Source organism: Lissotriton helveticus, chromosome 1_1 (genome assembly GCF_964261635.1).
Source record: "Lissotriton helveticus chromosome 1_1, aLisHel1.1, whole genome shotgun sequence".
In the NCBI taxonomy this organism is placed as follows: domain Eukaryota; kingdom Metazoa; phylum Chordata; class Amphibia; order Caudata; family Salamandridae; genus Lissotriton; species Lissotriton helveticus.
Window position 1 is genome coordinate 1,166,659,123 of NC_136057.1, and position 72,089 is coordinate 1,166,731,211.

Genomic DNA, 72,089 nt, shown 5'->3' on the forward strand with positions numbered 1-72,089 from the left:
AACTATCGGGCTGGGATAAGAGCTCCCAAATCCAATGAGCCCATCAACTTCCACTACACCAGGACTGCTCAAAAAGTAGCAAAGCTTTACCTTGGCCTATCTTGATATTCATTGGCCATTGTTTACTGAGACAAGCAATTTATTTGAAAACTGATCCATCGTCCTGATTTCAGTAGACTCTCTATCCTTTTTTGTGAGGTTGGATCTATGTAAACAAACATTGGATTGTGGGTGGATATTAAGACAATTGGTTGACACCCTAAGAGCAGTGGGGGCTCAGGCTTTTCTCCAGGAGCCAGCTAGGCTGAAGGTTATGAGGGACGGTCAAATACTTTTTTGTCACTCTGAAATTGAGATCTCAAGGATTCATAGAAACTGGCAGGGATAGTAGATAATTTATTTTTGGATTATGGAGTCTACTTATGGAACTGCTCTCTAAGTCTGCTGTATTGGTTTTATTTAAATGAGATGGTTTGTCTTTCAATCATACAATCATTAGCACTTTGGGGTTGCAGAGTACATTATCGGCTGTCATGGTTATCTGGCAGGCCCCAAGGGTGGGATGTTTTGGGGAGAAGGGTGTTGTGGGTGCTGTTGTTGGGATTTGTGACTTGCATCAGGGTGGGTTGTTCAGGGGGGAGTTTGAAAAAATAAGCCTGCAGTACCTCCTGTTCTTCTATTGATATGAATGTCATTTTTGAAAATTACTTGAATTTAGCAGAAATCATGGCTGTTGCTGATAATCATGTCTCATTACACAATTTAGGGTAATGTGTTGGAATGTAGCTGGGTTTAGTCGAACATTGGGGTGCCCATAGGCTTTGGAGGAAATTGCCGCCTATAAACCCCAAATATTATGTTTAACTGAGACTCACCTCACTTATAAAGATCATTCTCTCCTGAGGCAGTTGGGGTATAATATTGTCACTTGCACTAGGCAAACGGCATCTATTCATGGGGTTACTATAATACGTACTAGTCATCTGGATTGCACTGCTCTAAAAGTTTCCTCTGTTTTTAGAGGTTTGTGGGCGATAGCCCAACTGCTTGTCTTTATGTAAAAGATATCTATGTGTACATTATATGGCCCTAATTTTGATGACCTTGGGCTGTTTGATCAGCTGAGGCTGGGATTACTGGATTGGTCCCGAGATATTGTGCTGCTGTGTGATTTTAACTGTACAATTAACTATTCCATTGACACTACTAACTATAAGGCCCACCACCGTATGGTTAAAACTTGGGCCTCAATTCTCAAAATACTCCAGGTTAATGGTCTGGTGGATTTATGGAGAACTCTCTACCTGGGGAAACCTGGCTTTACATACTTTTCTCCCCTTCATACCATTATTCCATAATACACCTGGTCTTTACAGCCCCACAGCTGACTCAATATCCTAAAATAGAGATGTGTCCCAAAATTATATCAGATCATAACCTAGTGTTGGTAACAATGGTGCTATCAGCTATAAGAAAAGAGGGACAATGTTTTACCTTCCCACATGCGCTTTTATCCAATTTCACTTACATAACTTGTATGATTGACCAGTTGAAGGAGGTTGTGTCAGTGAATCAGGACTCTGCTTTGCATCATGTTGTATGGAATGTCATGAAAGCTTTCATCCCGGAGGGTTATTAGTCAGTTTAATTTGGAATTAAGTAAGCAGGGCAAGAAGCTGGCCTCTAATCTCTGTACATAATTATTGGTGATAGAATTTCTGCATGCCCAAGCTGTTAGGGAGAAGAACACAGGTAAGAACTCAATTTACCTCCTACAGGTCTATTTATGCTCACTACTTGAACAGAATCTTCGGGAAAAGGTGGCTTCCGAGTACCATAGTAATCAGGCTCTCCAAAATGAATATGAGGAATGTATTGGATAGGTCCTAGCTTACTGGATTGATGAAATTGTGATGTGTTCCTATAGATTCTGTATCGATCCCCCTATTCCTGAACCTATTCTGGTTAACAAGTTAACTAGCAGCCATCCCATGATGCAGAAACCGTTATCTGATTACGCCAGACCACGGCACAGGAGCGCGTTATCTGATTAGGTCATAACGCTTGCCATCTAATTAGGCAAAGCAATATTCCTCCAGCCCCTGATAAGGCATACGGAGTTCTCAAAACAAATCAAACCTATGACAACCTGGGAAAAACCCTGCGGCCATTGTTTTGATTTCCCCGAGAACTTCAGTAAAAGAATGTGCTAACGACCAGCTCGTATGACATCCTTATTGACGTATCTATGTCCATCCTTACGTCAATCTCGGCACCTTACAGGTATAAATATTACCGATATTGCCTTAAGCAAACACACGCGGTGGTGACGAGATCGGAGCAGCGAGACTTGCCGAAGCCCAGCAGAGAGCGAAGCCCACTGGCGCTGCCCCGCCTTCCTGACGCGCTGAGAACGAGACGCTGCTTTCTCCTGCCGAGAAATCCAGCTCCGGCGCTTCCGAGCAGCCCTCGCAGGCAGCTTGGAATATCGAGACCTCAGACGAGAGATACTATCCCTCAACCATCCTAGATCTCAGGTACGGAGCTGAATAAACCCCTTGCAGAGAATTCTTGAGTCAGTCACTTGGCAAAACAAACTTAACTTAAACTGCTACTTTCTATCCCCGCCCACGTATTAGGCTTAGGTCAGGTACTGTTGTATAGCTCCTATATATCCTTATATCGTGTTAAGTTAGCATAGGTACATTTGAGATTTAAACGCCATTTTTCCTTTTTTGCAACTTCTGCACACGACCCTTAATTGTTGACTTAGCTTTCAACCTAGTGGTTTGCCGTGGTGTATGTGAGAATAATATGTTATTGCTCTGATATCAGTTTTGTTTAATAAACCATGTCTGCACGGAGAGTGCTGAAGTTTCAGGAGCAACACGATATGGTATTGTTATGAGGTCTGATCTCCACGCCTTCATAGTCATAACACAAGTGCAGCCTTTGCCAACTTGGGCTTGAGGCGGGATTGATATTGCTTTGCACGAGAATTGTTAACACACTTGATGCGGTGCACATGCAGAGAGAGCTGGTGTATGCTGATGTGATTCCTTCATGCTAGGACACTAAGGTATGGGCCCGCCCTAAAACAACCCAAAGAGACCTTCTTAGCTAATAATATAATATATGTGTTAGGGAGGGTGAGATATAAGTGTTGTTAACTCTTATTCATTACAGCATGTTAACATGCTGTCACCATTCGCTTTTTATGTCTTAGTAACTATGCTGGTAATTTTGATACTGATAATAAGTATACTTGTATTATCTAAGATACTGCGCCTGAGAAGACGGCATTAGTAAATAAACATTTCAAATGCACATGTGTCTTCTTTACTCCATGTTCTGGTTTGTAATGATAATATAACGAAAGAGTGTTCATGAGTCCCACGTACCCTGAGGTACTGTAAGTTCATGTTCTGGTTTGTCTAATTATTGGGAGTTTGATATGTCCAATGAGACACTGTAGCTAGCTCGGTAAGGGGTGAGTTGGTTGCTAAGGTAAGTTTTGGGACACCCTAATTTGCCGAGGTTCCACTCCTCTGTGCACAGTTCTGTGTGAGTACAGAAACCCTGCAACAGTACACTGGGGTAGGCGTAGTTAGAAGCGCCAGTTGAGTACTATTAGTCAAATGTTTACATGTATGTATCTATTCTATCCATTTTAAATAACGTATGGCTTAGAAACCATATCAATGTTTTTACAGTATTATTTTATAATTCTGCTTTTATTGTATGCACTTTACTTAACCATAAGTATTGCGATAATATCGATTCATTTCTCTTGTACGAGAAAAGAGACTGATCAATAAATAACATCTTTTATTGAACACGCCCGCCTCTTCCTTTTCTCTACAATCTGGTGAAACTAAGAATGCACGTACTGACTGAGTAAAATAAGTTGTCTTTTGTTTTCACACGACTCTAGAGATATACTCTTGATTAGGGGAGAGCAAAGTTGTCATGTTCTATGGTTGTCAGAAAGTTAATCCCTTCTTGTCTATCCAGGGAGGTTCAACTCCTACTTGCCTATTCGAGAAAGTTTCTAGTGAACTCTGAGCTAGCTGGCAAACCCAAAACTTTAAGTCTAATATCGACAGTAGAAGACCTAGTTAACGTCTGGTCTAGGTCTATACTATTGGAGGTATTATTCCAATGCGCAGAGCCTATTGGGATAATAGGAACTACACTACAAAATAACAGGTACTTTAGTAGAGCATTCAAAGAAATCCTGGTCAGACAGTGACGCAAGAGTTTTAGTAGCTGAGGCAAACCTGAATCCTTGGGGCCTTATTTATGAGGCCTTGCGAAAGTTTTGCGCTTCCGTTGCGTCACTTTTTGTGACGCATCAGCAGCGTAAAACATGCCTCCTGTTGGGCCCTATTTACAAAGTGGCACATCTGAGCAGATGCGTCACTTTGTAAAACCCTGCGCTACATTATACCTGCATCAGGTATAATGTATGCAGGGTGGACGTTCCCACATAAGTAAGCCTTATAGAAGCCTCATAGAAGTGACGCAGTGAAATCTACCAGATTTCACTGCGCCACTTCTAGGGTGCAAATGCGTCAATATTTGACGCCTCACAGCAGGCGTAAGACTGATGCAAGGTGACACACTCCAGCAATGCGTCACTTTTGCGCCATACAGATATGTCCGAAATAATGACGTATCTGTAACTCCTTGTGACATGATGCGTCATACAGTAAATATGATGCATGAATCATGTTGCAAGGAGGGCGCACTGAGAAGTGACGCATCGCTGCTTTCACGCAGTGATGCGTCACTTCTCATAAATAAGGCCCTAAGTATTTTTGTGTAAACGTAGGCAAGGACTAGACAGATGACAGAAGTATGTAAAATTTTCTACTTACCCATGAATATTACCTTAATATTCATCTTAAGGTGTAATGCGAGTTTGAGCGCGAATATGAACATGAATATATTTCATGTAAGGACCTGTAAATAATGAATATGCATAAGGAACTACATCAAGTAACTAATCAACTTCTTTATTCATGATATGAAATGGGGAATACAGCTGTTTGAAATGTGTCATTTCAATCTTGCCTCCCCTAACTAACTTACTTGGCCTATTCCTAACTAACTGGTGTGCCCTTTTGTAATAATGCTTTATGAAGCATATTGCAGGCTGGATTATTTTAGCTGCTAAATTGCTGCATTTTGCATTTCTGAGCTGTAGGTGCGTGACATTCTAATGGAAAGTGTCATGTATTTGTCCGACAACAGTATATTGGACAGAGATAGACAAACCACTTGTGTTGTAAATGTTCTCTGTTAACAGAGGAGCCACCGAAAGAGAGAGAACCACTCGACTTTTGATAACGTGTGATGTGCATAATGTATATGCCGCTTTAAATTTATGAGCAAGCGAATTTTGTAGTGCACCAGGTAATTTGCAGACAATCAAGAATATGGTGAGGCAGCGGAAACAAACTGTAAGACAGGGATCCGATCCCAAAATGTATGGTTACATTTAACACTGAACTGAGTGTTGCTGCAGGAAGAAAGTAGCAGTGTGTTCCATCTTAAATGCTTCCTTTATAAATGAGGACTCTGCAGAGAGCCAAAGTAGAGTGATTCCAATCTTTATCTTATTGGATTTGGATTTGCACTTTAATGAATCATCTTAAGACGCACTCTATTTATTGAACATGTGATGACAGACAGACCTCCCCCAGGTTATTCGCAGCAGCTTAACGTGAATGGGCTTGAAATGGAGTGATGCTGCCATGGACTGAGATAACAGGGGCCTGATCCAGTGATATGGGGCTCTCTTCATCAAGGGATCAATGATACTGATAAACACCTTTAGGGATTATCTAATTGAACTCAAATACCTGACCCCTCAAGTATACTTCAATTTTGGATTCACCTACATGCGTGCTATTTGCAAATCCTCATACAAATATATTTATATTCAGTGGAAGAAGCCTGCACATGGTATTAAAAGACATGCTTGGGAAACCCGGGTCTATTAAGAGCCTCACAAGATGCATTATGCCCTTGTCAGAGCACTTTGCATAGAAGGCTGCATCACAGTAATATTATTCTTATCTCTTAAAGATCAGTTATGTAGAGTGTGTAAAATGTAAGTGCTAATGCATGTGAGCAGCTAATAGCAGTGGATAGAGGCACTGTTATTTTGCAGTAAGGATCCTTTCAAAGCAAATCAGCTAAATGCTCTTTACCATTGGCAGTAGCTTTTTATGAAATTAACACAATCCAATATGAGTAAGACTTTTATCTGCCATTAATTTTGCATAATTGATTATGAATGAAATGTTTTCTACGGAGCTGCCGCTGACAGTATTAATGCGCACATTAGTTAATTACTGCTGGAATAGTTACTTGTATCTGAGGGGAGGAAGAGGTTTTGCTGAACAAACCTCTGGAGTCCCAGTGCATTGCCGACACATATTATTTGTATTCTACATTTACAAATGTATACAGTACTTTAAATAAAATGTTAACAAAAGCCTATGTTTAAAATTGCATACTGTACATGACATGCAATATTAATTATGTTTCACATAAAATTGTATGCAGAACACGAAATACACGTCCCAGATATTATGCATTTAAAACTGAGTGTAGTTGGTTCAAGGGCAAGACTGAAAGCCCGATGGCGACTGGTATGTGGACCGGAGGATACTGTCTGGCAGCAACGGTCAGTGCAGGTAAGTGCGGTGGGGCGGAGCCGGAAAGGGAGAGAGGGAAGTCAGCAGACTACAGAATAGGGAAAATTAAATAGATAAATACTTTCTATCCTGTCGTCTGTTGACATCCCCCACCTCGCCCACCGGCCCACCACACTTACCTGCACAGACCGCTGCTGCTGTCTGGTTGCATTAGTGGGGCAGTTTGTCAATGAAGAATAAATAGGTATTGACTGCAAACTTAAAAGCTTGAAGAGGGCATCTTCAGTGGACAACGAACAGAGACTCTGTTCAGTTCTCTACTCACACTAATTAAATTACATTAAATTAAATTAGAAGGAAACATGACAGTGTCTGACTTAAATTACTTCATTTACTGACTGCTAACGTGAATCTTCTTATAATGTTATTCATTTTTACTAGATCATCTCCAAACATTTCATCCAACATTTACATGGTTACTATTTTTTGTTTTTGTAACCTTCAATCATCAAGAATTTGAGCTTAAACCCATTAACATGATTATTCTATGATCTTTTAAAGGGTTTACCAGTTCTAGTCGTAGTTTGGATATCGAAGTGTATACTGAAAAAATACTTGCATTACTTTTAAATGTTCAACACATCACACCAAGGTATACTCACCTGAATTCCCAGGACTTCTGTGGAAGTGCAGATCTTCCACCACTTCCCCTTGAGGTGAATCATTATTATCAGAAGACACAGCTGACACCTTGGGAGGGCGTGGGTTGAGAGAGAGGGATAGAGTGATAGAGAGAAAGAGTTGATTTTGGTGTATCTGGCACACCCATAGAAAGAAAGACAGGAGTGTGTTTATCCTTTTGAGCAGGACCATTCATGTTTTAGTGGCAAGGTGCACTCAATTTTCCAGGAGAGAAGCTGTGTGACAAAAGAACACAATCAGTTTAGGCAACCATACCTGAATGTTTTACAATCAGCTTGAGCATGCTTTTCTTTCCCCCACCCCCCCTCAGCTATTTGTGGCTAACCTCAAAAATTCTTAAATCCACTTGTGGAGACCACCTTCAAGTTTACCCTTCTACTCTCCATAAGATAATATTAGACTTGGGTGAATAATTGCTATTTTTAAAAAAAAGGTAATGTAGAGAATTTTTTGGACATGAGTCCTTGGGAAAATAAACAAGAATTACAGAAAGAAATTCAGGTCTACTTGGGGTCCTTTTTTCTTTTTCTTCTGCTAAAAAATACTCATTCAAATTCAAACTCTAAGGGTGTTCCTGAAGAAGAAGATACCAAAGACGAGAGGCAGCCGGCTAGTGCACTGACCTGAGGTCTGTGTAATAAACCAAAGTAGCTGTAACACTGAGAAGCAGTGAGAGAATGACGGTCACAATGAATGCGAGAGAGGCATAGAGTCATCATCAGCAGGTTCCATGGTTCAAGCTGGTAGAAACTCTTCTTGAAGGGACCAGATTCCAAGATAAATTGCAATCCCCGAGCTGACAGGTCAGAGTTCCTGGTTGTATCAGGCAGTGGGGGTGAAACCAATGGGTGGTGCTGGCAGCAGACGCATTTCTCTCTTCAGACGGATTGACGAATTTAAGCAGTCAGCCAATTTTTGAATATGGTGTCTGTAGGCGGTCATGCATGTGGAGAGTGCTGCCTGCTAATCAGAAGACAGTCTCTAGCCGTAAACTGGGACAGGTAACAGAGGGCTCTAATTAGTCAGCAGTCGTTGCACAAAGAATTACAAAATAGCCGACACTCTGGCAGTAAACAAGAAGAGCAGGAAACTGCTCACCAATGTATAATTGCTCATCATTCAGTGTACAAATAAAAATATCAGGTATTCTGGCAGTAAAACAGGGACAGCAGGAAATGGATGCCTTTAATTAATTGCCCTGCTGTGCCTGTTGTTTTGAAAAAAATACCAGGCACTTGTCCTTCCTTAAACAGACTTGTTTACAGTGCACACCAACTTAATTTAAACACTCAGTAGTGCATATAGAATAAAGTACAGACCGAAGTACATGGCACCTGCCTAATTAAAATAGTGATGACAATGAGAAACTCACATCTCAGGCAGATCAGGGTATTACACGAATAGTGAACACTTTCTCACATTGTGATTCATTAGAGAATGCCCTTTGTAACATATTTTATCCTCACCCGCACTATCTACTCTGTCCTAGCCCCTCACCCCCACTTCACCCATAGGCAGTTGGATAAAAGATCTCCGATAAAGAGCCCCTCTTTGAGGTGAGCCCGTTGGTCATTGCACCGCCTGCCCGACGAGGAGCATTGCCTATGATGAAGCATGACACTCGCAAGGGTGTGTGAGGCCATTATATCCAACAAATTGGATACCCAGGGGTGGTCCTCCATTGAGCACTAGCCCTTATACCTTAGTGACCTTCTCCTTCTTTCTTTCTCCCCCTAGGAACAGCCCAGTCATCTCTCTTGTTGTCTTGATGTTTCTTAGCAGACACTCAGGAAGGCATAGTCATTTCCACTGTTAATTATTTGTAATTACCTTTATTGATTTTAAATAAGCTCCCCTCTACTACAGAAATGAAAGCCAGCAACCGAAAATGGAGGAGAGGTCCATGATCCTGATTCCACTGTGATGCTCACATTTTCAAATACTGATGTTTGACACAGAAGCATGAATTGAAAAGAGTAAGAAATGAAACTGTGTGGCCTCTCAAGATTCAGAAAAGAAACAAAAAAGCATGTTTGTCCTTCTTGAACCTCTTCAATATGGTGAGTTTAAATTCATTTGCAGAGCAAGCACAGGGCTGAACTCTGTACCTGACCTTGGCACTTGGAATGTCTCCACTAAAAGATATATGACGTGTGAAATTCTTGAACTAATCTAGGTCATTTCTGAATTATTTTGGGTGAATTGTACTCACCATTCGGCCCAAAAAGGTGGGCCTGTGCTTGTTCATATTTTTCTTAACAGGTGATTTGCCAATCCCCGATATAAAGAATCACTACATAATATTTCTAGAATGCTATGGATTTCGTGCTTATCATTTTTGGTGCCATAGTTATCTGTCTGTTTTCATTCATAAGGACAATCCCGTTTACTCCTTTGTTTTAGCTTCAAGGCTAACAGTTTTCTGGCATTTCATATTGATCATTGTTATTTTGATTTAGTGTGATTTTTGTCACACATCTCAAGTCGGATTAATCAATCGAATCTTTAGTAATCTTTATAAGTGCTTCCACTCTGGCCCTTAGATTTCCTCAGTGAGGTTTTTTTTTTAATCATAAGATTGGGTTCTTCATCCATGCTCATGTATGGTGTCCTGTCTGAACTTAGCATAAAGTATACTCCTTTAGCAAGATGGCCACTCTCTCTCTTAGATCACATCGACCACATGTGCCCTTTATTGTCTAGATTAATTATGTCTCAAGATATTTCTTGAGTTATTGGTGATGTTAGACATTGTGGCAACGTTTATTCACTTTAAACTGCTCTTCAAAGGACACATGGTGGCACTTGTAAATTGACAGAATAGATACCGGTCACACTTATGATGGAGTAACCTGTCCCCGAACTCTATATCAAGCCCTTTGTTTTTGCTATATGTGGCATGACATAGCTCATCCAAAATGTAAAGTTACAGTTAAATATCACTGTTTCCCATAACAGAAAATGTGGGTGCTTCACCTGAATATTTGAGTACCATCTAATTGGGCCATATTAACACCTGTTATTGACAGAGCTAAAAAAAATGGCAGAGTTGTGGCATCGCATGCTGTCTACTATAAACAAGCTATTGTACTTAAGCGAGAAGTTCAAATACTTTTAGAAGTTATTTGATGAGGGTGAATCTCAAAGAATTTCCAAACAACTTTCTAGTTATACACAGTAGCACCATACTAATATATTACCATTTCAATCATCACTAAAGCAGATTAGTTACCATGTTGTGCATCCATTTGAAAGTTTGTGTTTCGTTTTTTTAAATGCCTTTTATTAGGCCAGTATGCAAATTCCTACAAATGTATGCTACAAAAATGATATAAAGTGTCAAATATTACACGTGCATTAAATTACAAACAACATTTGGTGCAAAAGACTGGTTTGAGCAGAACATTTCTGGAAGGAAACAGGGTTGAGCAGGAAATATGTTGCTAGAGACGTTTTCACTGCAAACCAGTCTTCTTGTTTGGGTGGATTTTAAATGCAAGATAGGCCCTCGTCTCCAATTTTCACACGAGATACCCAAAGTGTATTTTTATCCTCCAGGCAGAGAATGAGACAACATGGCAGCTCCAGCATCTCGTGCCAACTACTTTTCAAGCTCGGTTGGCTGTCTCCTCATTAATAAATAGGGCAGGCTGGCTTCCACAAACATAAATAAATGTTGCAGCGTGAGAACAAAGGCTTGAAGAAGTGTGAGCCCTGAAGAATAACGCCTCCTCAGCACAGCTTTCTGATGGCCCTGCACATAATCAATTTTGTGACTGCAATCTGTGCTTGAAAGTAGAAATTACATACTTTTCTGCATAGGTTGAAAAATAACATCCTGATAAATGAGAGCCGAATGTGTACATCTATTCAAAAGTCAGAAATCAGCGCTCAGAACCATAACATATGGCACAAGCAGCCAAATACTTTTGTACAGTCCCTATCCCTCCGACTCAGAGAGCACCCACTTATTCATAACAGGGTGTAGTACTTGAATACCATACAATAGTGGGTGAATTTCAAGTTATTATCTAAAGCAGCTACTTTGACGGATAGTTTCCAATTTTAATCCTCTCACTAGGTTCTGTAAATCTTCAAAGCAAATTGTGCATTTACTAAGTACAATAGCTTGGTAAGATTGTAAGCTGTAAATAGTGAGCCGCAACAATGAAACCCACTTTTTCTACATGCTCCTTTAGGCCAGTGACAGTTTTGCCAATTGTCACAAGCCTGCCCACTTCTCCATCGCGAAGATGCCACTATTGTTTTAGGAAATTGTGAACCAATTGTAATTAAAACCGAGTTTATTAGAACATCCCTCTAGTTGCCTAGCCTGGCGCTCCTGAGCCCTCAGTGACAACATTCCAAGGTGCACTCCTGTCACCGTGACTGGGCAGTACCAACTCGCGAAGGGGTTTAGGAACATACCAAGAGGAAGGTGGAATGTGGGGAAAGGGAGAGGTTATAACAGAAGTGAAACTGACCAAAGCCATCATCCTGCCCCTATCATCCCTACAAACTTGTTTTACTGCATGGCAGTCCCGAATTTCCGATAAAGTATTGTCCTCAACGGTCCTTGCATTACAGTTCGACCACAGAAAAGATTCCGAATTAATGGAGAGGTTATAATACAATGGTAGTTGAGGCAGGGAGGATCCTCAGGTTCATTTTTGTTCTATTCTCCCGCGCCTTTCATCTTAAAGGCAGCATTAAGGAGAATTTAGATTTCACCCCAGACATCCCTTATGAAATAACAACAATATTTGAGGCTGTCTACTTTAGCTATTCACGGAGGTAAGAATAAGTCAAATCGAGCAACTTTTCTTGATTGTTGAGAAAACCTCCATGAACATTTACTTTTTTTTTTTTTAAGACTTTTATTTGCCAAGGTAAAAAAAAATACATAAAGCATTTCTTTGGAGCGACCACCCCCCACCCCCCACCCCTCAATGAAAAAAAAAAACTACGTATAATTTAGAGAAAAATGAAGGTACAGCGAACCAAAATGCACAAACAACACATAAACTTAAGAGGAAATAAGAAACCATGAGGCCCAGGAGTCATCTGAAGGGAAAAAAGCCAAGATTGAACGGCTCTTGGGAGGAGAAACAGGGCAAAGTGGTGGTTATCCTGACTGTGCCAACCAAGAAGTCAGTTTTCCCCACATCTCCAGTCCCTTTTTCCGACCTTTCCGACCCTTCCTAGCATACACAGCGATTTCTAGGTGATAGGTAGCGATAAATCTGGCTAGCCATTGTGAGAAAGACGGGGGCTCTGGGTCGAGCCAGGCAGAGGCCACACATATCCTCTAGACTGTCATCGCAATGAAAATTAAGCCATCTTTTTTCAGCTGAGAGGTCTCGGTCTGTGTTCCTAGCATAATGACAGATGGATTTAATGTTATAGGCTGAGTTGTAACTTCCTTTAACCCCTTCGATGCTAGTGACGGAACCGTTCCGTCATCAGTCACGGCTGAGCTGTGCTGATGACGGAACGGTTCCGTCACGACCACACCCTGTTCTGGAATGTCCAGCACAGGGGCGGAATCGGCGCCGCACGGAAGCGGTTAAGAATTCCTGTATGCAATTTAGTGTAATAGAGAGCTTTAAGCATGTATAAAAAATGTGGCTGGAGTTGGCCCCATATTCCGAGCAGCTAGGGCATAGGGTGCCTTGGCCGGTCCCCCACTTTGCAATCTTGCTAGTAGTGAAATACAAAAAGAAAATAGTTTTGAAATGTTGTGCCTGTAATTTGGCTGAGATTAAAATGTTCTGTGAAAGAGCGAGTGAATTAAAAAATGTGCTGCTGGGAGTAGCGAGTTTGTTGTGCCATTTGTCAGCTATGTTCTGTAAGTCGTCAGGGGTCTGTCTATTTATAATGTTGTAGAACAGGCCAATTCGAGGGGTTAATGGTTTACGTAAAGTGTTAAGTAGGTCAGTTTCTCTGAATCCTGAAGCCCCCCTGCCTGATGTATAAGGGAGTGGGGCCTCTTAACAGTTCAGAGCTATATTGTAGTACCGGAGCCAGGAGTAAAGAGTGATGTTAGGGAAAGACCAACCCCCTCGCTCTTTTGGTAAACATAATTGCCTTAATGCCCTCCTGGGTTGGGAATATGACCAGATAAACTGTGTTAATATTTGTTGAAATTTTTGCAGGTTTGATTTACTAAATTCCCGAGGTATTGTTCGAAAGAAATATAGTAGTTTAGGAAAATATGTCATCTTTATGACATTACATCCACCAACAAGGGTTAAATGTGGGTTATTGATTTGTTTTAGTGCCTTCCTAGTATGTGTGGCCAGAGGAGCTAAATTGTCTGTAACAATCTTATCTAGGTTTGAAGAGGTGGAGACTCCTAAATATTTGGCTTTGGAGACCACTCTGTAATCGGTCCAGGGTATTTGGCTGTTTGTTATTATTTGGGTTTTGTTTTGGTTCAGGGCACAGCCAGAAAGCCTCCCAAATTTTAGCGCCTCATTTTCAAGAGCCACTATGGCGTTTGAGGGATTGGGTGAGGTGATAGCCAGATCATCGGCATAGGCCATGATCTTGGTATAACTACCTTGAAAGTTGACTGGGGTGATCTCATTATTTCTCTCTATTTGTTTAATAAAGGGATCCAAATAAAGGGCAAACAGCAGAGGGGAGCATGGGCAGCCCTGCCTGGTGCCCCGGGAGATCTCAAATTGCCTGGTTAGTTGTCCATTAACGAAGACACAGGCTGTTGGTTTTACGTGGAGGGCTTGTACTGCCTGTGTGAACTTTGGCCCAAATCCCATTCTACTCTTGACTGCCCACAAAAATTTCCAGGAGACCCGATCAAAGGCTTTCTCAGCGTCCAAGAGTGTAAGTGACATTGGGTCTCCAGCAGCCTGTGCGGCGTCAAAAAGTGTAATAGCCCGTCTACGTGCTCAGTTGTTCCTTTTTTCGGGATGAACCCATGCTGCCACTTTGAGACCAAAGATTCAACCACTGAGGATATTCTCTTTGCTAACACTTTGGAGAATATCTTTGAATCACCATTAATGAGTGTAATCGGTCAATAGGAACTCATCTCTAATGGAGATTTATCCTTTTTTGGGAAAATAGCTATTCTGGCCATGGACCAGGATGCTGGGGGCAAAGCCCCGTTAAATATAGAGGTTATTACTTCTATAAGAATTAATTTAATTTGTGGGGCGAAGATCTTATAAAACTCTACTGGGATGCCGCCCAGCCCAGTAGCTTTCCCTTTGGGGAGGCTGTTGAGGGATTCCAGTATCTCATAACATGTAGGGGTTAAGTCTAGTATTTCCCTATTCTCTGAGGAAAGAGATCTAAGGTTGATCTCGCTGAGGTAGCTGGTAGTCTCCCTTGAGATTAAGTCATAGGTACCATGGTTCTCCTCGGTATATAGTTTGGAATAGAAATCCTAGAATCCCTTTCGTATGAGATCGGTATCATTAGTCTCACTTCCTGATGGGAGTTTAATTGTATGTATCTCGCTGCAGGAAACCTGTTGCCTGGTCCTAACAGCCAGATGATGCCCAATATTATCGCTGTACTCGTAGTTTTTCTCCCGGGAGCTTGCCCATTTTGCAGCAGTTTTCTCAGCAGAAATTGCCCCTATTTAGGCTCTGGCCAACACTACCTCTTTCAGCTCTGTCTCGATGTCTTGCCCTGTTTGAATACAGTGGGTTAATTTGGTTTCAGCCATCTTTAGCTTCCCCTGTAAATTACTTATCACCATCTTCTCTTTTTTATTTTTGCGCACTGAAAATCCAAGGGTTTCGCCCCCAATCCCTGCTTTTAACGTGTCCCAAACTGTCATAAGGGAGGCAGAGCCAACATTAATATCTAGAAATTCCTCTAACCATCCTTGCATATGTGTCTGATATAACGGGTCCTGTAGCAGAGCTTTTTCAAAGCTCCAGGTGGAAGCCTCTCTAGGTTTCCCCAAACCTCTGATGTTAATGATAAGGGGATTGTGATCAGACATAAAGCGTGGGGCTATTTCAATGGTGCAATTATTGATGATTGAAGTTGAAAGGAAGAAGTAGTCAAGCCTGACAAGGGTGTGATGTGGAGCAGAAAAGAAGGTGTACCTGGGCTGGGAGCGATTTAGTCTCGCCCAACAATCCCTTAAACCGTGTATCTGCGCACGACCTGTCAAAGCCTGATACACCAGGGGTTCCTGCCCTTGTATTTCCAATGACTATCAGTATCCCAGTTGCAAGGCAGATGTAAATTAGGATCGCCGCAGAGGACAATGGGGGTGGGCCAGTGTGCTAGTTCCCCTGAAACCAAGTTGATGACTCCTGGATCATCTGCATTGCTTCCGTAGATTGAGCAAAGGGTGAAAGGGGGGTTATTTGAGACATGACACTCAGTGATCACCCATCTGCCTAGAGAATCAATCTTGACCCGGGGCGAAGAGATGGAGAGTCTTCTCTCAGCCAGTATTCCCACCCCCTGGTTTTAGAGCCCTGAGTGGTAGCCCCCAAGACTTGGAACCACAAGGAGTCTAATAGATGCTTCTGGAAGCCCTCAATGTGAGTTTCCTGTATGCAGTTGATATCCCCCCCAAAGATCGAAGCCCCAGCGCCACGCTTTGCCTTTTCGAGCGATCGTTTAGCCCACATATGTTGACAGAAACAATTCTTAATGTGTCTAGGTTAGCCATTTAAGAAGAGAAGAAGGAACAAAAGAGCAAAAACACAACAGACTCCTAATGTCTTGTCCTATGCAATAGCAAGTGTGCTTTAGATATGTATGTGTATGTGCAAAAAAGATTAAAAAACTAGTGCTTACATTTTCTGTGCTAAACTTTTCTCTTGAGGTGCCTTTCCCATCCCTCTCCCCTCCCCCCTTCTTTGAGCAATCAGGAAGAGCCTGAGTGATGGTGATCATCTTGAGCCCCGAATGCCGGCCACGCCGGATTGATAGAAACGTTTGCTCTAGTTTATCATTTGGCTGCATGCCCCTTTTTTTTTTTGTTGTGCTCTGTGAAATGTGGAGTAGTACAACAATAACATAGAAAAACAAAAAGGTCGCATGAGAGAGAAAAAAGAGAGCGTCAAGTAAAGTCAAATAAAGTCAGAGGGTGTGCGGCTCAAGTCTGGTTTTCTCAGCAGTGAACATATGTTATTTCTTCCTGGATTTCAGTTCCTCCAGATACTCCCCAGCTTTAATCTCGGATCGGAAAATCTTAGTGATTCCATTGGAAATTACTTTGAGCCTTGAAGGATTCATAAGATACACTTCCGCACACTGCTGTTGGAAAGGGGAGATTAGCTGCCTCATACGCCATCTTCGTTCGATAGTCTGATGACAGAAGTCTGGTTTGGCAAAAAAAAGTTATCCCGTTGGCTCCTTTTTTTGAATTGAAGCGGGCCTGATCATAGATCATCTGTCTGAGGAGGAAATTCTCAAAGTAAACGAGGAATACCCTTGGTTGCCCTCCTGGAGGGTTGCCATTGCTGTGTTTTCGCTTTTGGTGAAAGGGGAATCAGTGCACCCTCTGGACTTCACGGTCCCAATCCCACCCCGGATGGTCTGGGAAGGAGTCCTGTAGTAGTTTAACTATGAAACGCCTTGGGTCGTCCCCCCTTCCCCTCCGGAATGCCAAGTAGACGGAGGTTGTTGCGGCGCTGACGGTTTTCCTGCTCCTCCATCTTTGTCATCATGTCTATCATACAGGCTGTATTAGACTCCCCCTGTTGTTTGGTGGCCAGGGCATCCGTTTGCAGGTGTTCAGTTCGTGCCTCCACCATCGTAACCCGATCACTGATGTCAGCGCAGGTTTTGTTCAGTCGCCTCAGCCCACCCTGCAGCTTTTTGGCAGCATTCTTAGCAATACGATTGTCTGCCCGGACTTCTTCGTGAAACTCCTTGATGGAGGCCAGTATTAAAGCTAGAGAGGGTTCAGAGGTTTCTGCTTGCAGGCTCCTTGTGCTTCCCCGCTGAGTAGAGTTTAGATCGTCTTCATTAAGGGGGTATGATACCTGAGAGTCGGAGTAGTCCCACTTTAGCTGGCTGCGGCATTTGTTTTTGCTGGTGGGATTTTTAGGATGTTGCACCGTGCCTGTGTCTTTGTGTGAGACCTCACTGTCCCCTTCGCTGGCATCCTCGGATCCGTCTTCGTTGGAAGAAGTTGAAGTACTTCTGAAACAGAGTAGAAATCTTCCAATCCTGCTTCGGGGGTCCAGGGAATTTGGGAGCCGGGGGCACCACCAAGTTTTTGATACCTTTGTCGGTCCCTGCTTCGCCAGGGTCAGGGTCAGGGATGAAAAGCAGGATCCCCATGCTATTCTCACTAAGTATGTTGTTTGATGCCTGTGTCTGTTGGGTAGACTGAATCATCAGAGAAATCATGGCGTCAGCAAGTGGGTATGCTGATGCAGGGTCTTGGGGGGCCCATCTTGTGCTCCTGTGGGGTCTGTTAGTTCAGCCGCATCAATTTCTGGGCCGGCAAACAAGGCATCGCATTCCGTTGCATTCCCTGCTTGCTGTGCCCCTGTCTTTGCGCTATCTGTTGATGGGTGATTGATGAGTGAGGAGGGGGTTTTAGTGTTGGGATTTGACAGCGGTTTTTTGACTCCCAAGAAGATTTTTGCAGGGGGGTGAGCAATTTCAGCATTTTTAGGATCTCTGGGCAGTGCCCCCCCCTGATTTACCCCACAGTTTCCCAACACTTTCTTGTCCCCACTGACTTCAGACTTGGTTTTAGGTACTCCCTCAGTGACGGTGGCGGCTAAAGCGGCCTCTTTGGCGTCCTTGGAGTCCTTGGCGGCAACAGGTGTCTTTTGTTTAGAGCTTCTTCATCACCCCTGGGCACTCATGAGGCTCCTGCTGGATTCAAATTGCCTCACTCCCTGGATGTTTTTAAGGGGAAAAATCCAATGGCCCCAGAGTCCGTTGTCCTCATTAAAGGGTATGAGGGATGCGGGGAAAGCCGGACAAAGAATTGTCGTTACCGTAGAAAAATGCAAAACGGCCCGCGCCTGCGGCACCAACGTCTTGCGGGCAGTGAGGGCAGTACAGTTGACTTTTGGCTGGCAAAATATTGCCAAAGAAGAACCCCCTTCAAAAAAAAGCAGACTTGATGCTCGCATTGCAATGTAGGACTGGCGTGCGTGACGATCCAACAGCCTGGTGAGAAGCGCAGGGCAGCTAGCCGAGCGTTACGCGTCCGGTGTGAGCAGCCGAGCAGCGTGAGCTCAGGCGGATTCCATCTTTGCTCCTCCATGAACATTTACTAATGTATTGAACTGTGAGATGACAAAAGAAAAGGTTAATTTTTAGGTCGATTTTCTGTACAACCAGAAAGTTGGTTGTCCTCTCAGATAGGCCACTGATCAGAAATAAATGTTTCTGCAGAAGTGGATAAAAGTAGTCCAAGAACATTAGCAAAGGACAACATTTTAAATTTGCTAGTATCATATACAATCATCTCTCAGAGCAGCAGCAAGTTGGTCAAAGGATATTCAAATAAGATAGGAGAAGACACCCCTGAAATGTGTCCCTCTGAAGGAAACAATATGACATATAATTTGTATTTAAAGATCTGAGCAATATCCCAGTAAACACCCAAGCAAGGACTACAACACCATATTGATTATCAGTTCTATACTGATGAAGTGGAAAACACATTTCTCAAGAGTATGTTTTATCAAAAACTGCAATCTTACCCTATGAAATGCTTTCTGACTATTCCAGCAGTTGCCCGAAAATAATACCTAATAGATTCGGTCATTACTCAGACGAGCTCTAGTATCGATATTCCTATAATAAACCCTGTCTGAGGCAAATGAGGCAAATGATTTAGGTTGACAATAATCATTCCCATTCTTAAAACTAAGAATGACTGCAGCATTTTGAAATCGTAATTCAAAAGCGATATTAGCCTGTAAGATGCTGTATGATGAGACTACAGGCACTTACTACTGTTCAGATGCGGACGGTTCGAAAGTGCATAGCAAGTGTCTCTGTGGCCTGAAGTAAGGCTGCAGGCTCATGAGGGTTACTCTATATGATGCCACCTGACAATGAGCTACAACTTAGAAAACCTTCTATAATGTATAAGGGGTGGGGATGGTGGTGACCATCTTGGATAGTCCAGTATAACATCCCTAATGTTTCTCCGGACCCTTGCTAGGCAATCAAACTTTGAAGAAGTCAAGACCTTGCTTTTTGCATTTGAGTTTTGAATTAACTATTATTTCCTTCTGGATTTGTAGGAAAGTGCCCATTTTATAGGGTCACCCCCTCCTCCCACCCCCAGCCAGTACAACAGTAGGGAAAGTGTTGGATTTCCGGTGGATAAAAATTACTATTCCCACTTCAATTAGTGCAACAGTAGGGAAAGTGTTGGATAACAGAAGGATATAATTTACTATTCCCACTCCAGTCAGTACAACAGTAGGGAAACTGTTGGATCAGTTCAAAATTAAAAATAAACAACATAGCATCAACAAAATATTTAATATTAAAAATTAAAACGAATTAATACATATTATAATGTTAAATACGTATCACAAATACCTACAAACATTATGTTAAATACAATCACAAGAGTAATTTTCGTACAAATACATGTTTACTACTTAGAAATAATTTATTAACAAAAACATTATTTATTATATCAATGTAGTGCTTTTACTTACTACCCTATACCACCACCAAACTCACAACCCACATCTAAAATAGAAATGAAATTATTTACGGAATTACATCATTAATTATTTATTAAACAAATATTATTAATTCAAAACAAATTAAGATTCATAGACATGTATTAACTTCTCACCCTATACATCTATAAAAGCCAAACCCCCACAGAATCAAAGGTTATTAAACAATTAACATAATTAATTATTAATTATTATTAATGTATAGATATGTATTTATTATTTAAAAAATGACTTTCCCACCTTCAACCCCTATAAACCCAAAACCCACACCCAAAAAGATGTAATTAAACAATTAACACAATTAATTATAAATTCATTAATATTAATTAACAACTAATTGTTAATTAATTAAAAATAAGTTACTTCCTACCCATTACCCCTATAAACCCCACAACCTGCACCTAAAATAAAAAACATAATTTCCATACTTAATTATCAATGCTTTAATATTTATTGACAACTAATTATTAATTAATAAAAAATAATGACTTCCAACCTTTTACACCTATACACTCAAAATACCCACCCAAAAAAAGTAATTGAACAATTAACAAAATCAATGTTCAATTATTAATTATCAACTAATTATTAATTAATTAGAAATAATTACTTCCCACCCACAAGATTAATCTTAGCTGGAAAGGTGACATGATTAATGGTGCTTATACTCACGGGCGCCTGTTACACGCCAAGATCAAATTCAAATCTGGGCATTAAATGTGATCGGTAGTTGAACTATTGGCGAATGAGCACCAGGTGGCGTTGTTAATTAACGTTGTTGCTATTGATAAGATCAGGCGGGTATAAAAATGAGGAGTTAAGTCGGGCGCTTTCTCTGGAGCATACCATATTATCTTGTTACTATGCGGCGTGAAAACGGAATTCATAGGTAAGCATATTCCTGACCCATTTAACATTATGCGATTTTCCGTTACAGAGTGGGAGGCCCAAAGATTTGGGGTACTAACCGTCTCCTCTCTGCGGAAGTTCTGAGTTTGACTAAAGGGCTATTTTTTATTGTTTGTGTTCTCTCTTCGATTGTCTTGAGAGACGGACCGGTTTCAAATCGGTTTCTGGTACTTTAGGTTCTTGACACACTGGTTGGGTACTAGGTTGGAGGACATAAGCGGCAGTTGCTTTGGACATAAGGCTGCACTTCAAATGTTCCGGGAATTTTTACCAATGAATTGGCACAGGCTGCGGGTCTCTTTGTGATCAGATAGTTTGTAGCATACACATGTTAAATAGAGGCTGAATGCCTAACGTTATATAATTCCCCTATAGGCACATCAGCCTTTTATATACCTTTTGAGCAGGATACCAGCGTTTCGAATTTTCAGTCCGAGCTGGCCATGGATTTGATGCAGCTTGTCTAATTAGGTAAGCGGTGGCCCTCTATATATATATATATTCTTTCTTTGGCTTATTGTGTGGAGTAAAACTATTGAGAATACAGAGTGAGGTCTGCCAATCACCAATATTCAGGGTGGGTGATAAGATTTGCAACAGGCTTGACAATATCTGTGGGCATTTGTAATTATTATTTCCCAAGGGCAATAAAGTTGTGCATATTAGCAAGGATGTGCTTGACATTTTGGGTACCCTTGTGTGGGCACCAGAGGAATAGAATATACTACAGTATGTCAAAGGTTGGAGAATATGATTATTAGTTCATATTCTATCTATGCGTTATTTCACAGGCAGGCTCATACCAAATCAGCCTTTACCTGTGGCTATCTGAAAACAAAGGAGGCGGACCGCGGGGATTGACTACACAAGCACACTAAGGGTCGAATTTTGGAAACATCTAATTAACTTGGTAGGTGTAATTTACATCGCTCTAAACAATGGGTCTGGCTCTCTGTTCAACAAGGCAATATGACATAAAACCAATCAGGACTAGTTTGAGTACTAGGGATGAGGTTGCTGGGAATGTTTTCGAATAATGCTTTGATGCTGAATCTTTTGAAATATTCTGTTGTTGACTTAATAATAGCTCGCTACTAAGCGGGCACTATGAGATGAATCAAAAATGGATTAACTTGGGGACAAGTGTTAAGACACTTGGGTATGTTTTCTAAAAATGTTTTGTTGCTGACTGCTTCTTATATAGGTTTCAAGGTGTTCGAAATCATTTCCTCAATTTTTGTATTGGGTAAAAATGGATTTTCCATCTAGGGAAAAATAATGTATCTGTTGGAAATGTGCTTTAAAAAGGAATATTGGTTAGAAATTTTCACAAGTGGTAATTGGGGCTATTTATTCTTTTCTGTGAGGTCTCGTGTTGTAATGAGAGCTTTTATCTTTCACTGGGAGAAAGGGTATGCTCTGTAAAAAATAGGTTGTATTTAACGAATGCTCTCCTGTCTCTTTTAGGCTATGCAATAATAAGGTTGTATATAATGAATGTTGTGTATAAAATTTACATGTGATTATAGTGTATTACAAATGTTTTTAAATATTGTCTTACAGGCCTGATGAAGTTCTTCGCAAAGAATGCTTTGGCTGTGTGGTGTATAATTATCAATATTGCAAAGAAGAATAAAGAAATTTGACTTTTCACAAGAGTGGATGGACCTTGGTATAGTTACATTATTTTGGGGCTTTCCATATCAAGTGGTGCAACCTACAGTTGTTAAAGTGTATTTGGGTCATTGGAACCGCCCCAGAGGAATGGCGCGGGTAGTGGAGTTGCACACATTGGGAGCATAAGGCTCTATTTTCAGTTCAAAACATAGAGGACATTTTACAAAGAGTGAGGTGCACCATAAAACCTGAGGAGTTTTTGTATAGTTTGGCTGTTCCCTTGCTCTTTATGGAACTTAGAAAACCTCCTATAAAGTATAAGAGGTGGGGATGGTTACTTCCCAACCATAACCCCTATTAACCCCACATGAAAAAATTATTTACACAATTACCATAATGAATTGTCAATGCATTCATTCATTTTAATTCACAACTAACTACTATTTTATCATAATTAATTACTTACCACCCTATTCCTCTCTATACCCACACCCTACTACAGAACTAAATAATGCAAAATGTAATTAAAATAAAATTAATAACTACAAAAAATGTAACACATATTAAAAAATAAACAATACTTATACAAAAACATACATCACATACATTTAAAATATATACTAAAATACATAACAGTTATTAGAAAATTTTTATTTTAAACTATAATTTTGTAAATGATATTAATGACTTCTATATTTTAAAAATTGATATTACTTACCTTAAAATCGATATTCTTGTGCACAATGTTCTTGCTGTCGATATTTCTGTGTCACGATATATACAACCCGATAATTGTGTCAATCGATATTACAATCTCGATATTTTGTCTAAACACCGTTCTTGGGTGGGTACCTGTTCGTCACAGTTATGAAAGGTTTCTGCCATTTTTAAAAAGTGACAGAATAGAGGGATATGGGCACAAAAGGTGACACACACTCCCGGATGTGGTCACCTCAGGGAAAGATTAGTGTTTGTGGTTAGTAGCCCATTGGCCACTTGCACCCACATCCCTAAAACCCCTAAATTAAGGATTTAAGTGGCACCCCTGATACCAGAACATCAGTTCTGATCTGATTGACAACAAAGGACACAGAAGAGGCCCTTAGTCTGTGACAATAGGAGTTGCACAAACCAAAGGTGTGATACTCTGCATCTGTGGCAACATTCCTGGAACTGCAAGAATGTGAATTGTCCCAGTTCCCCCAGGCAGGGGGAACACTTTCAGATCCAAAGGCAACTCCAGACTCCCTACTCACCACAGGTAAAAGCAATGTACGGGAACCAAAGAATCACTGGCCATCGGACTCTCCAAAAGATTGCCCAACAGTAGATGGTCCAGTTCATTGGGGGAAACGTAGTACTGACCTACAGCAGGTTTCAGGCTGCTACCATGTTACCCCAGACCTCTGGACATCGAAATAACTTTCTTCCTAGCTTAGCGATGCCAAGGCTTGTTGGTGGCCTGCCTGGTAACCACCACCTTTACTCGACACTGCAACTCGAGAGAACACCGGATAACCTTCCGCCAATGCCATCAGTGGCCTCATTGTGGACTTTTTGCAGCTGTTTCCTCACCAGCACTGTGTAAGCAGTAAATCAAGTTCCCTCATGGCTCCCGCTTCAGCACCATGGACAGCCAGGACAACTCTGCATCTGAGCTGCTTGAGTCAGGTAAAATCAAACTGACTGTCGTGTCTTGGTCCTGGGACCCTGTCAGGATTCCCAGGAGCTTTCCTCCTCATTGTTCAATAATTGCTAAATCCTGCTTTCTAAACATCCTACTAAAGGTAGGAAATGGAGGACGAGTTGGCAGCTTTGGAATTCCAAGATGTCTGACAACTCGCCTTACCTAGCAGCGCTCTAGTGTCTGAATTTCAATCTGGATTTCAATGTGAAGTGCGTACAAGTATTCAAATGTGAATTTCACATGAGGAATTTTGGAAGAAGTTGCCTTGTTCCTGAACTCCGTCGCGAAAGCTGATGGTAGAGCGGGGGCTGTCGTTTTAGTTCTTCGGTGTCTTGTTTAAAGGGGGAGATGTCCTTAGTACAGGTCAGCCTTTCTGCACAAGCCTCCATGACTAGACAACTAATTACAGACTAAAGCGTTCGAGTGCTGATAGACGCCGGTTCTGATAATTGATAATACCGTACTTTAACTCGAGAATTAATTTCCCACTTGCGTGCTCGAGTGTGAATTAAATACAAAGAGAAACAGTAGTAGAGGTAAATCTAATGCTAATTAAGAACAGAAATAGCCATTTACCTAAATGCAAGAAACGGTTGGGCTATTACTAAGGCAATTTAAAACTATTAGACAATATCAGAGCAAACGAACACTCAGGACCTCAACACTGCTTATTTTAGCCAGGTATAGAATTAGGAAACTACTTACCTGAGCTTCTTCATCTGTGATTGACAAAGGCCTGGAGTAGCTTTCTTTTCTGAGTTGCTGTCATCTCTTGCACGAGAAGAAATAAGGTCAGGATTATTTTACGATAACTACACCACAGAAGAGAGGCAATAGTCAAAAGTTTAACGGAAACTGATTTGTTAAAAAAATGTATATGAGAATTTAATAAGAAATAGAATCTTGTAGTAAGCATTGATATTGTGTTACAGCTGAGAATAAGAAGAAAGAAAAAGACACTATGAGAAACTATCAGGAGAATACAACCAATTGGCTGTCTCTTCTTATCCCCAAACCCTTTCCCCCCTTAGCACAGACTTGTAGAGGAGATATAAATACCTCGCATTGGTGGTCCGGAGGGGGGATTGGGAATTAGGCATTGTTCTGCTCCTGTGCACGTTGGCAATCACAAAGTTACTGAATCTGACAGACACACATCATCTGTACCCTCTTTGGGTGCCACGTAACTCGACCTGCAAGTGACCGATTGTCACTAGTGCTTTTTCCCAATGTCCACCATAATAAAGTTTTGCAGTACTGTTTTGCACTGATTTAATTTTGCTTTTAAAATCCAGAACTCCAGTTATACTTTCTTAATTTACTTTATTTTGTTGTCTAAATTTACATTAAAAGCTGCTTTCTCTTTATGAATTGGTGTTGGATTTTTATCGAGTTGTGTTGATTACTTATGGCCCATGTTTGTACGCTGAAATTATTAACACATGTTCCTCTAGTAAAGTATGACTTTTCCTTGCCATTCTACGAGGACTGAGCTAAGTATTTATTTATGTGAATCCAAGTTCCATCTTTGGGGTAATGTGAGAGTATTGCATAATGAAGCCTAGCCAGCATCACTACATAATACTCCACTTTCCCACAGGATTGATAAGAGACCTTCTGGGTTTCAGAGAAGTATTTTTGAATATCATGTCAACTGTAAAACAAACATTTTTAATTTAACAGAGACTTAAGTGGTCAAAGACTCTGGGATTGTTGCTTTAATTAATGTAGTTGAATTTTTTTGTGAACTAACAGAAGGAATGTTGTTATGAAAACATCTATGTTTATGATATGTGATGAATGTTTAGGTTACAAGATGCATTAGGGAGATATTACATACATTTAGAAAGTTAGGAATTAGAGTGAGTTAATGAATTACAATTACTCTTTAGTAGTGCTACAAACAAATCAGAATCATATGTATGAGAGTGTGCATATATGTGAATTGGAAACTAGTCATCCAACCGCTTGGGAGGAAACATAAAATTGTTTATGTGGTTATTTATGTCTAACACAATTTTAGTTGTCAGGCTTATATTGTTTGAAATTACCATCTTTTGTGTGGTGTACCCCAGAGATTTGCCTTGGTGGTCCAATTCGGTGCATTGTACTGCTGCTAACCAGTGGTAACATGTGTGTGCTTTCCATTGGCACAGTAAACAAACCTATATGTCACACGTATATAGTACAAAAGTGTACCCAGGTTCTGTAAGTTTAATGTCACCAGTAGCTGAAGCACCCATTGTCACACACTGCAGTTACAATGCAAACATGCTTGCAGTTCTGCCATGTGTAGCCTACCTCTGCATATTTAAACTGCAAATTCAACCTGTCAAAATAACCCATTTTGACAGGCCTAAACCTTCTTTTTGAATATTAATATGCCAAACTTCAACACTCATAAAGCAGGGTGAATGCTACTGAAAAGCAGGACATTTAAACATTTGGTGTTATAAATGTCCTTGCATTGAAAACGCTCTCAAAGCCATTTTCACTGTGACAGGGTTGGCTGGGATTGAATATAATATTCAATACTAATATATTTGGAAAGGAAAAAGCCACAACGTTAATTTTTGACTTTTTAAAATATAAAGGCAAGCACAATTTACTGGTCAGGTTGACTTTGTAAACGTTATTTATTTTAGAAAAGGTACATTTAGAAAATTACCTTTTCTCTGCGTTAAGGCTCCATATGTACGTTTGCATTAGCTACAGGTGTCTCCCAGGAGCTGAATAGCTCCCTTGATTAGGTGTGAACTTGCTTTCAAATCTGAGACAAAGTGCTTGTGTGACAGATGGATGGTTTTCTGTTCTTCTGGCAGGATGGCCATCCAGACCGTGCCAAAGAACATAAACAGCCTACCCTGTAACAGGAATATGTAATAAACTGTCTCTGTCCCATCCTGTGTCCATCTAGTTAGCCGTACACCAATTTCATTTGCAGAGTAGCTGGCTGAAAGCTGGTTTTGAGCACCTACAGAGGAGAGGTTGTTCACCTCTGGGTGGGCACAGGTGCTCTGCACAAATCAGATAGAAGGTAGGTTCTGCTATCTTGGTTTCAGACAGAAAGTGGTACTTGAGGGTTGTTTGCATTAGGACAAACAGGGAATGCTGGAAAAGTGGGTAGGGTTACCCCTGGGAAATGCTACCCCATTGGTGGGGAACACAAACGTTGACCCACCCACAGGCTGGTTCAGGGAAACCAGCAATGGCTCTCTTTCTTTGCAACACTGCTGCGCCCCTCGTTTGATTACATCATTCAATTAATTTGGAGTTGTTTTCATCTTCAAAGAACATTAGAAGACCCATCACAGGCTGTCTGTCATTACGAGCAATTTTAACGCTGCGTTGCAATTATCGTTTTGGATCCAAGGTCAACACCAGTTTTTCCTTATGACCACCATAGAAGGTTATATATCTGGCATTAAATCTTGTGTCCTGAAGATGGTCTAATGGACTGAAGCCACGTCAATATTCTCGTCAACTCCAAGAAATCTTTCTTTTTCAAACCATATTTATTGATGACAGGATAATATTGGTTTTGTCATGTTTAGGAGCTGACGTTTCGTTATGAATTGTGTGTTCAAATTTATTTGTGCATCTTTCTCATAACTTTTTTGCTGATATTTATTGTATTGATTTGTACCCTTCTTTATGTTTTATCAGTTACATTCTTCCTTTTGACTAGGATCTTCCATTTGCTTTGTTTTTCTTTTGTTTTCCTTTGTGCTCTGTGAATCACATATATTGTTGTTGGTTGTCTTGCTGGACACCTCGGAGTCTGACTGTATTGCATTGACTCGTAAATAACGTATGAACCACAACTACTTTGTGAATTAAGTGAAATCCCTTGTAGACACCCCCTTATCTGACTGTGCCATAACTAGCAGGGTTGTGAGCTCAGGTTATTTTAGTGACTTTTAGGGTTCAACCTGACAACAGTTGTAGTTATTAATTGAGGTGGGTACCCGCCCCCGCAATGAATACCACATTTTCCTTCATATCAGGAAGGCAGAGACTTGGTTATACAGAGATAGCTTCAAGATGTATCACTGTCACTGTTACAGTTATATGCTGAACATTTTTTTTTTTTTTTTATGAATTTCTTCTTTTTTAGCTAGCCATTTAAAAATACAGACATTAGAGTAACAAGCCAGAGAAGTGAACGCCTTTGGCTCTGTGTTCTTTCTTACCCCATTCCACTTTCCCTGCATCTATTACTTGTTCCCCATTTCATTTTATAAGTGTTCAATGGTGGTCATGGTTGTGGTGAGAGGTGGAAGAGAGCATCATTCCTTTTGGGTCTGTTGTACAAGATTAGTTTTTTTGTCAGAAATACATGGGCTCAAAGCCAACCTGAAGGCGCAGTACACCTCAGCTCCTATTTCCACCTGAAGATAAAGGCCCTCTATGACAACTTAAATGAACCAACAATGAACACCACCCCCCTACCGACCTCCGCTGATAAGCGACCATCACATCCTGGGAACCCGCGACCGTCAAATGCATTACAGCTACCAGGAAGAGAGCCCACTCTGGAGCCCCCACCTCCAGCCCACCCTACATCTTCCACGAGACCGCCATCGCACCCGAACTGGGATGCACCATCAACGCCTCCCTCAGATCCGGCATCTGCCAAGATCACTGGAAAAGGGCAGTAGTAAAACTTCTCCTCAAGAAACCATCAGCAGAACCTATGGTCCTGAAAAACTACCGGCACATCTCTCTCCTCCCCTTCATGGCCAAAGGCACCGAGAGACTCATAAAAACCCAGCTGACCACCTTCATAGAAGAAAACTTCATCCTGGATGCCTCCCAGTCGGGATTCCGCAACAACCACAGCACCGAGACAGCTCTCCTCACCACCACTGACGACATTTGCATGCTACTTGACCAGGGACACACCGCAGCCCTCATCCTTCTAGACCTCTGTGCAGCCTTCGACACCGTTTCACATCACACTCTAGCATCCAGACTACATGACACAGGAATTCAAGGAGCCGCCCGTGGCTGTACCCAATCCTTCCTCTCCGGTAGAACCCAGAGGATCCGACTCCCTCCCTTCCTCTCCGAACCAACAGAAATCAACTGCGGAGTACCCCAGGGATCTTTACTCAGCCCCAAGCTCTTCAACACCTACATGGCTCCCCTCGCCGCCATCCTCAGACAGCATGAGCTTAGCATTGTATCCTATGCCAACGACACCCGACTCATCCTCTCGCTCATGAAGAATCCTGATGACACCAGCCTCTGTTTACAGGAAGGCATGAAGAACGTGGCAGCCTGGAAGGAGGACAGCTGCCTGAAGCTAAACTCAGAGAAGACCAAAATCCTCATCCTTGGTCTGTTCACATCCGCCTGGGACAAAACCTGGTGGCCCTCCGTCCCCTGGAGCCCACACACTGCTACAGACCACACTCGGAACCTCAGCATCATCCTCGACTCCTCCCTCTCCATGAACTGCCAGACCAACGCCGTCGCCTCCACCAGTTTCAACTGCCTTTGCATCCTGTGTAAGACCTTCAAGTTAATCCCCTTCGACTGCAGAAGAACCGTCACCCACGCACTCATCACCAGCAGACTAGACTACGGCATCGCCCTCTAAGCCGGAATCAACAAAACCCTCCTGCGTAGAATACAGGCCATCCAGAATGTCGCAGCCAGACCAGCCATGAGCACATGACCCAACACCTACGAGTCCTCCACTGGCACCCCGTCGAGAAGAAGGTCACCTTCAAACTCCTCACCCATGCCTACAATTCCCTACACAACATCAGACCCAAATACCTCAATGAGAGAATAACATTCCACGTACCCATGAGGAACCTCCACTCCGCTGACCTCGCCATGGCAGAGGTCCCCCACATCCACAGACACAGAACTGGCGGGAGAGATATTTCTCCTACATCGCAGCCAAGACTGGAAACGAACTCCCTGTGAGCATCAGATGCTCCCCGACCCTGCATGCGTTCAGGAAGGACCTCAAGACCTGGCTCTTCAACTGACTCCTGAGCCGCCCCCCAGTGCCTTGAGACCCTCACGGGTGAGTAGCACGCTATACAAACCTGATTTATTGAGATACAGGGAACAGGTTAGTCCAGCTGAAAAAGTTACCTTCTCAAATTACGGGACAATGAGTTCCGATTGCAGCGGAGGAGGCTGTAAGGAACAAGGAGAGCATTATGGGCGGTAGTTGCTGTAGCACGAAGAGCAGAAGTGGGGTCGCAGACAGTCATTGCTGCAGCAAAAAGATCCAGTAAGGTCCTGCAGATGGTTGTTGCTGGAGCTTTGTGTTGATAGTCACCATGGACTGTCCTTGCTGTAACACAAAGTGCAGATCTCACCTTGATGGTCATCACTGTAGCATGAAGATTCAGGATCACTGGAGCTTTGCATTGATAATCATCATGGGCAGCAGAGTCTTGGCACAAACAGGTGTATTTGAGGTCACCAACAGCCCAAAACCTCAGGATTTCACCTTCTTTCACATGAGGTACTCAGCTGATTCCATCCAAAGGTCCAGGACAGTGGGGAGCACCTCTTGGGGATCAGGAGCTAATTTCAGCAGAGGCCAGCATGGCTCAATCAGGTACAGGCAAATTCAGTGTGACAGGCCAGATGGTCAGTTGCAGGGAGACCTCTGGAACTTGTTGTGTCCATGTAGCTCAGACAGGAGGTCAGCCACCTGACCCTTGTGGTCACTCAGATAGCCTGGGATTAAGTAAACATGTCCAGTATCCTTCTCAAAGACCAGAGCAATTCAATTGGCAGTGCAACCCTCTGGGTGTCAGTGCAGTCCTCAAGCAGCATGGAAGTCCTCTGGTAGCAGCGGGGTAGTCCTCTGTAGAACGAGCTAGGCCTCAAGCAGGAGAGCAGTCCTTTGGGAAGCAAGTCTTTCCTCCTTCTGTAATGTCCACAGGTCCTGGAGTGTACTGAAGAGTGTCTATAAAGGTCTGAAATGTATACCTGATCCCACCCTTTTAAGTAAGGGATTCCCTATACTACCGCCTCATCTGGTTCTGAAAAGTTCTTTCTTTCCCCTGTCAAGGCTCCAAGCGTCTGAGGTGACAAAGGACCAACATCAGGTTCCTATTTGTGTGCTGGATGCTGGCCCTTTGAAATGTAAGTGGGGCTGAATACAGCTCAGCCCCCAACCATCCTGGCAGGATGGCCCATCCTGTCCACATCTAATCTCCTTTTGTGTTGCGGTCTGGAAGGAATAAACCCAGCAGCAGAGCCATTCACACTCGTGTGACCAAGGACATTGTCACTTAAACTCCATCTGACCATTAAAGAACATTTTAGATTACAATTCATTTGAGTGTAAATATCATTTCTCTATCTGCTCCCAATTATATTTTTTTCATTTATTAAGTGTAACAAGGTAACACACCGTTAGCTAATGGGAGAGAAGCAGTAGTGAAAAATTAATTTAGGAGCTGTTTGCTACCAAGACTTGTAAAACAAAACCCACATGTCCTATTTTTTTAAATACAAGACATCCTGCCCTATGAGCCTTTACTGCTTACCTTAGGGGTGACTTATGGGTATTAACCCCTTCACTGCGGCGGCTATTCTGCCGCAGTGCTAAGGGGGCGGGGCGGAAGAGCGGCGGGCGCATGCTGGTGACGGAACCGCTCCGTCACCAGCGTCGGTTGCGCTGTGCTTATGACGGAGCGGTTCCGTCATGGCCCGCCCCGCTCAATAGAACGCTCAGCGCAGGCGCGGAATCCGCGCCGCGCAGGCGTGCCGAGCGGGCCGTGACGGAACCGCTCCGTCATCAGCACAGCGCGACCGCGGCTGATGATGGAGCGGTTCCGTCATCAGCAGGGGAGGGGTTAAAAAGGAAGGACTAGGACTGGTTAAAATGGCTGGTTTAAAACTGCGCTACAGGCTGCATTAGTAGGCCTTATGGCCCACCTCCGATAGGGATAAATGGGCCAATCAGTGCGCTGCATGGCCGAAAATAAAGCCGCCACACCCCCCAAAGAAAATATCAGCGGGAAGAGAATAGCGTTACTTTGAGATTCAAAAGAAAAACATAAAAACCAGTAGTAAATGAGGGAGCCTGCCTCAGGACCTAATGTCAAGCAATGCCTCAACTGAAAAGCACTCTCCCCAACCCGCCTGCGTAATGTACCTGGGAGCACAACTGACTCCTCCCAGGACCACCTCTGATTGGGGGAAATGGACCAATCAGCGCGCAGCATGGCCGAAAATGAAGCAGTCACACCCCTTAAAGAAGATGTCAGCGGGAAGGGAATAGCGGTACTTTGAGAATTAAAAAAAACATAAAAACCTGTGGTAAATGAGGGATCCTGCCTCAGGACAGTAGCGGTCGGTGGTGGAAGTAGATACCGGGTGGTGACATGGGGAGGGGGAGGGGCAGGGTGGGGGGTAGTAAACTATGGATTACGGAGGATTACAGGTAAGTAAACAGATAAATCAATAAAAGGAATTTTGTTGCCAACTATCCACCCACCATGGTAATACAGGCAAACGCACAGTACAAGAGGACACTCCAAAAGAGTGCACAGCAGAACAACACAAAGAAAACACAGGAGGTATCATGGGGATCATCCCTCAAGTACCTCAAAAAATCTAGTGTCATCATGACTAAACATTTTGCTTTGTTTCACAGGTAATGTTAATCCTATAATATGTGTGTGTTGATTGCCTTGGAAATGTATTTATTTAATCCATGTAAGTTAAAAATAGTTTTGGTCATAATTCGATTGATCACCCTTTTTGGAGTCAGTGTATGATCTTCTTGACACGTCTTCCTTATTGGCGCAAATTGCCAAAGTATTTTCCCATACATCAATGTCTGTCCATGATGCTAGATGCATGCCTCATGTGTTCCTTAGGTATATGTTTTATAACCTGTTGCCATCTCACTGCATTAACAGTTGAAGCATTTTCAGTGACCAGTGTTTTGTTTAGTTTTCATAGCTATAAGGGGAGTCTACTATGAATTATTAGTTTTACTGTACTTTTAATTAGAATATTGGGTTAAGATTAGTGGTATCCTCCCATGAGACGTTCTAATTTTAAATTACAAATGCCTCTTTGTGAGTTGTATTTGAACTAATACATTTTGTCAGACTTAGGATAAGCCAGTATTTTTCGTTCTACTGTTTATTTTCTGACCCTTGCCTAGTATTCAAGTATCAAGTATTAAGGCCAGTGTCTGACCACAAGTTAGGCATCCACATTTTGATTTGAGTTATGGCTGTCCTTGGAAGCAAAGAGAGATGAGTGTGAAATAATGTTACTCTATTTGAGGGTTGATTGTTGTGCCTATGAAGGTACATCTGGTGTTAGCGAAAAAGTCAGGCTAACACTTTCTCAAAAACACCTATTGGGTCTTGTGAAGTGAACCACAAACCTTCGAAAGAGTGATCTACTTTTGTTCTATCTTTGACGGGGCTCTCTATTATTTGTGTCTTCATTACCTGTGTCCTTAATGTTCTTAGCATTATGACCTTCTAGTGAGTAGATTCAGTCTGTTTACTCCCATTAACAAACAGGCAAACGCACAGTACAAGAGGACACTCCAAAAGAGTGCACAGCAAAAAAACACAAAGAAAACACAGGAGGAATTATGGGATCATCCCTCAAGTACCTCAAAAAATCTAGTATGTCTGCTCAATTTTAGAGGGGTGTTTTAAAAAGCATGGCACACAGGGGCAGACACCTCAATCTGCACATGTAAGTACTGGGAAACACAGGAGGTATCATGGGGATCATCCCTCAAGTACCTCAAAAAATCTAGTGTCATCATGACTAAACATTTTGATGAGGGTATAAGGACCAGCAGATCCCTGTGTTCATCTGTGCTCCTGCTTCGCTTCATTCATCCACACCTTCCCGCTCCTTCTTTGCTGCTTAGATTGTGCGGCCACTTCACTAAGGGGCCTATTAGGATGGCGGGCGGCCCCCATTCCTAGTTAGCTGGGACCTTCCGCCATAGGTTCACCGGTCCCGCCCGCCATATTAGGTAGGATGCGCTCACAACACTGGTGGGCGCATCCTGGTTGTTTAACATTGTGGACGGTGCTGCTGGCTGCAGCACCGTACACAATGTTAGAAACCGGGTTTTCCATTGCGATGCATAACGTGGCAGGCACCGCGCAGTGCCTGCCACCTTGAGCATTACAATGTCGGGGGTACCATAGGTATTCCACAAGTGCAGCACCCCGGCCCCCTAGGGGCCCGCAACGGACCCCCAAAGTGATTTTCCGTATGTCTTTCCATGGAAGTCTCTCCACCATGGAAAGGCATATCCCCCGCTGCCATCTTAATATGGATGGTGGAGCCTGCAAGGCACCACCACTGTTCCCTCTAGGCCGCGCGCACGTGCGCACCTTCCCTGACGTCAGCGCGCACCACCTAGCATGCAGCGCGCACACAGGACGTCGCTAGAGAGTCGCGCTGCCCGCCGCTTTTAAAAAGCGAGCGGCGCGAACATGAGGCACTTTTCCAGTGGTGGCGGCGGGCGTGAGGAGTGCGGAGTGTGGAGTGCAGGTAAGGAGGCGGGAGGGCTGGTGGGGATTGTGGGGATAATGGCGATTATGGTGTTTGCGGCTGCGTGGGCGTGTGGCAGACTGTGGCCTTATATTTAAATATTGCTGACAGCTGACAATCAAAGCCACTTCACGGGCTCCGATTAACAGCAATACTTAAACAAAATGCCACAGTCTGCCCCGCGCTTTACTAACAAAAGTGTAGACACTTTCCAAACACAGCGCGTACTTTAGCACACGCTGTGTTTGGAAAGTGTCTACGCTTTTGTTAGTAAAGCGCGGGGCAGACTGTGGCATTTTGTTTAAGTATTGCTTTTAATCGGAGCCCGTGAAGGGGCTCTGATTGTCAGCAATATTTAAACAAAAGGCCACAGCTGTTGGGGAAACAAGCGGAACAGAAGGCAAGAGGGCATAAAGGCACAAAAACGAGACAGAAAGGCACAAAAACGAGTGGGACACAGGATAGTAAGGCACAAAAACGAGACAGGAAGGCACAAAAACGAGTGGGACACAGGACCTAAAGGCACTAAAACGAGCGGGACACAGGACATAAAGGCACAAAAACAAGTGGGACAGAGGACAGAAAGGCACAAAAACGAGTGGGACAGAGGGCAGAAGGGCACCAAAAACGAGTGGGACAAAGGGCAGAAGGGCACCAAAAACGAGTGGGGCAGAGGGCAGAAGGGCACCAAAAATGACTGGAGCAGAGGGCAGAAGGGCACCAAAAGCGAGTGGGACAGAGGGCAGGAGGGCACCAAAAACGAGTGGGGCAGAGGGCAGAAGGGCACCAAAAACGATGGGACAGAGGGCAGAAAGGAACAAAAAACGAGTGTGACAGAGGGCAGGAGGGCACCAAAAACGAGTGGGGCAGAGGGCAGAAGGGCACCAAAAACGAGTGGGGCAGAGGGCAGAAGGGCACCAAAAGCGAGTGGGACAGAGGGCAGGAGGGCACCAAAAACAAGTGGGGCAGAGGGCAGAAGGGCACCAAAAACGAGTGGGGCAGAGGGCAGAAGGGCACCAAAAGCGAGTGGGACAGAGGGCATGAGGGCACCAAAAACGAGTGGGACAGAGGGCAGAAGGGCACCAAAAACGAGTGGGACAGAGGGCAGAAGGGCACCAAAAGCGAGTGGTACAGAGGGCAGGAGGGCACCAAAAACGAGTGGGGCAGAGGGCAGAAGGGCACCAAAAACGATGGGACAGAGGGAAGAAAGGCACAATAAACAAGTGGGACAGAGGACAGGACTGCACCAAAAACGAGTGGGGCAAAGGGCAGAAGGGCACCAAAAACAAGTGGGGCAGAGGGCAGAAGGGCACCAAAAGCGAGTGGGACAGAGGGCAGGAGGGCACCAAAAATGAGTGGGACAGAGGGCAGAAAGGCACAAAAAACGAGTGGGACAGAGGGCAGGAGGGCATCAAAAACGAGTGGGACAGAGTGCAGAAAGGCACCAAAAACGAGTGGGGCAGAGGGCAGAAGGGCACCAAAAACGAGTGGGACAGAGGGCAGAAGGGCACCAAAAACGAGTGGGGCAGAGGGCAGGCGGGCACCAAAAGCGAGTGGGACAGAGGGCAGGAGGGCACCAAAAATGAGTGGGACAGAGGGCAGGAGGGCACCAAAAATGAGTGGGGCAGAGGGCAGAAGGGCACCAAAAGCGAGTGGGACAGAGGGCAGGAGGGAACCAAAAACGAGTGGGACAGAGGGCAGGAGGGCATCAAAAACGAGTGGGGCAGAGGACAGAAGGGCATCAAAAACAAGTGGGGCAGAGGGCAGAAGGGCACCAAAAGCGAGTGGGTTAGATGGCAGGAGGGCACCAAAAACGAGTGGGACAGAGGGCAGAAGGGCACCAAAAACGAGTGGGGCAGAGGGCAGAAGGGCACCAAAAACAATGGGACAGAGGGCAAGAGGGCATAAAGGCACAACAACGAGTGGGACAGAGGGCATAAAGGCACAACAACGAGTGGGACAGAGTGCAGAAAGGCACCAAAAACAAGTGGGGCAGAGGGCAGAAGGGCACCAAAAACAAGTGGGACAGAGGGCAGAAGGGCACCAAAAATGAGTGGGGCAGAGGGCAGAAGAACACCAAAAACGAGTGGGGCAGAGGGCAGATGGGCACCAAAAGCGAGTGGGACAGAGGGCAGGAGGCAACAAAAAATGAGGGGGACAGAGGGCAGGAGGGCACCAAAAACGAGTGGGACAGAGGGCAGAAGGGCACTAAAAACAAGTGGGGCAGAGGGCAGAAGGGCACCAAAAGCGAGTGGGACAGAGGGCAGGAGGGCAACAAAAACGAGTGGGACAGAGGGCAGGAGGGCACCAAAAACGAGTGGGAGAGAGGGCAGAAAGGCACAAAAAACGAGTGGGACAGAGGGCAGGAGGGCACCAAAAACAAGTGGGACAGAGTGCAGAAAGGCACCAAAAACGAGTGGGGCAGAGGGCAGAAGGGCACCAAAAACGAGTGGGACAGAGGGCACCAAAAAAGAGTGGGACAGAGGGCAGAAGGGCACCAAAAACGAGTGGGGCAGAGGGCAGAAGGGCACCAAAAACGATGGGACAGAGGGCAAGAGGGCATAAAGGCACAACAACGAGTGGGACAGAGGGCATAAAGGCACGACAACGAGTGGGACAGAGGGCACTTGGCGCCGCAGACACGCGAGGTTCGGTTCCTGGCGCACATAGCCATGGTTGCAGCGCACAGGGACCCTCCACTGCCGCACACAGAGGAAAAAAATTAGAGGGAACATTGGGCACCACCATCATATTGTTCTCTTTTTCCGCCTGGCCTGCAATCGTGGCGATTGCCGACCGGCAGAAAAGCAGCGGATGGACTATCTGTCTGCAGCGGTACCCCCCCCATGGTATCATGGTGTTGTGATGACGATGTGCCCGCCATCATAATCACCCCCTGGGTGTCTTCCTGTGACAGCATAAAATCAAGTGTTTATCGTTTGGTCTTTGTGGTTCAATGCAATATTTGATTTCAGTTATTCAATGTAGGATCCTGCAGTTGCTAAATAATTTTGTCTTTGACAGCATGCCTCTTTAACCCCTTGCATGCTCGTGATGGAACCATTCCATCACAAGCCACGGTGGTGCTGTGCTGGTGACGGAATAGTTCTGTCACGGCCCGGCCGCCGCACCTGCGCTGCAGTGATTTCACGCCTGCGTGTTCTATTGAGCGGGCGGGGCCGTGATGGAACCATTCCGTCACAAGCACAGCGCCACCGTGGCTTGTGACGGAGTGGTTCCATCACGAGCATGGCAGCGCCGCGCGGATCCCTCCCCCCTAGCGCCGCGGTGGAATTACGGCCGTGGCCAAGGGATTAAAATATCTTCGTGTGACCAATACAAGAGTTTTCAGTGGGTGACAGTAGCACTACACAGAGCCTTAAGAGAGCAGTCCTTTTAGTCGTCAGCTAGCCTCACCTGGGCCTTGAACTTTAAAATACACGAGTCACCAATGCTTGATTTTTCAGACACTCAGGGGCTGATTAGGATGGTGGGTGAACTTATGCCTGCACGTCACCATATCAGAAATGGGACTGCCCGACAGGCTGTCAGCGGTCCCGACAGAGGTATTACATTGCAACACCTGACATATCCCTGCACTACGTGGCAGGCACCGTGCAGTGCCTGCCACGTGGTACAGGGATATGTGGGGACCCCCATAGGTGCCCCAAAACCCACAGCTTATGGCCAGTGGATAAGGGAGGGACTCTTATGGGCCCCCAAGCCCCTTGCTGCCTGCCTTTTCAGGGCAGGTTCCTGCGGGAAATGGACATCATAATCCCTACGGCAGAGCCTGATAGGCACCTACATGGTTGTAGGGATATGATTTCCTTCAGATGCACCGGCGGGCTCAACGAGCCCGTCGGATGCGTGGTAGTTGGTCTTTCTGACCGCCAACTATCCACCCGCCATGGTAATATGGCTTGTCGATAATATGGTCCAGATGGCGGTGGAACCTGCGTTCCCACCATCATCATAATCGGCCCTTCAGTTTTTTCAATGAGCATTAAAATCTTGGTACTGTTTCTCAAGTTCTGTCTTTGTCCATCAGTGGTAAAGCAAATCATGTACAATCAATATTTATTTAAATCCCTGTTTTTTATTTAGACATTCGTAATTTGTCTTTTTACATGCCAGCAGGTTAAAGATGGGTATGTAGTCAGAGCTCCTCTCTCATTTCACTATCTCTCTTCCTCTTCCTTTTAATCCCTCTCCCTCTGTCTCGCTGTCTCCTTTTTTCAAACTACTGCAGGGCAATACAAAATTCCACTTCCGCCACCATTGTTTATTTTTATGAGACTACATAGAATGGATTCAGTGAATTCTCCCATATATGAGCTCCCTTAGCAGTCACTGAAAAATCCCAATGCATTGTAATTTCAGGAACAGCTGTCACAAAACAGTTTTTCCAGTCATGATGATCTGCCTTCATCCGCCCATTACCACACACTTTCTCATTATGTGCATTAGCAGTTCATGGCCCCCTTTGCCTTCCTGCTGTTTCATGATACTTTTACACTTTTACAGCCTACAGAAAAGATTTTAAATATGTGCTTGACATTTGCATGCTTCCTTCTAGGATTTTATTCTTACTGTGAAAAATGCTTTGAAGATCCAGCTGGATGCAGGGTGGTTTGAGCTTTGATTACGCGTATGTTGGAATTACAATTGGAGAGTTATTTAATTACCTCATCCTTCATTAAACTTCCTCTACCAGTTTTGTTAAATTTCAACAGGTCAAACCTGCTGAAATGTACCAGGGGAACTGTGTATAGTATTTACCGTTCCATGCAAAATTTGCTGCTCAAAACGCCAACAAATGCATGTTATTCCCAACAAAACGTGTAATGAGTGCTACTTATCGCACCCATTAAATAATATACTCTGGGGTATCGTTATTTATGATGCGCAATAAATAGCACCATGTTTCCAGACTCGCTTGTAATTAAGCCCAAAGTTATTTATTGAGTAATTGCTTTGGTGACCATGGATTGAAGCGAAAGCTCACCTGGTGCCAGTAGTGTCCTTGTTTGCACCTGGTCACTGCATCACTGCCAACACACAGAGCCTTATTACGAGCTTGGCGATCCTGTAGACAGCTATACCGGCGGTGGTGGTCCGATCGTGTTGAGCTCAGCGGTCTGAGCACTGTATTGCGAGTTGTGTGGATAGGCTTTGCGAAGACTGCAACCATACCGCCAAGATCGCCAGCAAACTGCATGGTTTGTGGTCAGGAAAAGGCAACCGCCATAGGGCAGTACGGGGAACCTGCACCACGTCCGTATTATGAGTTGCTTTTTCCACAACGTGACCTCGGCAGTTCCACCGCCTGCTCCACGGTGTCGGTGACGATGGACTTGCAGTGCGTACTCACCCCTTTCTTGTTCTTTCAGGTAGAGTCTGTCATGGATCCCTTTCTTTATGTTCCCACCTCACAGTAGGATCTTCACGCCGAGAATTTTGCACCACATTCCCATTGCTAGGACTGCCCACATGTAGGCTGGTCGGGCAATGGGTTTATGGTATTTGATCCACATTTATCAAGCATATGTGTGCATCTGACACATATGCAGTTGAAATGTACACAAAGTCATTGATATATTTGGAAAAAGTAGTCACCACCACTGCAAGATCTCCACAGCCACACCGCTGGAACTATGGTCAACCTGTATTACGGAAGTTTTTAGACCACCAGTGATGTGATCTTCTGGCATTTGCAGATGTTGTTCGTGGGCATTTGGACTGCCAAACGCTGAATAATGCCCATAGTGATTTATTCCCCCAATGCATCAATGTGAAAGAGGAGGAAAAATGTTTTCCTCATAAAGCTACACTGCTTAATCTCATTGATAATAATAATTATAATTATTAATATTATTAAATAGAATTTGTGCATTGATTCCACTCACTGTCTTTGGGCATCCCTCCAGCAACATATGCCCCTGATGGTGTCTGTGAATAAAGTACTTTTGAGCTGATAATGAGTGGGTCAGTATTTTCCGAATCCTACTCAAACTCCTATTTGTGCAAGGGATGGAATTACAAGTTGGGTGTTATTGAATGCACCCAGTAGTCACGTTGTTAAATATCTCACTCTTCCTTAAATTTCGGTAGGTTAAACCTGCTGGAATATAGCAGGGGAAAAGTATACAGGGGCATATCAGCAAGGGACAGCAGTAATTATCGCTCAGTGCGCTTAGCGCGAGGATAATTATCGTGGCTAACCCTGCATTTTATCCCTGAGATAGCGTGCTATCAGCAACGCTTATCTCAACAGCGATAAAATTCCAGGCGCAAGCTGCCATATGTGCGATTATCGCTGGTAATCCGGGATAATCACACAAATTATGGCGATAGCTCTATGATAGGGCGGGGCAGACTCAGCCATGATATCCACCTTCCATTGGATATCATGGCTAATTCAGATTACAAGCAGGCATAAGGAGGGTAGTGATAACCGCAGTTAGCGCTACTTTTATTATCGCCATGCATGTTAGTGTGCAGCTTGATAATTGTAGAAATGTTGGTTAGTGACATTTCTCCATTTATTTTGGGAAGGAACGCCCACTTTGCATCTCATTTGAGATGCAAAGCTGGGCGTTGAGGGAAAGTGCGCTAAGGCAAAGATTCACGCGATAGCGTGACTTTGCTGATAGGGCGTTAAGATAATCGCCGCTCTAGCGGCAAAAAGTGCCGCTAAAGCGGCGATAATGCCCTTGATGATATGCCCCACAGTCATTACCATACCATGCGGCGTCAGGTGCTATAAGCACCAAAATCCACCTGTTATTCCCCAAAAACTCGTGATAGTTGTTATTTATAACCTGTGATAAAGAAGCCTCTCATGTCGTTATTTATGAGGTGCAGCGAATAGTACCTTGTTTCCGAGCAACTCGGAATCAGGGACTCTGAAACTTACACTGATGGTTCCGACGCTGAGAGTGAAAAATACTTCTATTGTGTCCTGATGCACCTAAAGTCAACATAAAGAGTTATCACAATATAAGGAATAACGTTAATTATTCCATCCGCGGTATCAGAGATGGGTTTTGGTAAGGGTGATTACAAAAGCACATGTTTCCACTGTGGTTTCCACCTTCTGCACTTTGGCATGTGTCACAACACATGACATAACTTCAGTCAGATGGGCCACTTCCAGAGCCTTCAAGGTCACAACAATGTCTGCAAAGATGTGAAAATGCAGCTCCACCCTCGTCATAGGATTAAAAATGCTGGTAAATGCTCCAGCCATTTTAATGTTACCAAGCCCAGAGACAATAGGAAAGGCAAAACGGTTCTCAATCAACATATTATCCTTTCAGAAGAGAGTGATCAGCAGATAAAGTTTGTACTCAACATTACCACCAATTAGGTAAAATCCCATTCCTCAAGGACACTGGTGCTACCATCGATGTCACAACGGACATCAATCTTGCAAAACTTCCCAAGAAGTTGCTCCTATGCCTGCCAAGTTAAGCCTCTACGTGTGTGTTAAAAAAACTCCAATTTGATTCATTATTCGTAGATGCACAGACAAGTACCAGATTTATTTTCATTTTCAGGTCATCAATCAAAATGCAAGTCCTGTGTCAAATTATAGCCCAAGTTAAAGTTGTATTAGAAGTTGACATGAAGAAAATATTTCCTGAATTGTTCTAGGGCATCCGGAAGCTCAGACGCAGACAAATCCGTCTGTAGAAATAAGAAAATCTTTAGCCTATTGCCCAGCACTTCCCTGGCATACCATTTAGCACAAAAATCAAGTTGAAGGAGAAATCAAGAAACTCCTCAACAGGACATTATTGACTGCTTAGAAGGGGTAACTCGCAGGATTCCACCAATAAATCCAGTTCCAGAGTGTCAGGAATAGGGCAAGAGCCACATATAAGTAGCTATGCGCTTAACGGAAGCTGGCCAAAATATGATCCACCATTTAAATCAAGCCCATGTCTTTTTGAAGTTTAGACCTCAATAACATTTACTATCAACTCAAATTTAAAGAAGGTTCACCCTAAATGGCCACATTCACTTCCAATTTTGTCCTTTTGAGGTTTCAGTTTCAGCATTTCATCAACTTTCAGGGTTCATCAAGATAAAACACTACCTTTACTGCATTAACAGACAATCATGCCTGTTTGTGTTATGCAAAAAAGACATATTTCAAGCGTCACTTGATGATCCTTCTCTATAAGCCATAGGTCATCTCCTTGACACTTAAGCGTGTGAAGAACGTCAGTGTTTTTCACAAGCTCCATCAGTACAGTTACCTGATGGTTCTCATGGTATTTTGAGATGTTTTCAGTGAAAGGACCAGACATTATAGTGCATTATTACTGAGAGGAACTCGGCTGATTATCTCTCACTCACTTCAAGGTGAAGTTTTTGAACTGGCACATGAGGTCCTCCATGTGACTGTTGCTTCAAAAGGTGTGAATCACATTTTTTGACCGACTATTAGGTGAATGCAGTGTGCACCAGAGCACCGGGGAGGATAGCGCTCCTAAGCGCTTACATCACATCTCCTAACAAGTGTATCAAAGAAAGTCACAGATTTCTTTGGACCCATCTCCATGAGCAATATCTACTGCTAGTAACTGATGAGTGTTCCTATTTCTTGAGGTCAAGAATGGCATCCTAAACACTACAACTGATGCAGTCACCAGCACTCAACAAGATGTTCTCCATATTTAGAATCCTGCCTGTGGTGAAGTCAGGAAATAGTCTCCTTTCAGTGGAGGAGAGTTCAAGATCTTTGCTGTAAGGTTATATTTTAAGCATATAAAATGATGCCACTCTGTTCTCAAGCCTATGACATAGTAGAACGTTTAATAGCCCTAAAGGCCCCCAAAATGGCTATTGTCACCGTATAGAAAGCATTTCAACTTGCCATGACCACAGCATTTCCACCTTTAAAACGCTTTGTAGGCAAGGAATGATTATAAGAGATACCTGATAGGCATGATAAAAATATTTTCCGCTGAAAATACATTTGGAAGAAAATTTGACCTTAAGATTCCATACGTTGCAGATGGATTAAATCCATGAATTTACTTAGAAATGCTGCATAACTACGCAGCCCAGAATAATTGAAGTTATAGGTGAACAACCAAAGCAGAGCTCAACCTTCCCATCATTGTCAAGGAAGCCCATTGCTAGTCACTATTCAAATGCTAGAAAAGATCATCATAACTATGACTGACAGTCTTGCATGTTGACTGATATGAAGGGGTCTAGGACTGTAGCTCATTGAGGTGGTCACACCATCACTCATCATATTTCTGCACAGAATAAGGTGATCATGTGATCTGACATAGATAGGAGACAGACAGATCCACAATGAGGCTGCCCTGGACAATTTGAATGATACAGGGCTAGCCTTTGGCAATCAGATGCAGAATTGTGTGTCATCATCTCTTGTTCTACCTGATGTTGAGTCTCCCATTCTCGTTATTCCATTACCTTCTAATCTCGTGCCTCTAGCTCTTCTTGTTCTGTGGTCTCCACTATACCGCTTACTTCCCTTAACTGGCTTATAGATGTTTCATCTGCAACTCCTCTCAAATAGAACACATCTGACCAGCTCACTTTTCCTGTAATATTGAGTGAGTTCTTGCCTTTTGAATTATGTCTGCCCTTCGATTAAATACATATGAGCCTTGGGACCATATCATCATCCCAATTTCCAACTGCAGACATACGCAGAGTGAAGCAAGTGTCTGTATTTGAAGTAATTTTACTCAATGCTGGGCCTGTGCTGCCTTTGTGAACTGCGGTTCAGCACCTGTGCTGCCGGCAGAATCACAGAGCAGTACACTCCATTGTCTATTTCAAAGCCACAATGTCGGAAAGGCCATCTTCTGAGCATGACTGCAGCAGCAGAATAGGTTTATGATACAACAAAAATGTACCTACATTTCATTAGTGTTTAGCAATTATGCACTGCATATGCCCATGTTCACAGTAGTTCGTGACAATTTTGTACCAATCTTAAACTGACATTTTGCACCATCTGACCAGCACAGTGTAACTTTTTAGCTGGTTAGTCTGAGCAAATGTAATGTTTTCGCCTGTTCTCCGTGCATATATACCTGTGAAATTGCCAATTTACAGTGTTAAAGTGTCCAGAAAAAATACAAAATTAGCCCTTATGAATGCAATTTATTGGATCTCTCCTGCCTGAGTTATGTTGTACGTCGTGCATGAGGCATTATGTATCCTTCAAACAACGATGTATTAATATCCTCATCCTTTTTCTCAGAGGTCGCCTTTAAATAAGCATATGCATTAGTAGGCCTTTCTGTTTAGTTTTATCTTCCTCATCACTACTGCTCTGTCATAAATAAGATAACTAAATTATAACTGAATAATAGTTATTCTTGAAAAAATTTATAAATCACACTCTGTGAAATTCTTAGATTTGGAGTCCAAGTTGTTTTCAGTAAGTGCTATTGATGAAGCAAAGCTGCGCATAATTTGCGGCTTGCCGAAGTCAAGAACCTCGTTTATGTGTAATAAGGTAACATAAGTATGTTTTACTAATGTTTATTTTTGTTTAGGCAAAGTTTATGAAGCTTGCCTACGTGTATTTCTAATACACTTACCCCGTGTACTTTAACATGGCCGCCGCTTGTATTTTAGTTACTGCGCATGCGTCAGCCACACTCACGTGTCCTGACGCGTCTGCAGAAGTGGAGGGAAATTTATGCGCATGCGTAATTCATAGCTGTGCTCATCATGTGGTACTGCTCGTGCCACTGCTCTTGTGGTCGTATCAATGTAGCTAACATTTAAAATGCATAAGTTTATTTCTTGATGATGAGTTAAAGTACAAACCCTGTGATGTGTTTTCATGATGACATTATTATGTATTAATTTGTTTTCGCTTACTTTTCATGTACCGCGGGGAATGGGGGTCCAAACTGATTGGGAGCCATATTGACGGTCTCTTCTGCGCATGACCAGGGAGCATTGAAAGGTGGCCACTTTGGACAGTGGAACTCAGCCAGCTGGCAGCCACAGTCAAGATGCGCCTGGGAAAGCCACCTCTGCGCTACGAGAACGGCGAATGTTGCTCCTCATGTGTTACAATGTTAATTTTCACTTGTATTTCTGCACAGTTTCTCATGAGAACCCCAATCTCTCTAGGCGGTACCCAAGTATGCTAATATAGGCTTGAAATGTTGAATTGTGATTGGTGTGTTACCCAAATCCTACCTTAGGACCAATCGAAATTGAGGGATTCTGACACTTTGCAACATTGGGGGGTGGTACACTGTCCCCAAACTGTATATCTACCCTGGGTTCACCTAGGGAACCGTCCGACTTGTCTGGTTTAGCTGACCTGTCACTGACCCATCGTACTCAATAGGTGACTGAAGATACAGAGCGCTGCGGAGCACTCTGTCCGAATTTGACCCTAGACTAAGGTTCTACTGAACCTTAAAGTGCTGGCGAAGCACTTTGCTGGGAGTTCGCTGACCCAATCGGGGTCTTGATCGATAGCTGCAGAGCGGGTGGAGCGCAGGCGTTGCTTCCGAACTGTGGGTTCCGGTCCTGTCCTGAGGGTTTGCTGTCCTGTCCTGAGGTCCTGTCCTGATTCCTTATCCGAGGGTATCCTGTCCTACCCGGGGTGTCCATTCTGCACCTGCTGTCCTTTGAAGGGTATCCTTCCTTGAGGGTTTCCTGTCCTTAACTGACCCGTGGCCAGGGTTTGGTTTCCACACCTTTCTAGGTAAATATTGATCTGAACCTCTTAAAATCTTGCACCTTCTGAATTTCTAACTTTTGCTTTAATAAAGTTCACCATTGCATATGTTATATTTTTCCATGTCTTTCCGCAATTACTGAAAGTCAATTTACATATTTCCATAAGTTTGTTCCTATGTCTTCACACTTGTTAGAAATTATATTTTGCATTGCAGTTTGTCATTTTCTGATATGGTCTAGAACCTCATTGCCTAGATTGTTCAAAGGCCCGTTCACCTTAAGTGAAGCGTGTTACTCTTTATAGGCCCTCCTATAGTTACACATGCATAAACTGTCCATGCTTAAACATTTCTGAGAATATATAGTATTTTTCCATTTTACATTCCATATTATACTTGAATGATTACCTTGACTTTGTTTCTTTACAGCTATATCATTTACGTTATCTTGGTTATTGATTGCCTTATTTTACTGTACCTTGTACACGAAGCAAATGAACTTTAGATAAACATTTTTTAACTTCCAGTTGTCCGTGGTCATTTCAACAGTATTTTTGCATGTTATTGGTTGGGTTTGTATTTTGCTGCCTTTCTTTTACAGCTAGCTCCCTGATTCATTGTGGTCATTAGGTACTCGCATCGGTGGATGGTAAGTCGGGTGCACTGAGAAATAATATTTGGGAACACACACACAAATTGGTAGAGCTCGTGAAGTCACCTGGTCGATGTATATGGTGATTTGAAAGTATATGGGCCCTGAAGCCGGAAACGGCGAAAACTATTGGTCGGGTGGCCTCGCGCGCTCTATCAGTTTTTTCTGGTAAGCAGAGGATGGTTAGGGACTAGCTAAAGGTTAGGCAGGATTAGTTAGACTAGTTGAGTCGGAAGCTGCTAGTACATTAATGCTGCTATAAGAGCGGCTGTTCCGAGGGGACTGATCACTCTCTTGTGAATACGCTGCTGAAATAAATGAACTGTTTTTTCATTATTATTCTTGTTCTTATATTGTTATATGTATTAATCCATGCGTTTGTCAACCGTTTAGTTTCTTGTTGTCCGAACTCCCCGGGGAATTGAAAGGGCAAGTGGTGAATAGAATCCATTGTCCTGAGGTCACAGGCTTAAAGGAAAGTTAGGTGCAGGTTAAGATAACCGGGAAGCACTAACTAGGGTTTTCTGAATACATGTGTGAATAAATGTCAGTAACGGGGTTCATTGGCAAAATTCCCATAGTGGCGTAACCTAGTAAGGGTCACATCGGAAGAGTAGCAGGTTCCTCGGAGCTAGCGTGAAAGCAGAGGGGTCCGCTGGGAAACCTTAAACTCGGAATATATCCCGGAAAGAAGTGGATGAGTTTAGGGGAATAACAGGTTCACCGATGCTAGAGTGAAGGGTAGGCGGAAGAGATCTACCCGCAGCGCGTGAAAAGTAAATGGAAGTAGTTTACTTGCAGTAAAATAATTCTTTCTCTGTCTAGACACTTGAGCACTGTGGCGAATGTGTATTTGTTGTAAAATAACCAAGCACTGAGCACTTTAAAAGAAAGAAAGTTTCCGTTACCTTGTGAAGGGAGGGAGTCAGTCGCGAAGCGCCTCTGACGTCACTCTGTGCCGCGCTGGGATTGGTAGAAGCAACGGGCGGGTAGCGGAGCTGAGATTGTAAAGGAGGGGTGAGCGCCAGAGCGTGGGAACTGTCTCACGAAGGGGCCGCGCACCCATTGGCGGAGATTATTTAGAGTCGCGCACCCATTGGTTGCACAGATTTCTGAAGCGCGTTCTGATTGGAGGTAGTTTGTAAACAAAGTTTAGCGTAGAAGTCGTATGTGGCACTCGCAGACTACAGGAACTCGACCTGATCCAAGGCACCTAGGGTTTGAAAGGGATCAGTGGAAAACTAATAGATACGATATTATGTACGGAACAAAGAGAAAATTGTCCCTTGTAAGTAAGGTGAAAAATTATTTTAAAACGGACAAACCAATTAAATCTAGAGAAGGTGTTCTTGTCCCACCACCCAATACTCCTGCCTCATTTATGATGTTTGACCGAGGGTACAATACCTGTGTGTGGTTGGAGAATTGGGTGAAGTACACGAAAGATGACGGAGTATTGGCTTTTCCGTTAGAAGGGACTTTCAATGGTAGGATCCTATTTAATTTAAGAACTCGGATGAATGAACTGCATCCCAGACCGAGACTAACGCAGTATGAGGCATTAGAGGAATGGGAGATTGAGGCTTTTGAAAGAGAAAGACCCCGAATGGACAAGGGTTTGACCAAGTGGTACCCCAGGCTGAAACAGGAGTCCAGGGATAAAAGGATGAAACAGTGGAGGCAGAGCATGATTGTTGAGGGTCTGTTTCCCATGATGCCGGCATGTCATAACCCTGCAGCGGGTGAGAAAAGTACCGAAAAGTGTAAGCATTGGGGGGCCCCTGGGGAGTCAGATGATGAACTGATAGATGACATCTGTACCAGAAGTCCGCCACCTTATAACGAGGGAACCCGACCTTCCAGTGTAGGAGATGCTCCCCGACGCCACTTCCTCAAGGAAGAAGACAGATTCCTAGGACTGGGAGGGGGTGGTCAAGTATTGCCCTATTCTGAGAAACCCGAACCGGCGGAAACAAGGGATATATATCCCAAAGTGCCCGCAAGCCAGGAAGAAAAATATTCACGTACGAAAGTTTTCTTTCCCAGACCCTTGTATGAAAGCGAAGAGAAACCATCGAATTCAGGACTGCCTTTTGTTCAACCTCCATATGGGGAAGAGCGCAGGTCCTTTAACACTGGAACTTTATTCCCGAAACCAAATTATGGTGGGGGACCAAGTGAAACGCATCCTACTGCCCCGAGTTTTACTCCTCCCTTGACCCCACAGATATTACATGACACGACTTTAAGAAGGATACTAGTGGAAAAGGAGCAAGAGGCCCTAGCTAGACAAAGGACAGAAATAATTCAGAAAATCTCCCAGTTAAATACCAGTCCTGAGGCATTGACTATTCCAGTAACTATTGGACCAGTGGTCCCGTTATATGGAAATGGTCAGGGAAATCCGATTACTCCAGTTATGACCCCAGTCATGGCACCCCCGAGACAGGAACCGATAATCATAGATGATCAGTCCAGTGAGTGCGAGTCTGAAGTTGCGTTCTTGGACTTGCCAAACAAACCGACCGGAAAGGGAATGTAGCAGAGGCATAACCCTTTTAATGCGAAAGAAATTAAATTAGAGTCAGCAACAGGTACTAGGAGTGTCTCTCTGGTAACTCCGGATGAAATTGAGAGTTGGAGTCGTGAATTAGAGAAACAGACTCCGCAAACGAAACCTTTAGACCTCTACAAACTGAGGGTAGAAATAGAAGAATTAATGGCAGGAAATGTGGGATTGGATCGATTGAATACCTACTCTGAAGAAGAATTGTCGTTTATATGTAAAAGCTTTACAAGGAACACCAGAGTGCTCCACGAAAAACTGACCGAAACAGCAGTTAGCATGGGGGTAGATATCTCAAAATCCAAGCCCTTACAGAAACCGTACAGAGCAGACTTCTCAGACAAAGATATAGAGCACTTGAATGTGGCAGGAAAAAAACTGCAGATTAAAGAATTAATGGGAGTACTGCAGAAATGGGGAGATGTGGAAAGATGGAGAAGCAGGTGGGCGAAAAAGAGGGAAGAGGCTCGCTCCCGACAAGTGACTCCTGAATTTGCTTTAAGGGAGGTGGAGAAACCTGAACAGTTATGCCCCATGCGCGAAGTACCTGGAGGGAAATATGTGCATGTCCCCTGGTCTAGACAGGATATTGTGTCCTTTACGAACGATTTTCCAAAATTACGAGAGAAACCAGTAGACTGGTACAGGCAGGTGGAAAGGTTCGTGAAGGTGCAGAAATGTCTGTGGAAAGACCTGGATGGGTTTTTCGACATTGTGGTTCCGGTAGATTTATGGACCCAGTGTAAAATAGCCATAGACTGGCCCAGTGAGGAGTACCCAAGAAATAAGGAAACAGGGGAGCCATCAAAGGATGTCATGCGAAAATATGAGCAGGTAATTCAGCATTTGAAAGAAAAGGTGCCCGCAAAAGAAACTGATTGGACAAAAATAGATAGAACAACACAGGAAAGGGACGAGACAGTGCACTCCTTCTATGAGAGGTTATTGCAGGTATTTAAAACATACAGTGGTATTGATAACATCGATTTGAAGGACATGACGCACTTTATTTACAGGTTTGTAAATGGGTTAAGACCTGAAATTTGTCAGTGGATAAAGGATAATAAAATCTGTTGGCATACCAAGAAAATGGATGAGGTCCTGCGGTACGCTAAGTACTGCGAGGACGAGATGGCAGAAAAGAAAAAGGCCCTTAAGGAAAAAGTGATGTGGGCTCAAGTAAAGCTCGCAGAACAGCAGGAAAAACAATTAAGCAACATGGTTAAAAATGCAGAGAACAAAAGTCCTGGGGGAGGGGGTGGAGGAAAGCCCCGGCCCAAAATTTAGCAGGGAAGAGGCTATGAAGAAATTTCCCTGCCATCAGTGCGGCGAAATTGGACACTGGCGAAACGAGTGTCCCCAATTAATAGATGATAATGCAAAAACACCTGATTTAACTCCACAGACGCAGAAAGAAAGACCAAGAAAGACTCAACCTCAGGTAAAAACAGTTCAGGTGCCTCGTGCGCCAAAGCAAGTATACAGGGGAAAACAGGGAGAGGGTGAGGAGATAGAGGTTTGGGAAAGCGGTGAGAACAGAAATACAGCAACTTCGCAGTATCTGCTAAATTATACCTTCCTTTGTAATGATCAGTACTGACGGGGCCTGAGAGGGGAGGACGAGGAGTGCGTACTTGGCGCTTCCTTGCCGGTAGACCAGTCTGGACCATACATTGAAGGAAAGGTCGACGGAAATGATGTCACCTTTCTATTGGACACTGGTGCTACCCGTTCTACTGTAAGAACAGTGGACGTTCCAAACCTACCCCTCTCGGGAGAAAACATCCAAGTAGTGGGTGTATCTAATCAATTGATTAGTACTCCTGTTACCGAACCAATGGAGATTTCAATTGGAAATTTTAAACAAATGCATAGGTTTGTCGTCTGTGACACCAGTCCAGTGAATCTACTGGGTCGTGATTTGCTGTGCAAAATGAACTGTACCATCTTTTGCACATCAAAAGGTGTTGAAATACAGACCCCGGATGAAGATGGCATTTATAAACTATTGTTACTTAGACCTGACTCAGAAATTAAAAGATTGACCCTGCAGGATTTGCCCCAAGAACTCCAGGAAGCGGTAAAGCCAGAGGTGTGGGATTTCACTGGAAAAGATGTGGGACTAATGAAAGATGTGGACCCCATACAGATAGCCATCAAGGACAATGCAGTATATCCTAACACTAAGCCCTACCGAATGAATGCTGAAGTGAAAGCAGGTGTCACTCTGGAAATACAAAAATTATTAGAAGGAGACATCATACAGGAAGTGATGAGCAGCCCATGCAACTCACCGATTATGGGCATCAAGAAGCCTAGTGGCAAGTATAGGGTAGTGCAAGACCTAAGAAAGGTAAACAAAATTGTAGTTCCTTGCTGCCCTATTGTCCCGAACCTAGCAGTGATATTGTACCAGATTCCTTGGGATGCTGAGTGGTTCACTGTGATTGATTTATGTCATGCATTCTTTTCGATACCCCTGCACCCCGACAGCAAATTTCTTTTCTCATTTGCCTTCGAAGGTCACGTGTATTGCTGGAACCGGGTCCCTCAGGGGTATACAGAGAGCCCTTCTATCTTTAATCAGATCTTGAAAAAATGTTTGGAGACTTTGATCTTACCTGGGAATTCGGTCTTAGTGCAGTACATAGACGACCTTCTATTGGCGTCTAAAAGTCATAGGGACTGTGTAGTTGACACCATTGCCCTACTAAATCATCTGTGTGAGAAAGGGCATAAAGTGGCCCCTGACAAACTACAGTTCTGTGCAAAATCAGTGAAATATCTAGGACACCAGATAGAAAAGGGTGTCAGAAAAGTCACATCAGAAAGAGTGAGAATAATTCAAAAGATGCAGTTGCCCCGTACTCAAAAAGACGTCAGAATGTTCCTGGGTGTACTAGGATACTGCAGGCAGTGGATTCTGGGATTTGCAGTCTTAGCCAGGCCTTTGATAAAAATGACCACGAGAGGAATGCCAGACATTGTAGAATGGGACGATGAAAGCCTAATGGCTTTCACAAGACTGAAAAACTGTCTGTGTACAGCCCCTGCGCTGGGAATGCCAGATTATTCCAAAGAGTTTGCCCTATTCTGTGACACTCGCGATAATTGCGCATTGTCAGTCCTGACTCAAGAACATGGCACGACCAGAAGGCCTGTGGCCTATTTCTCTGCCACCTTGGACCCAGTAGCTGCTGGGTTACCAGGCTGTCTAAAAGCAGTAGCTGCTACCTGTGCAAGTTTGGAACAGAGTGAGTCCATAGTCATGGGACATCCTGTGACTGTGTATGTCTCACATGGAGTGGTAATTCTATTGACCAGAACTAAAACGCAGTATCTCACCCCTAGTCGGCTGACTAAATACGAGAGGATTCTTGTGGGTGCAGCAAATGTAAGCATTGTCAGGTGCGGTATTCTGAATCCTGCCACTTTACTCCCCGACTCCCTGGAAATGGAAGGTGGGGATGATGATGAACATGATTGCATTGATCTGACAGAGTTCAGCACAAAACCCCGCCCAGACATAAAAGAGACGCCATTGCCTGAGCATGATAAAGAGCTGTTTGTAGATGGTTCCTGTCTAAGACACGAACTAGGAGGCCTGAGTGCTGCTTATGCAGTAGTCTCTTTAACAAAAATTGAAGAAGCAGGTTACCTATATAACATCAAGTCTGCACAAGTAGCCGAATTGATTGCTATGATAAAAGCTTGCAAAATTGGGAAGAACATACGCATAACAGTGTATACTGACAGTCAGTACTGTTATGGAGTTGTGCATGACTTTGGCCAATTGTGGCTACAGAGGGAATTCCTGACTTCCTCAGGTACTCCCATTCGGAATGCAAAGGTTGTGCATGACCTTTTAGAGGCCATCCAGTTACCCAAGGAACTGGCAGTGGTAAAATGCGGTGCTCATAAGAAGAGCATGGACAAAGTATCACTGGGAAACGATTATGCTGATCGAGTGGCCCAATGGTGCGCCAGGGATCGGTATATCGTAAATCCAAAACGAGGGGGGCCAGGAACCAGCTGCCAACTTCAGGTGTTTGAGGATGTGCCTACTTGGGATGAAGTGAGAGAATGGCAGGAGTCGGCTCCTTGGCAAGAAAGAGAGAAATGGAAGGAGGATGGGTGTAGACCGAGACGTGTGGATGGTGTCATCTTGGGCCCAACTGGTATGCCTGTATTACCCCGACACTTGCTTGGCACAATGGCAAGATTAATACACGAAGGGTCACACATTGGTAGGGATGCCATGATTCTGGTATTTCAACAGACTTGGTATAGTAAGAAGTTCAGGAAAGTAGCAGAGTCCCTCTGCCAGAGGTGCCTGTCATGTCAACAGATGAACCCAGGCAAGAGGACAATGGTTGAGCTGAGCAAAATTGGGAGATCAGGGGGTCCCTTTGTAAGGATACAGATCGATTTCATCACCATGCCCCGTTGTGAAGGGAAACGATATGTCCTTGTCATTGTTTGTGTATTTTCAAAATGGGTAGAAGCTTACCCTACTCCCCAAAGTGACGCACTGACAGTAGCGAAGTGTTTACTAAAAGAGCTGATACCTAGATTCGGGGTGCCATTCATTATTGAATCAGATAAGGGTGGACATTTCCAGAATGAAATACTGGCTGAACTCTGTAAGGCCTTTGGAATAAGGCAGAAACTACACTGTGCATATCATCCAGAGGCTTCTGGAATAGTGGAACAAGTAAATGGAACTATCAAAAACAGACTAGCAAAGCTGACTGATGCAACTGGCATGACCTGGGTGAAGGCTCTGCCCCTGGTCCTGATGGGACTGAGAAGTGTTCCTGACCGCAAGACAGGCCTAAGTCCCCATGAAATCATTATGGGAAGAGTGATGAGACAAGCATGGGTGCCAGGAAGCAAACTGTTGAGTATTACTGATGATTTGGTGCTTGAATACTGCAGAAGATTGGGTGACCAAGTGCGTTCTATCTCTCGCCAGATTGGAGACGACGGCATCCTCAATCCAACGACTCCTCTCCACAGCTTGGTTCCAGGAGACTGGGTCAAAATAAAGAAGCACACTCGATCAAGCTGTCTGGCACCAAGGTGGGGAAAGAAACGCCAAGTAATCCTGGTAACAACAACTGCAGTGAAGGTCGCAGGTGTTCCCCAGTGGATCCACGCTGGCCACACCCAGAAGGTATTGCCAGACAAGGGATTTGAAGAAGAAGGGCATCCAGCAGAGGACTCTGCAGGAGCCAGACCAGAAGTAGCTGACAACGAGCAGCCCAGCACCAGTCAGGCTGCAGGAACAGCAGACGTTGGCCCAGGAGTAGTTGACTACGAACTGCCAAGAATCCAGCCTGCTGAAGAGGTCCAGGAAGCTGAGCCAGGAGTAGCTGATGACGAGCTGCCAAGCATATGGCCAGAAGAATGGATACCGATGATTGATCTGACCGAAGATCCTATCAGAACAAGAGAACGACTTAGTGAAGGTAGAGAGTGGACTAGTCAGGAAAAGCAAGGCACAGGCGAAGAACCTCAGCCACCTGAGATTCACATCAAAACTGAGGAAGGAGAAGGTCAGACAGGGACAGAACAGGTGTTCGATACACCTCCACTAACTCCTGATGTGGATAAGGAACAGCTTAGAAATAGAGTAATAGTTCGAGCAGAAGAAAATCAAGAGATCGAAGTGCTTGAACAGGATCAGATAGGGTTAGAAGAACGGGTTCAGGAAACAGAAACAGAAACAGAGACAATCGAAAGCCAAAAACAAAATATTCCTGAACAAGGCCAGATTAGTAACCAGGCAGAAGAATTTGATGCTAGCCCTGGAACTAGCGAGATAAGAGAAGAAGAAGAAGAAAGTGAAGCAGAATTGCCACAAGCTAAAGAGAACAAGAGGTTAAGAGAAGAAGGTGAAGTCCAAGTACCCACTAAGAGACTAAAGAAAAGAAACAACCTTGAGCCTAGGTTCGTAAAGAGACTAAGGCTAAGGATAAAGACGGTGGAAGAAAAACGTGCAGAAGCAAGGAGAAGTGCACGGATAGCAGAGCAAGAAGAAAACTCTTCCAAAAGAAGGAGTGAACGAATAAAAAGACAAAACAAGAAGTACAAGTCTCCTGAATGGACACTCGTTTTGGAAGAACTTGAAGATCTTGATATAACTGACGTAAGCGACGGAGAGCCCGTCCCTGAGTACTCTGCTGAAGAAGAAGACGAACCACCTTGAATTTGCACAAAGTAAGCTAGCTGTGTAAAGCCACAAAGAGGGGTCAAGAAACTTCTTCTGAGCCGAAATGTCTGATTCAACTGTGAATGGTAGACCTAGTTGCAGTCGTTTCAAGACGTGCTGCAAGGTGTGTATATGTAGTATAGTAGTACTGATAGTAATTTGGATAGGACTAACAATCTTTATACCCTTCACTGTAAGTAAAGATATTAACATTGTCCCTACTGAAATTGTAAATACAGACAGTGAGGAGTTGACAACCCAGAGTGTAGCAAGACATGAGAGAGCACTGAGACAAACAAAACGAGACTTAGAAGCATCAGATGAGGGAGGACTACATTATCATGGAATTAAGAACAGGACACACTTAAATGTTTTTGCAAACTTGTTAATACACTATGTAGAGACTATGGAAATTGAAGATTGCTATGTCTGCATGAAGCTACCTACTTCTGTGGCTGAAGGCGTGACATACCATCACTTGCCATTAACATATGGAATCTCCTGTAGCATTTTAGCTAGTTTATTTTACAAAAGAGGACCGTTACAGTACTATTACTCTAATAATGATGTAATCTTTTCTGAACTTCCTATACGTGGGAACTTGAATCCTGTACATACCAAAAGCGACACCATAAGATATATGGGAGACTACTTCTTGACTATAGGTAACATTGACATAGCTGATGCACACAGAGATAACTTGACTTGTTCTTTGCGTGAACAGGAAAAGATGTTCCTGAACATGGCAGAGAAAAGAAGAATTAAAATACAAAAGAAGGCTAATGACGAAAGTCAGAAAAAGCCAAAGTGGGCAGAGAACATGGAAGGCACCTCAAATGGTGGGGCGGGACCTGCTCTGTTGCTGGATTTTGAAAAGAAAGGCAAGCTATGTCTTCATCCCGAGAAGACTAGCTATTATAATAATGTTTTCATTGGTTCCAGTGAATGCGAACATAATTACAAGGTAATTGGAGGTTGGGGTTTCAAAAATGGGTCAGAGCCTGTGTTTCCTGGAATTTATTATATTTGTGGGGACAAGGCTTATTTCAAATTGCCGTATCACTGGTATGGAAGCTGCTATTTTGGCATTGTCTTCCCGAGAATATACCATGTGAATGGAAAAGCTGGAAGCAATGAAAATACTAATGGCTTAGTGCGTAGTAAAAGAGAAAGTATAGGTGAGATTATGGGTAGTATTTTCAGTGCACTGATACCTGGAGTGGGAGTGGTTCTGAACACTCACAGAATTTGCAAATTGTCTACTATAGTGGATGTGCTGTCTACTGAAACAGCTCATGGATTCCTGCTGGTCAATACCGAAATGGTTGCGATCAGATCAATGGTTTTGCAGAATCGACTTGCTCTTGACACCTTATTAGCGAAAGAGGGCGGAGTCTGCCGGATGTTGAAGGCGCAACATTGTTGCACTTATATTCCGGATAAAAGTGTACAGATCAAAAGATATGTGAAAAACATTACTAATTTGACAAAGGAACTCAAACCACTCGAGGTTGATAGTGCCTGGAAGAGACTGGTAGATGGTCTCTCAAATGTAGGTCATTGGCTTGCTAGTGTAGGTAAAAGCTTACTGTTCAAGATACTGATGCCAATTGGTATTATAGGTCTTATTATATTTCTCATTTTTATCTGTTGTAAATGCCGTAAGCGCACCAAGAAACACGAGGTAAATGCAAGAGGGTTGAAACGGAGTGTGGATGAGATTGAATTGGAGGAAGTGAATGATCAGATATACAAAAAGGTGAAGACTTCTCACCCTACTAAAACTGAAAGAGAAAAGTTAGAACGATTGCTGGAAGAGATAGAACTTTATAAGGTGTGAAAGAAAGTTGGCATCTGGTTCCATTTTTTGAGATGATAGTAAATATCATCAAAGAGGGGATTGATGAAGCAAAGCTGCGCATAATTTGCGGCTTGCCGAAGTCAAGAACCTCGTTTATGTGTAATAAGGTAACATAAGTATGTTTTACTAACGTTTATTTTTGTTTAGGCAAAGTTTATGAAGCTTGCCTACGTGTATTTCTAATACACTTACCCCGTGTACTTTAACATGGCCGCCGCTTGTATTTTAGTTACTGCGCATGCGTCAGCCACACTCACGTGTCCTTACGCGTCTGCAGAAGTGGAGGGAAATTTATGCGCATGCGTAATTCATAGCTGTGCTCATCATGTGGTACTGCTCGTGCCACTGCTCTTGTGGTCGTATCAATGTAGCTAACATTTAAAATGCATAAGTTTATTTCTTGATGATGAGTTAAAGTACAAACCCTGTGATGTGTTTTCATGATGACATTATTATGTATTAATTTGTTTTCGCTTACTTTTCATGTACCGCGGGGAATGGGGGTCCAAACTGATTGGGAGCCATATTGACGGTCTCTTCTGCGCATGACCAGGGAGCATTGAAAGGTGGCCACTTTGGACAGTGGAACTCAGCCAGCTGGCAGCCACAGTCAAGATGCGCCTGGGAAAGCCACCTCTGCGCTACGAGAACGGCGAATGTTGCTCCTCATGTGTTACAATGTTAATTTTCACTTGTATTTCTGCACAGTTTCTCATGAGAACCCCAATCTCTCTAGGCGGTACCCAAGTATGCTAATATAGGCTTGAAATGTTGAATTGTGATTGGTGTGTTACCCAAATCCTACCTTAGGACCAATCGAAATTGAGGGATTCTGACACTTTGCAACATTGGGGGGTGGTACACTGTCCCCAAACTGTATATCTACCCTGGGTTCACCTAGGGAACCGTCCGACTTGTCTGGTTTAGCTGACCTGTCACTGACCCATCGTACTCAATAGGTGACTGAAGATACAGAGCGCTGCGGAGCACTCTGTCCGAATTTGACCATAGACTAAGGTTCTACTGAACCTTAAAGTGCTGGCGAAGCACTTTGCTGGGAGTTCGCTGACCCAATCGGGGTCTTGATCGATAGCTGCAGAGCAGGTGGAGCGCAGGCGTTGCTTCCGAACTGTGGGTTCCGGTCCTGTCCTGAGGGTTTGCTGTCCTGTCCTGAGGTCCTGTCCTGATTCCTTATCCGAGGGTATCCTGTCCTACCCGGGGTGTCCATTCTGCACCTGCTGTCCTTTGAAGGGTATCCTTCCTTGAGGGTTTCCTGTCCTTAACTGACCCGTGGCCAGGGTTTGGTTTCCACACCTTTCTAGGTAAATATTGATCTGAACCTCTTAAAATCTTGCACCTTCTGAATTTCTAACTTTTGCTTTAATAAAGTTCACCATTGCATATGTTATATTTTTCCATGTCTTTCCGCAATTACTGAAAGTCAATTTACATATTTCCATAAGTTTGTTCCTATGTCTTCACACTTGTTAGAAATTATATTTTGCATTGCAGTTTGTCATTTTCTGATATGGTCTAGAACCTCATTGCCTAGATTGTTCAAAGGCCCGTTCACCTTAAGTGAAGCGTGTTACTCTTTATAGGCCCTCCTATAGTTACACATGCATAAACTGTCCATGCTTAAACATTTCTGAGAATATATAGTATTTTTCCATTTTACATTCCATATTATACTTGAATGATTACCTTGACTTTGTTTCTTTACAGCTATATCATTTACGTTATCTTGGTTATTGATTGCCTTATTTTACTGTACCTTGTACACGAAGCAAATGAACTTTAGATAAACATTTTTTAACTTCCAGTTGTCCGTGGTCATTTCAACAGTATTTTTGCATGTTATTGGTTGGGTTTGTATTTTGCTGCCTTTCTTTTACAGCTAGCTCCCTGATTCATTGTGGTCATTAGGTACTCGCATCGGTGGATGGTAAGTCGGGTGCACTGAGAAATAATATTAGGGAACACACACACAAATTGGTAGAGCTCGTGAAGTCACCTGGTCGATGTATATGGTGATTTGAAAGTATATGGGCCCTGAAGCCGGAAACGGCGAAAACTATTGGTCGGGTGGCCTCGCGCGCTCTATCACTATCTCTTTTGGATGACACTCATCTCTGCATGTCTCATTGCTGCTACCGATATAGGAGCTGTAGACTATTCAGTCCTTGTAGTAAAATGTTGTAGGGACCTGGATGTATATCCACGAGCCTCAGTTCTTGAAGGTAGGTGAAGAAGTCCTCGTGAGTATCCATTATAATGGCATACTCGGAAATCTACTTTCTGGAAAAGGGCTACAACTTCTGCGGTTTACACATTCTCCCATTTCTCATTATCTCTTACCTAGTGCGTCCACTTCATCTTGGGCTAAAGTACTTCGATTATCCCTAAATAGCATTCTATCCCACACGTATCCTACACCAAGACTTATGTAGTGAAGCAATAAAGAGGAACAACTCTTACAAGAAGATGTGTGAATTATTTGATCTATATGTACCTCTAAGGCTCCACCTCAATGTGCGGGTTTTGGAACTCCGTGGAATCTCGCTGAGTTTTTAGGTAACTCTGCAGAATTCGGCTAAGTTCTGCCTCCCACCAATGTTTATCACATTTCTTCAGGCCCTTGATGAGATGTGAGGCAACATGTAGGATGCCTATGTGAAGCCTGGGAAACCACTGAATAGGGCATTACCACTGTCCAAATGCATGAGTACAAGGGCTTGAACAACAGTTCTGAAGTTGCTTACTGGAAGAAATGGTTTGACTTTCTTTAGAAGAGAAATCTGGTGCCAGGACATTTTAGTTTTTTTATTGACAATGTTTTCTTTGAAGGAGAAGTTAGTGTCTAGGTTGAATATAAATTATTTGGCATTTGGTGAAAGTTGATGTCCAAAGCCATTAAAGTTCATGTCATTCCCGCAGCACCCGTATTTGCCATTTTTGGAAGACGCTGGAGCGTGCCTGAGACTGAACCAGCTCCGTCTTCTGAGGTGGAATTTGCTCCACTTGACCATACATTAGTGGTTGCAGACTGCGGATTTCTGGACAGATTTACATACTTTCAAGTCGGCATGGCCCTGCGAGTAAGATTTGCCTCATTTTCAGCAGTGCCCCCCTATGTTTCAGGTCCTTGAGGACCTCTTAAAAAACTCATCATCTCGTAAACTCATTACCTTCAGTATGCAGGCATAAATCGGACATCACCGATTTGTATACCAAGTATGCGGAAAGGTTGGGCAGAGACATTGGGAAACCCCATAACAGATGAGCAGTGGGTTTACTGTTGTGCACAAGTGAGAGAACGATCCCCTAACTACAGGCTGTGGCTAATTCACTTTAAATGTATACACCAAATCTATAGCTCTCCTGTGTGGCTGTTTAGTGCCGGCTTGAGTGAGAATGCCAATTATGGGTGATGCTGAGGCCCAGACCCTGACTTTGTGCATCTGGCCTGGGCTTGCCCAGAGGTTGGTCGCTATCGGGGCAACATGTTTGAGATAATGGACAAAATGCTATAGTATGAGATGGAGCGCTCCCCCCTGAAAGCGCTGTTAGGATATGTGGAAACTGCGCATGTAGGAGGCTTGCGGTGCTGCTCCTGCTGCTCAATAAAAGACAGATGGTGATATGTTGAGGTAGACGCTGTGTTCCTTGGGCTGCTGATTGGCTGAAGGATGCTACATTCTGCCAAGGTCACTTGACTGCATACTGGGAACTAATGTCAGCACAAACCTGCCCTAAGGACATTTGGGAACCCCTGCAGGAATATCCCAAATCTCACTCACAGGAATCCCGTCAAAATAGATGAATACTGCAAGAAAGACATCACCTGCTCACACACAGACCGAATGATTGCCAGTATGTTTCTAGTGATCATCCTACTCTGGAGGCCAGCATCCTTTTCCTCACCCTTCCTTTCCCTCTCTGTCCTCCTGCCCCCCTCTTAGCTCTTTCTTCTTCCCCTGCCCTCGCAGGGAATGTTCAGGGTATACAGGAATTAGACTTCTGATGCACACTATATGACCAAGAAGATGCCACGATTTCCCACAGTTAACCAATCAAGCTGTTCCAAACTGCTGACTGTCCATGAATATGAACGCTATACATCATAATGTGATGCAATTATACCTGTACCCTATATGTGGTCAAAATCAATAAAAAGAAGTTAACAAAAATTAGGTTCATGCCATTGATCCAGGTTTATAGTATTGATTGGCAGGCAGGCGCTCAACATCTAGGTCCAGGTGATGTACAAACATTGTTTAAGGAGTTGGATGTCTGAAGAAGAGGAGAGTTTCAAGTAGAATTGTGTACCATTGGTATATCAGTGACTCTTGATGCTGTTATCTGTGAGTAGAGCACCAAGTGGCTTACTGTAAATGACAGGGAACAGACAGTATGGAATCCTGGAGGACTCCACATGATAGGGATCTTTTGGGCCCTAGAGATTCCCATGTTAACAATCAGCTGTTCATTAGAAAGGCAGAAGGAGAACCAGTGAAGGCCATTACCTGTGAATTCCATTCATGACATTAGGGTGTATCTGTGTGTGGGATGGTTAAATGTGTCAGAGGCAACTGAGAGATCCAACAATGTCAGGAGGGGGGGTCATCTTTTTCTGCGATCAAGAAAACATTGTTTACGAAGGGCCTCTGTGGTGCAGCATGATCTGAACCCTAACTGATAGTCATGAAGGGGATGGTTAGCATTGATTTGATCTTTGAGTTGAATACAGAATGTTTTTCCAATGAGCTTTCCAATGTATAGTAGGTGAGGGACATTCCATTAGTCAGGAAGGTCATCAAGGTCTAATGTAGGGTTCTTTAGAAGTGGGGTAATCTGAGCAGTCTTGAGAACTTCTGGGAAGATGCATTGACAGAGAGGCATTGACAATGGTAAGTGCGAATGATAGAGAGCATCCTCAGATAGAGTTTGGCCTTGAAGAAGTTGAGGATGTAAGCCAGATCTGGGAGAGATAGGGCTTCAATGGCTGAACATTTAAAGATACTACAGTGGTTGTACTCTTGGATCTTCTGTATTTTTTCACTGAATGGTATTGCATGGCATTGCAATTTTCTTTGGAGTAAAGAATTGGTAGCTCGGGCTGGGGGTTGATGCAATGCTTGATTGCTGGATTGGAGAAGATATGGAAGTGTTTATTTTACCCAGAAGAGGTGAAGAAGATGTGTCTAATATAAGAGCTTCTGTACAGCAAGCCCTACTTCCTGTTCTTCTCTTACCTTAGAAAGGTTGGTGTAGCATACACATGTTCCTTTTGTGTTTACTGGGAAGATATGTTTTTTTGGGACACTTCCATTTTGGGCTGTCTCATATCAGCCACAGTCACTACAGTCGCAGAAGCACTGAGAGACTTCAGCTGCTGTTTTGATAGTCTTGGTTCCTGGGTGATGCTTCTTCAAATATCTTTCTACATCGAAGAGTGCACTACAGGTACCTCACATTATGCACCTTGACCGAAAAAAGGATGAGAACATGATTCTAGTGGTGGCAGCTGACTTGTCCACCTCCATGACTGCTTTCTGGACGCAAGTCAAATATTCAGGGGCTATGCTCTTCACTCCATGTTGGTCAGCACTATGAGCAGTTGCACAAAAAAAGAGAGGTCTCTGGAGTCAGCTAATTCATGGATTTCTCTAAGCCTCCTTCACTTGCAGGCAATAAAAGATAAGAAGGAAATGAGCCAGGCTTGGCCAATGTAGACAATATAGTACATGCCATCATCATGACTAGGGGTGGGTGTAACTCACGTAATTCCATGTTGTGTAATCATTGGAAATTACCACCAAAAAATGAACTGAGATTACATGGAATTACATGAAAAAAGTAATTCTGCATGTAGCACTCTATTGTCTTACGGCAAAAATGCCCCATTGCACCAAAATGATGAAGAGGATGCATTTTGCTCTAAGAAATAGCTCGAAATGCAACAGAACATGAATATTGAACGTGAGCAGCCACTCGCCCTCTATAAATGTGAACTTGGGATTAGAATTATTCCCAATTTATTCACAGCATTAAGGGCTAGTTTCTTGGAGCAAAAAGCACCCTTACATCTAAAATGGAAGCAAGGATGCATTTTGCACTTAGAAAATAGTGCTAAAAGCAACAGAACATAAACAGCAGCGCGAACAGTCATTTGTGCCTACTAAGTGTGCTCTTGCAGTAGGAATTTTTTCTCCGAAATTAATTCCATGAGTGGCAGTAATCACATTATTATTAGCAATCCCACATAAAGAGTAACTCAGAATTGCCAAAATTACGCTGTCGTACTTGAAAGTTTGCCTAGGCCTAATCATGACAATGATATGCCCGTGTGTAAACTAATTGCTTTGTAGACAAAGCTTATGCAAAGGAGAGCGTTGGCATTTGTGATAGGTACTTTTGTGAATTTGTGATACTGAACAGACATCATCCAAATTTTAAATTGCTGAAAAGGTAAGCACACTTTGTTATGAGCATATAGATAACAGATACAATAAAAAGTAGGAGAGTACTATAAATGAAGACACTTGGAAAATCCGGAATCTATGATAAAGTGACAAATAGAAGACAAGAGAAGCAAAATCATTTCTGAAGATCAAAAATATTATCAGTACTCTCTTGTGACTAGGAAGATTTCTGCTTTTAAAGGGAAGTGATGTACATGTTGAACACATTATGGATTAGATATTTTACATAATGGTGATAACAGAAACATTGTTATAAAGCTTCTTCCTTACATACTATTTTGTGAACTTCAGGTATATATGAGATATGTTTATGAAGAAAAAATTTTGCAAACTTAAGAAAGAAAGAAAAATGGAATGAATATGATTCTCCTCCTGCCTACAAAACTGGTTAAAATTTTAGCATAGATTGACCAGCGGAAGCCGGCACAGGTAGGAGTGGTGGGGAAATGAGGTGGGGCACCCTCGGTGGGAAGTTGACAAACAACTGGGTAGGTAAAATTAAATTTATAAAAAAACCACTTAGCTTGTGCTCGCCACATTGCCTTAAGTGTATCAGCTCCACCCTTTTGTGGAACATACTGCAGCAACTTTGGTTACTACGTTGCATTGCTTGACATACAATTTGCTTCTTAAAATATTTCTTAACATGTACACACTTGGTACTGTCAAGCTGTCAGTTAAAACTATGCACATCTTAATTGTCTGACAAGGTGTGTTACAGAACATTCCATCACATCAGAAGGTTATCTGACTATCATAGTCACATTCATCATTAGGTGAGAAAACTATGTCACCAGTGGAATCACTTCTACCTGGTAGTGTCGATCAAACTAAGATCTTTCAATAGATTATCAAGGCAAATAGTTTGAAATACCTCAGTCAGAGGAAAAAGTAGTATAACAAAGTACAGACAAAGGTCAATGTTCCTTATTAATTGTGTAACAACATCTTTCTAAAATGAAAGGGACCTATTAATTAAGAAAAGTTCTGAAACACCAAAGCAAGTGTGTGTCAGCTGCAGTTGTGCACGGCACAAGAAGCAAACCAGAACAACAGAAGTTACTATTACAACTGAAGATAAGTAAGAACATCAGTGGTTTAGATAGGCCTTTCCCCTAATGGGCAAAGAACAGGTTTGACTTGCTGGAATTTCAAGTGTACTGCAAATACTGTAAAAAACGTGATGACAATATTATGCCTAATAGGGCAATTCATAATGATATGGAGATCAAACTGCTTTCATCTGAACTAAAGGAATTAAATGTGTATGAAAATGTCATCAAACAGGCAGTAGACCCTTTCCAAGCAGCAGTGTTTATGCACCCAAAAACATCTAAAATCCCCCCAAAAGAGTTATAAAGGGAGCTGAGCTGAATGATTGCATGCTTAACTTTAGACTTAAGGAAGAACATTGAAACACTACCCGAATCCCGTTAGAACCGATCCGAAAAGCCCGGACGGTTGCCTTTCATCGCAATTGGTAGTTTGGAAAGGAATCCATTTCGGTCGGAAACATAGGTTCTGAATCGGATTCACCAAATCCGAATCCCGTTTGATCCCTTTTTGGACTGCATCGTAATCGGCCCCTTAGAGGTAAAGCATTAAGACACTCCAACCACTTCTGTGACCCTCTGCTATCGAATGTCTTCAAGGAGTACAAGCTTTCCTTACTCCCACTATCGGCCAAGATAGTCAATGCTTCACTGCTCCAAGATTCTATCCCAGACTGTTTTAAAGCTGGACAAGTTGGACAAGTTACTCCTATTCTAAAAAACCCATACCAGCTCAAAATGACCTGCACAACTTAAGCCCAATTGCCAACATTCCGACCCTGGTGTAGCTCATATTGAAATACGTACATGTTCAGCTATGTGTCTGGCTTTCGACACGGTCATAGTACCGATCCGCTCTTACCCACAATGTGGCTGATGCACTCGAAATACTGGATCAGAACGATTCCTGCTTTCTGATCCTCCTTGTCCTATCACCAACTTTCGATGTGGTTAAACATAGGTGCTTACTTGACCTAATGGTACACACAATGGGGCTCTCAGGGCCTGTCCTAAACTGGTTTGCCTCTTTTCTCCACAATAACACTCAGAGATTCATTGTTAATCATTCCCTATCTAATCCCTCTTCTATAATCTAGGGGTATCAGTAGGGTCCACACTGTCACCAACTCCCTTCAACATGTTCACGGAGCCTGTAAGTGAAATGTTGATACTTTCCAACATACACTATCACATGTATGCGGATGACACCCAACTGTACCTATAAGACTCCTCCCCAGTTGATATCAGGTCAGTCAATGCCATTTTACTGAAAGCCCAAAACTGGCTGACTCTAAGTCACCTTAAATTAAACGTTCTTAAAATAGAATTCCTTGTAATCTCCCCACTTAAACAGTCATAAAAGAATGGATGAATCAGCTATGAGCTCCTAAGTGTATACCACTCAGCATTGACCCCATGAGATCACTGGTCATAATGCTAGACAAGAGCTCGAACATACAAAAGCAAATTAGTGCTCTCACCAAAGGAGCAAACTTCCAAACGTGCATCTTAAGAAAAATAAAATCTTTTCTCCCCCCAATGACTTCATATTTGCTGTTCAAACTCTGGTGATTTCCAAGTTGGACTATGGAAGTGCAACCCTCTGTGGCCTCCCTAGATCTAAGATGGCTCCACTAAGGGCCACTCTTAACTCTGGTGCAAGTCTCATCACAGGCTCTAAATGAGACCATACTAAGCCAGCGCTAAAATCCCTACACTTGCTACCGTATAAAGCAAGGATACATGTAAAAATTGTTTGCATGTCCCATAAAGCCTTACACTTCAACACCTCGCTACACCATGCACAAAAACGTGTGCTATCTGGTGGTTCCAGATCCTCCAGAGGTGCCAGCACCCTACTGCTGAAACCGCAGAAATTCCATAAAAAGAAACCTTACGACCGAGCTTTCTTGGGTATCACCCCAAGAATTTGGAACTCCCTGCCCCCTGGAATCAGGACAAACCCCTCAATGACATATTTCAAAAAGGAAGTTAAAGCACCATTAATTACCACGTTCTTGCCCTGGAACCACCGGGCCCGACAAGCACTCTAAGACTCGCCTGCCTCTCCCTTATTTCTTACCGGACTTTGTATGATTGTATTTTGATTGGGGTTTTCAGAGAGTTACTTCTTTTGTGCTTTTTCATATTTACTTTGTTGTTAGAACCCCTAGCTTCCTCTCCGTGACATTTGTAATCTGCTTCACTTATTCTTGATACGCTGATCTCCAGGCCTGCTCTGACACATGTCTCTCACCCTTAGTACATGCTACGACTGAATTCAGATTATGCCTTGTTCTGCAAGCCTAAAGTTTTCTTACCTGTGCTTTTCAACTACCCTGTTGTCTGATCTATATGCCTCCTCTCTATCTCTCAATTGTAAGGGGCTTCTGATACCCTCATGAGTTTTGTTTGTGCTATATAAATCTTTTAAAATAAATAAAGACTGATAAGTGACATGTTGGATCCTTTGGGTTAGTAACAGGAACTTAAAGTACAGTGCGCAACTTGTCTAGGTGCCATCCTTTTTGGGATCTGAGTGCACCTTTGGGGAGGTTGACCTGCTGACCCACCGTAGTACCACTTTGACCATCTGCCTGGTGTGGGCACCCAAGGGGAACTTGACCCCCTCCCACCGTTTACGAGGCCTTTGTAGAAATCAAACAAGGACAAAGCATCCGGGGCATTGATGGGATGTCCTGAGAGCCCATCCACACTGTTGTCATGAAGTGAACATAGGTTACCACTAACCTCATCAGCCGGAAACAGCGGGAGCGATGACCGATGCTTATTCTCCTTTTCCCCCTATATGGAACCACCTGCGAGTACTAGTAAACTCAAGCAGACTGTACCCTAACGGGGAAGGGGATAAAGGGACAAAAGAAACAATAAAGTTGCAGCAGCTTGAATAATCAATCCAGAACTGGCTGGGAGCTGCATGGATTTTACTCCTCTATAGCCCGTGAATCATGCAGGGGAGAGAGAATACTTCATATATACAATACACACTCTCTATGATGCAGATCAATATGACTATGTGAAGATATACACTTACATTTTAAACTGCCGCAAATATTCCTCGGAAAAAGGCTCAACATGTAAAAATAAAGCAATAGGAAGAAAACAAGCAAGTCTGTTATCACTTAAATCAGTGATTGTCACTCTCAAAATAAATGCAATAGTTTGGTACACTTTGTAAGCATGCTACCATGGCTTATCTGAAAATCAGACGGGATTCTGGTTTATGTAGTCCTGGTCTTTACGGCCCAAAGGTGATCCAAGCCTCTCAACAGCTCTGTACATCATATATAAATGGCTCCGACGTATTCCCTGTGTTTATCACTCCAAGTTGACCTTTGTGTGTGTGAACGCATACCAAGTGTGGAAAAAATAATAATACCAAAACCGAGCATCCATGTACAGGAGAAACAAAGCTATAAAACAGCTTTTCAATCAGCTGTTCACAATCCTGTAGTGTGCGTGCTACTATATTACTAAAACAAAAGAATGTCTCGAACGGGGAAAGCGCCTCCTCGCGCTTTCAGGGAAAACCAAATTGCAAGTTCACTTCCAAGCGTTCGTGTGGCTCAGCACGAGAGAAAAGGGTTAGACGTTCATCATCTCACCCCATTCTAACCGCGTCTGAGCTCAACTAATCCAGTCTGGCAATACGCTCACGAGGAAATCCGATGAAGAAACGAAATGGCTCACCAGCGAGCAAAGGGAAAAAACGCTAATCCACAGCAGAGTCAGCAATCCAAAGCACTTGCCTTACAATATCAGGTGACAAGCACCTGTTTGAGGAAGAGGAGGAGTTTAAGTAGACAGGAGAGAAAAAAGATAAGAAGCTAACCTTCCCTCAGCATTCAGGGAAGTGTAGTCCCAACACTCATGCCTCATATATTCCTCATGTGCTTAATCAAACTAGGTTAGAATGTGAGAACTGTTGACCTGCTAGCAAAGTGCTTTTTTGTCTGTCTGACAGGGCCCTGAATGGAAGGCTGTGCCTGTGGCCCCTTGACTTGCTGCACACCCTGACTATCTGTGGAACGTTTGGTGCACACTGAGACACTAATTGGCATACCTCTCATGGACCCAATTGCTGCTCCACCACCACATGCCATCATGATGGGGAAGCTTAGAGCTGCTAAAAATCTGTCTTCAGACCCCAGCACACTGGGGCCATCCATATCCTCAGCTGACCAAACTGTGGATGCACTCCAACATTTGTCAGGGAACAGCTCGGGTCCCAGGCTCCACCATGTCTCATTTGTACCCACCCGCTAGGCTCCTTGGTTGCCCATGTTTATTATCCTTCATAGGGTTTTTAAATACTGCTTCTACATTCACTACTGCAGGATTCTATTGGTTGTAGCAATGCTTGTTTAATTCAACCTGTAAATTCCAATGCTTGTTTAATTGTAGCAATGCTGGTTTCACTGTCTTTATTATGACATGTGATAGCCAACTGTCATATGGGTGCGTGTGGCAAGCCTTGTGCAACTGCATGTGGAGGGGCGGGGTTTGCCATGTGATAGTCAACTGTCATATTGGTGGTGTGGCAAGCCTTGTGCAACAGCATGTGGAGGGGTGTGGTTTTCCTCATGTGGAGGAGCATGGTTTTCCTCATGTTTACAGGCACCTGTCCTGTTGGTTATAAAAGGGCAAGCCCTGCACTTGATTGTGCTTGGCTTATTTCCTGGATTCCTGCAGGTTGCTGTCTCAACATCTCTCCAGCTGTCATTGCCAATGCCCTGTCTGACCTCTTCTTCGATTAGGTTTTCAGGAGGATTCCTCATGGATCAGACATCTAAGTGCTGCACATTTCTTCTGCTTGTCTTTTCATTTTTTCTGTGACTTCTTGACCTCGTGCTGTACTTTCCTGCAACAAGTTCAGAAATTGGAAACACTAGTGCATGTTATGAATGGTGATATTTGTTCTTGAAGCACAAGTGCACATTATGAATGGTAACATATGCTTTAGTCCTTTTATTGTCCAGTTCTGCCTTATTTTGTTTTTCCTTTGAATCTTTTATTTTGAAATACTTACTCCTGCTGGAACAAGAGACTATACATGTAAACCAACGCACAAAGTATACTATAAAGAGAAATCATATTATAGTCATATCTACCACCCTTTTGGATTGAGATATTAATGAAATTAAATGAAATGAAAAGACGATTTATATAGCGCGATGGCTACCCTAGGGCGTCCCAGCGCTGCAGAAGGTCGTAGCAGAGACAGAGCCGCAGAGAGTTACTCAGGTTTGTTAAAGAGCCAGGTTTTCAGGTGTCTACGGAAGGTCAGTAGTCTGGTCTCTGATCTGAGTGTGAGAGGGAGCGTGTTCCAGATCTTGGCGATGTTATAAGAAAGTGAATGGCCTCCGCACCTGGCTTTCTTAACTCGGGGTACTGTGGTGAGGTAAGAAGCCCCGATCTAAGGTGTCTGTTAGGGTGGTAAGCGGTTATAAGGGAACGGTTGATGGTGGGACCCGTTCCCCAGTAGGATCGGTGGGCAATGCACATAGCCTTGAATTCAATCCTTGCTTTTACTGGGAGCCAGTGGAGGTCGTTCAGTCGGGCTTTAACTGAGGTTCGACGAGGGATTTGGAGAAGGGTCCTGGCTGCGCAGTTCTGGATAATTTGTAGTTTGTTCAGGGTGGACTGTGGAGCCCCGAGGTATAGGGCGTTTCCACAGTCCAAACGGGTTAGAATAAGGCCTTGCACCATAATCCGTCTGGAGTGAAGAGGGAGGAGAGGGAGGATTTTGCGCAGTAGTCTCAAGAGCCCAAAGCAGATGGCAGATAGTTTGGCAGCCTGATGATTAAAATTGAGTGACTTATCCAGCCAAATGCAGAGGCTTTTGATTACTTCTTTGGGTGGAGGGCCCAGACAGGGGGGCCAGATTGGATCTTTGGTCTTATCCATGGTGTTTCCAAGGAGGATAAGCTCTGTTTTTTCCCAATCTAATTTTAAACAGGAGGATGTCATCCATAAGGTGACTGCTTCCATGCATTTACATCGGCCATGGTGTGAATTAAAAGGGGGGTCTAGAGCCACTACCAGCTGTGTGTCGTCCGCATAGGTGACAATGTTTACTCCAAAGGGGCGGACGACCTCAGCCAGTGGGCTCATGTAAACATTAAAAAGGGTGGGGCTTAGGGAGGAGCCCTGTGGCACCCCACAGTTCAGGGGTTTGCTGGGGGAGATGTGTTCTTTCATGAATACCTGGAAGGAGCGATCAGAGAGACAGGACCTAAGCCAGGTGATTGCCATTCCCGAGATACCCACCCCGTTGAGTCGGTGAAGTAAGATGTTGTGGTTTACGGTGTCGAAGGCGGCACTAAGGTCAAGGAGAATGATGGCTGTCGAGCCTCCATTGTCCAAGATCCTTCTTGCCTCCTCCGTCACCGCAACCAGGGCCGTTTCGGTCCCATGAAGGGGTCGAAAGCCCGTCTGAGATGGGTCGAGTCTAGTATTTGACTCCAGAAAGTTTGCTGCATAATTGCCTCTAATTTGATGAGGTCCAGAGGAGGGAAGTGATCAAGTGTGGCTGGGGGAAGTGCCGCGGGATCCCGAGAGTAGCTGGTCAGAGGGGCATGGTGGTAGAAAGAAGAGTTAATTATTTTGATTTTGAGGAGAAAGAAATCTGCAAGGTTTTCACAGTGGGCACGGACATTGTCATACTTCTTTGGAGTCTCTGGTAGTTGGAGGAGGGATTTCGATATCCGGTAGATTTCCTTGAGTTGAGAGGCTGCCTTATTAAGTATGTT